Raw genomic sequence first — 70873 nt, 5'->3', positions numbered from 1 at the left:
AATATCGTCCTACAAAAAGGTTTGGAACATTGTTCGCACTCCCCTAACTTTTTGAATTAAATATTCCCACCATTAATGTGACCTACAGCCTGTTAATAATTTTTTGAAAAGATGAATAAATAAGATTAATAAAAAACGTGATAATGTGGTTTCATAAGCATGCTCACCCTCTTATCTGGGGATGTGGATCACATTCAAACTAGAAGTTTGCGAACATACATCTAGCATCATGTGAAGAGGCTCCTCCCACCTGTGATCCCTTTTGAAGGTTTCTTATTTTCCCCAGATGGGTTTTTTGAGTTTTTCCTTCACCTTCTGGGAGCTTTGTCCAGGAGATGTTGTTGTGTTTTTCATTTGTGAAGGGCTACGCAAATAAACTCGACTTGACTCTGATTAATCCAGCTGCAGCTCGGATATTCTAGTAGGCTTTTCCTGACACTAATGCACGTTTTCTTCTTTGCATAAATTTCCCAATACGAGTACTTTAGTAACCAGTTATAGATTTGAATACATCTAAAAAAAAAGTGATTGTTTATATTAAACATAATGACATAATGATCTAAAACAATACGTTTTGATACGTTTTTTGTTGTGTGGAACCAGACTCAAACAAACAAAATACTCGGATTGACCGAGTCCAGCTAATTTAATTTTCAAGTTTTAATTTTTGAAAATTTACGTCTAAAACGAAACTTGAAATAAAAAAAAAATCAATCATAAAACTAGTCAACGGACTGCGAGCGCAAAATCAGTCTTTTTATTTTTCATCAGTGACTTATGAAATGTGGTTTTTCAAAACAAAAATCAGTTAGCTGCTTCTTGAAAACACACGAAAAAAACACACACACACCAAAAAAAAAATGAAGCAACCTGCAGATACGATATGAGACATTCTGAACGCACATTGCGCATCGACGTTTGTTAGCGTTAGCCGCCACACTGATCATTTTTGTTTACGATATCAAAAAAAGAAAATAACCTTTTCCACTCGTTCTCCTCTCACCGTTTTGGTCAGGCTGTTTTCAATGTTTCAGATAACCAATCATTTTCTTTGTTTGAACTTTGCTAAGAAATTTTCTGATTCGTCAAGACTTGAACTGGGACCATTGCGACTCCGACTTGACTTGGACTCAAAAGGTGAACTTGATCACCGCCCCGTGACATACCCGATTGGCGTAATCCAAAATGCATGTAATGTTCGACTTAATTACACAATGAGCTCATGCAGCGACATCATCGTTTGTCATTTCAGCAACAAACGGAGCCGCCTTTAGCGTCATCCCCTCAAACGAGTTAGCAATACCGACCCGTACCGGCATGAACATGCCCGCGCGCTTGACTGAGCGTGGGCCGCTCCTGGCATCATGTCACCCTGCTTCACCGGGGGATTTTCGGAGCCGCCTCTTGTTTACATCCAATTAACAGTCCCAGTCTGATTCAGCTCGCTTGGAAAATATTGAGCTGGTACCGCGCCGCTCCAGTTATAGGCTTTATGCTTTGGGATTTCGCATAATATTCAGTGTGTGTTATATAAGCTATAGGCTACTTTTTGAGAGCTGCATTTGAGTCGTTGAAATATTTAGAGCATGATTTCACAGCGCTCGCACAACATACGCGGAGGAATTTTCCGTTTATTAGTCTCATCTCCCGCTACACGACTTGAAAACAACATGAAAAACATGGTGACAGGAGAGAATTCCATTTCTTGTCTTTCTTAAAAGGGTGGCATGGTAGGACAAACTTCAAATTCAAATCTTCATTGGTTTACGTCAAATATGTCAAACACAAAAGTTAATTGTGCAAATATGAATATGTCGCTGTCGCTTTTTTGGTTCTTTTGTTTTTTTGACCAAAAAATATCGAGAAAAATAGGTAAACCTGCAAAAGATATTGTCATCAATGAAAATCCGTGTAACAGAGGTCGATTGTTTATAAACTACTATGTTTTGACTGGTCTGACTTAAAAAGAAAAAAAAATGTCATGGAAATCTGCAATGGAAAAAAATCCTAAAAGAAAATCCATGTGCTAGTTTTTTTTTTTTAAGTTTTTTCTTTTTTTTTTACTAGTCTTGACATAGAAGAATAATTACTACATAAACTTCCAAAATAAAATGGCATGGTCTTGATTGAAAATCTATTTAGTGTAGGTTGATTTATAATCATTATTTTACGTATATATATATATATATATATATATATATATCATACATATATATTACATATTATGTATTGTATAGATTTGTGAATATTTAATAAATAATTGTAATCAATATATTTTTGACTGGTCTGACTTGAAAGGAAGAAAAATTGCAAGAAAATTAACTAATAAAACCTGCAATTGAACACTGTGCATGGTTTTGAGCATGGGGGGGGGGGGGTGTCGCATATGACCCCAGGTAAAAGACTTTGTTTTTGTCATGTGGAGTGTAAATTGCAATAAAATAGGAATCTTTTTTTTCGCTTTATTTTCTTCAGTTTTAGACTAAGCTGTAACCCTTATTAAGTTGGTAAAAAATGCTGTATTTTACTGTTTTCTTTTGTTAAAATGAAAAAGGATGCAGGCTTAGGTATTTTATAGATAATATTCCTATTTATAGTCAGTCTTTGGGGGGGATAAACGTAATTGAGAAGCACTGGTTTTGTGATAGTAGCTTGAGCTATCTAATTCCAAGCGAAAACAGATGACAAGAAGGATGCTGCTTTTAAAAGGATATTACTTTATTGACATTAAGAGGAAGGGAAGTTACAGACTTTATCAGCGTGTCTGAAATTAAGTTAGCTTGATTCAAAAAGACCCAAAGGCGGGTTAAGACAAAGACGTAATAAAGTTAAGACCACGAAAATAGCTTGTACAAACTGTGCAAATCAAAAAGAAATGAACATTTATTAAGAAAATAATAATAAAAACTATTCATCTAAGATACTCAAATGTAAAATAAAATTAAAAAAAAGATACAGTAGCTATAAATAACTTGGGACACATCTTTAACTCATTCAATCCCAAAGACGTATTTTTACGTGTCTTTCAAGAGTCTAAGCCACTCCATTCTAGACACTTCATGCATATAAGTATATATTTATTTATACAAAATAACTATTGTGAGACCCTCCTTTACCCTAATATTTGAAAAAACTAATTTGGAAAATGAGTATCTGGGACTGAATGTCTGGACACTAAAACGACGCGTTAATACGTCTTTGGGATTGAATGAGTTTAATGAAGATGCCGCAAAGTTTTACTAGTCAGGTTTTGGCAGCGTCCTCGATCCAATATGACTGCCCGCAATAAGAAGCGCACTTTTGAACTTTGAGATGGAAAAACACTGCAGATGAAAAAACCCTTTGTCATGAAATTTGTACATTCACACAAAGACGCGCATTGGTAAAAACAGACAAAGTCCTCATTCTAGAGCGAAGACAGTTCATGCAGTAAAAAAAACAAAAAAACATGTACATAACCCTGAGACACACAAAAATAAGTAACTTCTTCAGCTGTGACGGGCCTTGCCAGCTTGTATTTTCACTTCAGGAGGAAAGATACAAATTTAGCCCGGCCAAAATTGAGGGAAACCCAAGTCCAACGTCTAAAAATAGAGACAGGAAGAGTCGCGCTGCGCGTACAAAGCAAACGCGTCTCCTCGGCGTCCACCCGGGCTTCCCGCAAAGTCCGTCTATCAGTCAGCAGTTTGCTACGTTACACCTGAGCGAGAACCCGGTGCGACGAGGGGGGAGGAAGGAACCACTACTTCGGTCGAACATTAGGCGTGAAGTTATGGAGCTTTCTGCTGCGGGGGCCCGGGCCCGGCCCCCCCCGCCCCCCGGCCCGGTTGCGCTTCACATGTTCCAAAGTGTGCATGGCAACCGCGCCGGCTCAGGGGCGACATGGGAAAGTTACACAAGACCTTCTGGGTAAACACATCCGGTGGAAGGAGCGGATGAAGACGCTCTTTCAGTCTTCGCTTTCCAGGAATGCGGCCAATCCGATGTTGACGATACCGGGAACGCCGGCGGCGGGGAACACGCGGGGTCCTTCATCCTCGTTGCTGTGGAGAGAAGGTGAAAGAAGAAGAAGATTAATGTTCCGGTCCGGTGACGACCCGGCGAGGGTACATGACCACGCAAGAATGCGAGGAGGCCTCCAGGTCTCCAGTCGGCCTGTCAAAGAGACATTCTATGAGGCTTAGCGTCAACGGCGCCGCCGACCCGCTTCTCCCCCACCCCCGCGGAATGTGCCATTAAGCCGCCCGAGCCGGTCGTGCACATCACTAATAAATACATTACGGTACTTTGTGTGAATAACCAAGCGGTAGGATACATTTGACACTGTTTACAAGTGTGAATTTTCTCGCCAAGATGCAAGCAATATTTTAAGAAAAATATCTAAAAAGGGATTGTTGCGCTCTGTTTTTCAAAAAAGTACAATTGAAGAATAAAACAAACAAATACACAACCAGGTGTTTACAATTGCCTACAATTCAGTATCATAGCAACTATGGTTGCACAGTAAAAACTAGCGATGGACAAACGAAGCTTCGTGAAGCACTTGTGATGTTTTTTCAATTTAATACAATTCCACTGCACATACAGTATGTTGATCTTTCAACCAAAAGCACTACCTAGAGCAGTAAAAAAATCAAATATCATAGCCGCTTCATGAAACTTCACTTCCCATTACAATAATTATACAATTTATAATTTTATCAAAACATTAATCTGTTGATTAATGGGATGTTTAAAAAAAAAACACTTTAGTTAACTTTCAGTGCTAAGCGTTATCAGAAAAGGAAACCTCAAGGGCCAGTATATTTATTAGTATATTTCACTCATCTTTCAAGGCCAACGCAATATTGTGTACTATATCTATTTAAATATGGGTGGTATCATATGAAAGATTGATTGCCTTTGTTGTATGAGAGGAAACACTGCCATCCAATGGTCACAGTTGTTACTACAGTGCTCCTTTGGCTTATAGACGGTAAGCATTAGTCAAGGGTGTCAGCTACCCTCCATAAAAAACGTATTTGATGAGAATTTTATTATTCATTACTGTTATTATTTTAAAAGATGAGAATTATCGTTCATGGCACTAAAAGAGTTTAAAAAAAGGGAGGGGGGGCGCTAAAGATGACCTGTGGCGAAAGAATTAAAATGAAATGTTTACTTGAGTCTTCGCCAAAAATTGAGCTACACTACTGTAAAGATAAAAGAGTGGAATATTTGGAAGGATATAAAAACTGAAAATAAAAGTGAAAAACGATCTAAGGGTGTGGAAATTGATTTATGCATAATCCTGCTAATGCAGTCCTTGGAGGAGTTAATGATCTTTTGTGAAGACCATAAAGGCCTCCCTGTTGGATACTTGCGAACATTCCTGCAGCAGTTGAGCATCATTTTCACAACTCTTGTTAAATAGTTGGCATCTCTAATCTCCAGCTGCCACCGCAGCTCGGGCGGAACGTTCCACTGGATGTTCGGAGGGAGGAAGGCAATGTTTACCCTAATTATCGTCGTTTGTCGGCATATGAGCGCTTACTCTCGTCACATTACGCCAAGTGAACGTTGGACAATCGGGCGCCTTCTTTATAAGTTGAACTACACCACCAAACAGTTTCCAGTTAGCTGTAGCTCAGAAAATCGTAAAAAGTGACAAATCCACAAGTTGAACCAACATCATATCCAAAAAGACGGACAAGGCACCAGGCCACTTCCTTTGCGGTTACTTAGCAACTAGCTATCTTGAGCCGGAACTGCCAATATCCCTTGCCGAAAATGCAGTTACCGTTATCAGAAATAGACTTATGTAACTACTGCTCTGCTGTGTTAATGCCTGCTCTTGTCGAGAGCTTCTACTAGGCGTTTAATCTTTCTCAAGTGGAGATGATGACAAAGCTGCTTCTCACTCCTTAGTACTTTACTGAGTGACGGCCATCATTACTTTTTAATAAGAGTCATCGCTCTTTTATACTCAGCTTTCACCGTCTCGCCATCTGTCAATTTCTGGCCCAAATTTGTTTTTTTCTCATAGATGTTTTACTGAGTGAGAAAATAACTTCATAACCCATTTTTAATACGCGTCATCGCTTGTGTATTACTTCCTGTATTCATGTCTATTCCTTCTGGACTATTAATGGCAAACATCACACTAAAACATGACAGAGTGGTAAATTAACCGTACGTTTCTGCGCATATCCTCTGAACCACCGTCCAGAGTTCCCGGCGAACGCGCTCTGAGGTGAACCCTGCTAAATGGAAAGCTAATTAGAATTAAAAGCATTACCTAACTTCTTAGGCTTATTGTGGGAAGTAGTTCAAGCCTAATCCAGACGAAAAAAAACACTGGCTGTAGAAGAGTGAGTTGTACATAGGATAGCCCGTCCACGTGGATTTAAAAACCCGTCGAGAACGTTCAGGTACCTCAAAAGTCAAAACGTCCCGGCTTCAAATCTACAACCATTACCTTCAACTTCCCTAAAAAAATGCTTAAGGTAATTGAAGACTATAAATTATGTGAATTATGTGACTATAAAGCGGATTACAAAGCGCAGCCTCAATGCTAATTATGTTTTTCCCCCACAAAGAGGCTGCGCCTGCGAGCATTTGATGCTAAATCACTGTAAATTTCAATCTTGGAAACAACTTCACTACCTGTAGATGTCATCGATATTGGATATGAGATCAGCACGGTTTGCAGGTTCGCTCCTAATTATCAAAATGCTCTAAAAGCTGTGAATTAGTTAAGAGAAATAAATCATCAGAACAGAAAATATGACAACTTCTATTTGACATCCACACGCACATCATATTTTGGAGGAAATTTAAGTATTTTAACTGAGTCTTATTATTCAAAAAATAGGGTAAGTTCCTTTGCCCAATGCTATCTATTGCGAGGTTCACTCTGAGACTTCTGCTGGAACACAGACAGTCAACAGCGTGGACAAGACTGGTGAGACAATCTGCCAATCAGCTCACGAGCACTCCTACAAGATGCGTGATTGGCTCCCGGCGCAATATCAGCCAACGAGGGCAAGACTTGTCATCCACTCATGCCCTCATTGGTCGATGTCGAACTGTGAGCATATCACGCATCTTCTAGAGTGCCTGTTGCATGTGCAGTTATGGTCGGTTACTGAAAGCCACTATTGATCACAAGCACATCACAAGATACACGTAGAGAACATTTCACCCTCCCAGCTCACCATTTCATCTTCAATGAACCTGATTTTTTTTTTCTTTCAAGCAGACAACCCATGCAGGCACAGGGAGAACATACCAACTCCACAAAAGATTTTAACCCCAAATCCTGGAACTGTGAGGCAAGATGCGCCAGACAACTCCATTCACTCATCTCCATATTTCCTAACTTTGAGGTTACGGCTGCTCCTTCCCGTCTACTCACAAGGCCACTTTCTTTATTCGTTTATATCCCGGGTCCAGCAAAGCCCGTGTCATGTTTACTAATGACCTCCTCTGTATTGACCTTCACGTGAATTGCAGGCATTTACATGAGTTTGCATTGTTTGCGTTGCAAAAGATTGGTGGGATCAGCTGCAGAGGAGAACGGAGCATCCTCGAGGTAAAAGGATGCAACACAGAGCGCCTCTGTAACTCAATAAGTGCCACTTTGGTACCGCTTCAGAGGCGCAAATATTACGTAATTCAAGATTAATTACCAGGCGCATTCACATTTTGGCTCATGGCAGCCGGCTCCCCTGAAGAGGCCTCTGGAAGCGTATGATGGCTCGCCGCTTTTTGAGGGCCTAATCAAATTAGCGCGGGGCGATTATTCAGTCATTTGGAGCATCTTCTCCACTCTCCCTTTCTCTTACTTACGGCGTCGAGAAAAGCCTAATAAAAAGTCCATTAGAATTATGCAAATCGGCAGATTGATTACTCGGGGGACCGGGCGCCAAGTGCGTGCGCACGTGCTACTAACGATGTGTGTGTGGAAGAAGGAGGGAGGGGTTGTCCGACACAGATGCAATTATAAAAGCTTGGTTCACTTTGGGCTCTGGTGGCCTCTCACAACGCGGCATTAATAAAACATTAGTATTGAGCGAGCGGGGGCCCTGTCACTCCTCCCCGTTCCCACTGTGACCTTTCCGTTTTACAGCAGCTGTCCTGGGACGCCGCGAGCCCGCCGACGTCTCCCCCCTCCCCCGGGGTGACCCCCGCCCCCGCCAGGTGTACTCCATCACCCGGCTTCAATTGAAGCCGTTAAAGTGGTGCTTATGTTTGGGATTTTGATGTGACGAGAGGCGATGAGTGGGGAGCGGCGAGGGGGGTCGAGAGACAAAAGGCCGAAGCATTGATAACAGTCATTTGCGAGGTTGTCACGGTTCACCGGTTTCAAGGGGGGCATTGTATCCGACTGATACCATACAGAAACTGAGCGCATATTAAGACCGGGAAGGAAAAACCTTAGTTGTCGATGTGATTTGGGCCCAATAGTCACATTATGGTAAATATACACCTTCCTGGATTAGATACATCAGTCCCATGGTCCTCCTCCATTGTTGCTTTTCTTATGACTCACCCTCACACTGAATGAACCCTTCCCAATGTCTTTTGTTTTTACAGATGGCCAGTTTCAGCATTTAGAGCAAGCGCGTCAAGCTCTGGTCCTCAAGGGCCCGAGTCCTTCCTGTTTTCTGGGTTCCTCTCCCCAGAACGCCTAATGCTAATGATTAGCTCATCTGCAAGCTCCGCAAAAGCTTGAAAATGATCCTAATAACTTGAACCAGGTGTGTTTGGGAGGGAAGCCTCGAATGTATGATTTAGAGGGCGTTGATTCAAAAACTTTCACTTGAAGACCAATTTTCACATTTTTACTTACCAGGCTCCATGATGGACAAATAGGTCAGATTTAGTCTGTTTTCCGATATTATTAGCCCCATTCAAAGTGGCTGCCACACTATATGACTTCAAGGGGAAGTCCACACTGACGTTTGATTACAATTATGTATGTCCCAATCACATTTTTTTGCACCAGAGTTCAAGTTAACTGATTTAGAAGATCTGTCACCTGATTTTGAGGACTTGCTGAGACACTCCTGATTGGCAATGTAGTCAGGACAGGAAAAAAAAATGTATCCAAACACTTTTTTGTTAAGAAAAGCACAACACATATGAATATTTCTATTATATGAATATTGTATCTTAAGCAGCGGCTGTGTTTACTTCTGCAGTTTCTGGCTATGTTTACATGATGCGTATAGTACACATAAATATATTTTATATTCTCGCATTTCTTCTTTCGACAATCTCTGTGTTGTTCTATAGCACTAAAGAAGATTTAGCGTAGATTTCATGTTGGCCAGTTTGCCAATTGCTGTCAACTGAAGAAGAAGAAACATTTGTAATCTCATACCGGCAACATTCACGCATCTTTACGATTAGGAATGCAGCCCACACCTTCCTTCCTCCTAAAATAGAGTAAGGTTGGATATTTTTTCGGGCCAGGCGATGTCAGCGATGCAGCTGTGTGTATATTCGTGTGTGTATGTGCACACAAGAGAAAAGCATTGATCGGCAAACGTTTGAGAAATGCATAAAAGCCCAGTACAGTACATAAACAGCTGAGTGAAGGTTTTCAACCCTGCCATAAACATCAAATGAAACACATGCAAGCACCACAGATACACAATTATTCTGCCTCTGACCCCAGCTGAAAGTTGACAGCCGCTGGAGTTAAGTATTTTTAGGCAGGCATTAGTCTCGGCTGCCAAAGTGGGCAAAATATAGCTTTGCTTCTTCTGGTCTTACTTGCAACTCCATGTAACTGTGTGTGTGTGTGTGTGTGTGTGTGTACAGTTTTATTTTATTTCATCGCTTCACAAGCACACACGCACACACACACACTATGATTCTCCTGCTTCAACAAGTTGTCCCTCTGCAAACTTCTACTTCTTCTTACCCCCTCTAGTTTAATCAAACAAAAGCTTTGGGGCGTCGCCACGGCAACAGCAGTGATGCGGCGCCTTGATCTTTCCTAAGCCAGCCTGCGCGTCTCCAAGCATGCCCCCAAAAACCGAAATGCGTGCCACAGACACAGTGGTCCTCGGCAGCGGTCACGCTACGCCTCCCTCGCCCCCTTTGCTCAGCTCACATCCCAACCAGCTGTGTACAGTCGACGGCGGCAGACGCCCTCGCTCGCACTCGGCTATACGTCAGCGTCTTGGCATCGCGCAACACGCCCGTATGGAAGTTACAATCTTGTTTACCAGACTGAAAAAAAACGCGGTTGTTGTCAAGGCCCCGAAAACGATCTGTCAAAGTGAAAATAACATGCCTATAGGAAGGCTACTCCACAGAGGAAATTGTTATTTACATTATATACTATGCACTTATGAAGATCAAAGCTTCACTATGCACAAAGGAGGGACTGCCTAAAAAAAAAAGAAAAGGAAAAAAAGATCGGCTATGATCAAAATAAACCAATCCCTCAAAAAAAAAAAAAAACAAGGAATCAACAGCACATAAACATAAGTGCACACGCGTGCAGCTGAATGAGTCATGGCAGTAAAAGCTTGCTTCTAGTTTACTCTCAACTTAAATGATCAATAAAGACGAACCGCCGACCAATATTAAAAAGACGCTGCAATCTTTTAAACGGCAGCCCGGTGAGTTGCGTAGGGCTAAGCGGTTTTCCGTCATTTGACTGAGTGTTTGAATAAGCTCACTGAAGATTTTCATGTACCAGCAGAAACCTTGAATGCCTCCATTATCGGAGACAATCGACTTTGTCCAAAACATTATGCACGGGCAGCAAAAAAATATATGTACATTCTTTTGATACATTTATATGATATTTAAATAGCACTTAGTATATTTTTTTTTAAATTCGTATATCCAATTCTCATGTTTTATCACATTAGCTAATTACCATTGGTTTCTATAGTCCGCCATACGACTATTTCGCCTTAGGATTCCAACTTCGGAATGGATTAACTGGATGACTGCTTGTAAAAGAAAGAATAATTGTCAATTGATTTTGGTCAGTGGACTTACGTGTTGAGTCCTATTCATCTTTATTTTTTGAACGCTTCACAAAATGTTTCTGCGGGCCGGACACGGTCCGCAAGCTGAAGGTTTGACACCCACATTCTAAACACTACTTTTCTAAGCCGCAGAATTGTGGGTGCCGACTCCTGACTGACGGCGCCGGCTCATTGGTCTACCTGGCACTACGAGCATGGGCCCGAGCCAATGACAGAGGCCCTGCGCTTGCGGCGCTCTGCTCTGTAATTAGCGCCGCCGCTGACATTCCTCCAGCTCTGCAGACCAGCGTGTTTATCCAACACCCGGTCACCACAGCGGCTAGATAATGTGCAACCGTTACCAGCGGCAACCCTGGCAACGGCGCAGGCTTGGAAACCGGCCCGGTCCGGCTCAATCTGACATTCACCTGAGACGGTTGGAGATATTTCGGAGTCGGGAAACACTCACCGTAGGAAGTTCGACGGGTTTGCGCGTTTCTAAGCCGACAGGTACTTCCATGTGCTGACGAAGGCCGTGGGAATGAGCGAGTAAGGAACGCTGGTCACGCTGTCCCAAGAGTCCGACGACGGATCGTAGCAGTCCAGCGTCTTACACCTTTGGGCCCCAAAGTAGCCCCCGACCACGTACAGTCTGTTTCCCGAAGCCACCGCGTGACAACTGATCCGCTTGGCCGTCACGTCGCCAAACTTGGACCACTGGTACGTCTCGCTGTTGAAGCGGTAAGCCGAGCTGGCCGAGAATTCCGTGTCGCCCCCGATCACGACCACGTGGTTCCCGACCACCGCCGCCGCCGTGTAGCGCCAAAGCTGCGGGCACGCCGCCGGGACGGACCAGCGGTTCTGACAAGGGTCAAAGCACTGGACCTTGGGGTACTTGTCCCTGTTGACGCTGGTTCCGCCAAAGGCGAACAGTTTGTTTTTAGCGCCGACCACGGCGGCGTTGCTCACGCCTTCTCGGAGCGGCGCCACCAGCGTCCATTTATTGGTCTGCGGGTCATACTGCTCCACCTGTTTTAGAGACACGGACGGCGAGGCGGGAAAGGAGCCGGCGAGAGACGTGTGTCCTCCCACAACGAAAAGCATGTGGTCCAGCTCTGCCGAGCCGTGTCCGAATCGAGCCACTAACATGGGCGCCGCTTTGGACCACTCGTCGTGCAAAGTGTCGTAGGTCCAGACATCTTTGGAGGCCCCGTTCTCTGAGCCACGCCCACCGGTGACATACACCTGCAAGACAACAGCCAAATTTGTCAGTCTTTTGTTTTTAAGATCTCAAAAAGCGGTAAAAGCATTAATAACTGATCAAATTCTTCGATAATTATTTTTGATAATCGTTTAATGAACGGACGGGCAAATGTCGACATCATTAATCACTATCGGGGAGATACCTGGCGTTATTTCAAGCTATCGGTACTAGCAACAGAAGCCGCTACTTGAATCGGCGCACTCTTGGAGCTGTTTTATCATCATGAACAAGGAATTACAAATTTCAATAGGAGGGAATTGCAAATTATTTTATGAAATTGAGCACTCACTCAGTTCTAATGTGGAGTCTGAAGCAGTCTTAACAGCCTGTTAATACTCGATCTTTTTCGACTTCAAATGAAGGCACTTTTGCGTAAAAACTAAACCACTGCTCGTCAAGGTGTTGTGACCAACAGAAAGACAGGGATTTTAGGGTCATATCACAGAGTTCTAATTTTAAAAAGTTCTCAGAATTTCATCGTAACAGTAAATATCCTCAGACTGATTCTATTCATGTTGAATCAAACTAAAAGAATTGCTTTTTTGTTTTGTTTTCCAAATTACTGTCACGCTGGACTAAACCAGTTAACTCAATCACTACGCAGTCAATTTGAACAATTTTTTTAAATGAAGGGATTTTAAAAAAACGTTTACAATCTGGCGCTTACCTTACAACCGATGGCGCAGGCGCTGCATTCCTTCCTGGGGCTCGGGATGTCCGTTTTGGGAGTGATCTCTTTGGTCTTGTTGTCAATCACGTAGACTTTGTCGCACATGAACGTTTGCCCGCCGAGCAGCAACAAGGCCTGGCTGACTTTTCTGGGCCGGGCGCAGAATCCCGTCACGATACCGTCGTTCTGCAGGATCCTCATCTTGCAGCGCACGGCGTCTTCCACGATCTCCCGGCCCACCTTGTGACACATGACCAGCTCCTCGGAAGCCACGTTGTTGAGGAGGTACGTCTCGGGCAGGAGCGCCAAGCGGACGCAGCGCAGCAACTCGGGCAGCTCGCTGTGCCTCTGCTCCATGTCGGCCCTGACCCAATCGATGACGGCCTCGTACACCAGGCTCTCGTCTTCCACCTCCAGCTCTTCGCTGAGGATCAGCTCGCGCACTTTGTCCCTGGGAAGGTTCAGGAAGTCCTCCGTTTTGTAGAGGGTGGCGAAATTGGCCAGGCACATGCTCCAGGAAAGCTCGTACAGTCTCTGGCACTGATGGGCGTCGGACAGCAGCATCATCCCCAGACAGTTGGACTGATGGAGATTCTTTTCGAGAAACTCCGACGCCGCGTCTCTGATGTCGTGGAACTGAAGCATGTCGCCCGCCTCCAGCAGGGACTCCGCGTTTTCCTCATTGATGATGACTCGGGCCGAGTACGCGTAGTCCAGCAGCAGCTCCAGCACCTCGGGGTGGAGGGAGTCGTGGAAGTTGACTTCGGCGTCGCGGCTCTCCCGCAGCCCGCCGCTGAACATGGCCTCGAAGTATCGACTGCAGGAGGCCAGGACGGCCCGGTGGCAGGGGAAGGCCCGGTTGCCGGCTTTCAACACCACATCCGTGAAGACTTTACGCTTGCGGAGTAAGTTGAGCTGGGTCAGGAGGCTGTCGGCGTGCGACGTCTTGTGGAACAGTTGGATGTTCATGGAGCCCGAGCTGGAGCGAGACTTGCGGTTTTCGTGGCTTGAGACGGACATTTTGAACTGGGGAGTAGAAAAACATGAAGTGAAAGATTACACGAGAGAAGGTATTGCTTTTTGCGCTCGAAGGGTCCTTGGTTTATAACATTATTCGGTTTAGGGTCCTTGAGGACCTCGGTTCAAAAGCTCGATGCTGGAGGTGTAGTTTTTCATGTGGCTCGGGATCTTTTATAGCCGTGTCTAGCATAAATTAGTCGCTAGCTAGCAGCGCTCCTTTTAGGCTGGTGGGAATTGCGCCATTTCAGTCAGCAAATTAGTCCGAAACGCCACGGGAAGAGATTTGTCTAAAATATAATGTTTTGAAAAGGGAAAATTGTGTGCTGCTATGCGGTTTCAATTTAAGTAAACCAGGTACTCATTTTTAAAAAGCTGGTCATTCATAATAAAATGGAAATCTGTTTTTTAGGGGTTATATTTGATTTTTGTTGTTGTTGTTTTTGTCCTAATGTTCCACGTTCAATTCAAATTTGAGGGCTATCTGAGTATCAAAAATACTCCATAGCAGCAGCCTGAGTTCATGTTATACTGCACAGATGTATCCTGTATTTGTACATACATTACATGAATGTGATGCCGTCTGATCATCAAGTGGTGCGGCAGTAGCGCTAGGGGTACGTGGGGAGTTTCACAGATTTATGCATGTATTTGCAAAAACATTTAATGCCGTGTCAGGAACAGTACAATTTCTTTTCAAATTAAGAGCAAATTAATTGGAACACGGAGTAACAGTGCAAAATTGTGTTAGTGACTTTTGTTGTACATTTAGATGCTGTGACAGGAACAGCATATTAGCTTTCAGAATTAAGAGAAAAGTAGCTGGAACATGAATCAACTCATTGCTAAAATGTGCTTTAGTGACTTCTTTGCAAAATTTTGTACGCCTTTATTTTTGTACCTTTACTGTACATGTCACGACAGAAACAAAGCTTCTCTTTTCGGATAAAGAACAAATGAGCTGGAACATGAATCAACTTATTGCTAAATTATGTTATACCGAACCATTTGCAAAAAACTGTATACCTTTATTTCATCAATTTTTTTACACGGATGTGCGCCGTCATTAGTAATCAAATTTTCCGGCAGACACAGAAATAAAACAAATAGATCGTAGTTAAATAAAATATGCAGAGATTTTGAAACAAATGTAGTTCCACAGTTCAATTAAAAAAAATTTAATCCAGAAATGCCCAAACTCTTGCTGCAGTGAAAACTAGTTGATTGCACGCTGTTTGTAACCTTAAAATGTTTATATAAAGTCATTAATCGAACATCCATTTTAGAGTATACATTTTCCAACAGCTTGAGTGAGGATGGAATGCTACAATGTTCAAACACTCATTTATCTTCCTGAATAAACAACAAAAAAAAAAAGGTAGTTGCCAACAGCAGGTTGTTATGCACTAATAAAACTCCGCTTGATGTGTTACTACGGAAATGAACTTTAGACTCGGGGGAGTTAAAAGGCAAGCCGACACAGAGCACTCCCACATAATATCAATAAAGCCGTGAGAATGTCCAAACAACTGGCCTTCACACACACCCGTGTTACTAACGACACCGGCGTGCCTCCTTATATCACATTTTTCCACCCCTATAAACATTTCAAGCCTGTGAGTCAAATCCAGCCACTGTGACAGCCAATGAATTACTCCGCTGCCTCTCCAACTTCAGGCGGTGTTTTAAAACCTGTCAGAAATCGAAGACAGTCGATTTCTTTCCCCTCTAAATGGAGGCTCCAATAACTGGGCTGATGATTACATTTAAGGTATTTTTTTTTTGTGCTTTTCCAAGACCAAAATACTAAAAGCGTGTTTGCAAATTGTTTTTTTTTTTTTTTACAGTCATATTAGTCCACTTCTCCTACTGGTCAATCTTTCTACAACAACGTTAACAATTTTGGCCTTCATATGAGTCAAGCTGGTAGACATTAACTCATTCAATGCCAGGGATGTTTTTTCACGTGATTTAAGGGTCCAGACATTCAATCCCAGGTACTTAAGTATTGATTTAATACTTAAGTATCGATTTAATACTTAAGTATCTGGAAATTAATGCCCGTCATGTACTATCTTGGATCGTCCAGACTCTTTCTGACTAAAAAAAAAAAAAAAAAAACGTGATAATACGTTCCTGGTATTGAATGGGTTAAGTACAGTGTCAACTAAAGTAACATGTTGATTTGAGTTTTCCTTATGTCACAGAGACTAGTTTTGAGTTATTGATAAAAACACAATTTTTTGGCAGATATTGTATATCAATTTGGAGATTTTTACAAAAACAACCTCCTTAGGGTCTCACCGTTCATTTCCCAGCAGCCAAAAGGTTCAAATTGTAATCAGTGTACGGAAATGAGGGGATTAATAGATGATGCGCAACTTCAAAATATGACCGTGCCAAAACTATAAATTTGCAATAAAATAGCTGTATTTTGCTCACTGTAATTTCTGCTCATTTTCTATTGAAATTAAAGCACGTTTGCTAGACATCCCACATGTTTATTTTATCTTAGGAGGTAGTTTAAACGAGCCTTTTTTTGTCTTCATTATTACTAATGCTCATTGGGGGGGGGGGGGGGGGGGTGTCTTATGAATTTGTTAAAGCACTGCGCCGAAAAATAAACACGTATGTAAGTCAAAGGTCAGAGTTAGCACAAAAGAACCTTTAAAAGTCCCAAAAGTCATTGCTCCAACAAGTAAAGTGAGGGTGACATTCTTATGCAAGCAGTCTTCAAAGCCTGGCCCGCTTTGCCAAAGTTTCAAGCCATTTCTGCTCATGTTAATTACAAACCGAGCCGAAAGTCACAAAGCTGCAATAAACTCTGCATGCAGGCAACCGAGAGCTTCACTCGCTTCCATTCTATCTATTGTTCCACGCCGGATCACATTAAGTCGTCTTTTGAATCTCACTGGACTGTGTGGGCTTTGCGTGGACGGACTCGGCGTGAAATCCAATTGCGCCCCCACCCCCCCAAAAAAAGTAAAATTACGCTCACGAGGACAAGAATGCGCGAGGGGAAGGGAGAGGAGGTCGCAAGTTTTTCAAGCATGCGAAAAAGCCAAGTAAACACAAACTTACCTTGAAACAAATGGCAGCGACGCGTCTCCGATTCTTCCCCGTCGGCGTTCGACGACCTCGCGAAAAAGTTGTTCCTGCGCTTTATATGGCGATTTAAGCGAACCAGCTTTCCCAGTTTAAGACTATTCTGTGCGTTAAACAATCGAGGGGCTTGTCAGCCATTTGTCGCGAGCGCGAGGAAAGTTTAGGAGAGGAGCAAAAGTTTGGAAGCTAAATGAGAGCAAGCACAGCCTGCAGCGAGGAAATGAGGAGGAGGAGGAGGAGCACAACGCAGCAGTGTTTGCTGACTCCTCCCACTCCCTCCTCTTCCGGTGCTGCTCTTAGCCAATCGCATTCAACGATCGTATGCCTTGAATTCTTTGTCCCACGCTTCACGCTATCCGCAAGGCCACTTTATTAGGTACACTTGCTCATACAAAGGCAATAACCGCGACGGCAGTTTTTCATTCATATTTGGTAGTTTTTAGTTGTGTTAAATCGCACAGACTATGATTTGATTATTATAAAGCGTCCCCGTGTTCAACACCTTGCAAACTATACACATTGCATTTTTCCTAATTTTGTGAATGCTTTTAAAGGCGTAATAATTAAAGTTATGTATGACTTTTTTTCCCTTCAACCACTCAAATCGTTAAATGGCACCACTTCTATCTATACTAACACCCACAAAAAATATAAAACAGTATGGTCTTTCCTTGTAGACTGCCAATAACTGGTCTCTACTGCCATCTACTGTCTCAAGGTGAAACACAAGTCAACAAAGAATTTGCTGTTTGTTGACGTAGTTTGACCGCTGCTCAACGGAATGTTGCAAAAATTGCAAAAAACTCAATGAAATAAATCCAAACCCTAACCCTGATAATGGTTTTACGTGGTCCAAAATTTGGACAATGATTACTTCTGTATACAAAATTTTATTTTATTCAGTGTCATTTCCTTTGCACTTCACTGCATTACTTGAAAAATAGTTGTACAATCACATATTTTGATTGGGGTCTTTTCCATTCAACAGATATTTGTGTTTCATTGTATTTATGTATTTATAGTTTATCTTAGTATGCAGGTGTTTTATGAGCAAATGAAAAAAACGATCCATTCATTTTGCGCAGTAGCAAAAATCTACTTATAGGTAAAACTAATTGTTTTCAATTTATATCGTTTTATTTTACCAGTCCGACACACTTGAAAATCCACCTGTTTTTGTCAGTCTCAGTGGGCGGCCATTTTGCCAATGAAAATGACATCATAGTTGCTCGGGGCTCAGGTGATGACCAATCACGGCTCGGTTTGCAAAAATCACGTGAACAAACCCAGAAAAAAGATGCGAATGGTGGCGTCTACTCACCAGGGGGTGGGGCTTGTTTGAGGCCGCTGCTCCCTTACTGTACCCATTGTGAACTGAACTGTAAGTTATACAACTGTCAACCCCACACCCCCACGCACCAAAACTCTTATGTGGCCCATGATGAAAACAAGTTTGACACCGCTGACCCAAATGGTCACAAACCAAATCAGGACATCAACGTCACCTAGGACAACATTAAATGGGGTGACCCTAGACAGAACTCGATTTTACAAAACTTGAGGAAAACTTTAAACGATGTTTCAAGAGGAAACAGTCTACTCCAGGGGTGTCCAAACTTTTTCAATTGAGGGCCACGAGCAGAAAAAAAGAAGGACAAAGGGGCCGCTTTAAAATTATACAGCTTTAATTTATTAAACATATTAAAATAAATCAAGTTAACAAGCGAGCAATTCGAGTATATTAATTTCGAATTTATTTGATAAACCGCTCTTTAACAGCTTTTTGCTCAAAGTTTTAAGGTGAATATTAACATCCGGTTAGCATCACTTTTCAAAAGGATCAATCGTGTGATATGTTCATAAATTGAACCTTGACAGTGACATTATATATATATATATATATATATATATATATATATATATTTAAATGTATATATATGTGTATATATGTGTGTATGTGTATATATTTATATGTATATATATATGTGTGTGTATATAGTGTTTACAAACCAAGATTTCATATTGAGTAGGTACACTTGGTGTGTAAATTAAGACAAATCATAATTATTTTAATGCACAGGTCATAGATTTGTGATATATTTTAGCAAGCTAGCATTCTTGAAGAAGCGGAAGGCAATATCTATAGCGCTACCACCAGCATTTGCAAAAGACAGCAAAGATGGTGGAAATGCAAATGACTTAAACTGTCACTGTCTTTCACTAAGAACAACTGACAAGTTAAAGATTTTGTTGACTTCTTGATTATTTTTAGGGGGGACAAATATTTATTAATAAAGTGAATGGTTTATTTTTGTGAACAAATCTCGACTGTTATCCCAAACCAGGAACCTTTATTTTGGTATTTTTTGGATTTTTCTGAGGACAAACATTTGTTTATAATCATCTCTTTTCGTCATCACTTTCGTCATCACTTTACGTTGACTATTTTTTGTGGAAAAATATTTATTAAGAATTAAGTTAATCATTTATTTATGAACAGATCTTTACTATAACCCCCAAACAGGATGCTTTATGTTTCATATTTTTCTATGGGCAAATATTATAATTATGTTTTTTTTTTTCAGAAAGGGTCTGACCCTTAATCTTGATTGTTTTTCGTGGAACAATATTTATTAAAAATTAAGTTGTTTCTTTTTGATAACAGTTTTATTCTATGACCCAATAGAGGGCATTTTAGGTTGTTTTTTTCTTTGTGGACGAATACAAATGAAGTTTGAAATGGATCAAAGTTTAATACATCCGACAGTGATGGCATGTTTTAATTCTTTTCTTTTTTTAACCCCAAAATGATTTGAACTGGTTAATTTCACAGGGTTTACATCACTACAAAAAGGTTGAGAACCAGTGCATTAGAAGAGTGATATAGAGAATTTTATACAAGAAATATGTATTAAAAACATGTGTGGTATACCACAGGAAGCAAAAAAATAATCAGTAAAATCCCTCCCATTGTTTGACTGTGTGTTGCCATAACTCTCAGGAATTCCTCACAATCAGCATGTCCAGGATTAACCTTGTCCTTGCTCATGTGCCGGCTTCACATAAGCAGAAGTCTTTAATGATCATATGATGGCAGGTTCAGGCGCCGCCGTGAACTATGGGATTTTTTTTCCTCCTGCGCAATTCCTAGCATTCTTAAAAGAATTGAAATACCTGTGAGCTTTGCTAACGTTCGTCTATGTTCCAATAAGATGCATGCAATGCCAGCTTGTGCATTCTTTCACAGGCTGCTTAAAAGTCGGAAAAAAAAAAAAAAAACTTCCAAGGGATACAACCCTCATTAGCTATAACAGGCAATTTTTATGTCATTGCACCATTCTGAAGTCTCATTCTGATGTCTCATACTAGACCAAAGAACTAACAACTATATTATTGGTCAAACTGAGCCATTTGAATATGAATGTTGAAAGTAGTTTTTTTCAGCACCTCTGCTTTGACTTTTGTATCATAAACATTCAAAAAATCGGAAATTCATGACTGCTTTCTCTCTCATTTGCAGTTGTTAGGTCATGGATGATAGACGATAGCCGGATTCAACGAGGAAGAAGAAGTTGGGGGCAAGTTCCAACATGTCCGACAGGATAAGTAAGCTGATGTTAACATTTCAAACTGGCATGTCTGAATATATATATATATATATATATATATATATATATATATATATATATATATATATATATATATATATATATATATATATATATATATATATATATATATATATATATATATATATATATGTTTTTTTATATTACTATTATAATAAATAATAATAATCTATGATTAAAAAATATGTCAAATAATTCTAAAAAGAACATAACGCAAATGAAAATCGTTACCATTACAACTTAAAGCAGTGGTTCTCAAAAAGGGGTACGTGGTTATTTCAGGGAGTAGATTTTAACGGTGTTTCTGCATGTATCAGCACATTTAGTGCATGTTTTTAATGTCCTGAAAAAAATGCTACATTTTCAAATTAATAGCAAATTAATTGGAACATTAAACAACGTACTGCTTAATTGTGTGGTAGTGATTTTTTGCTAAATAATATATATCTGTATTCTGTTCCATTTTATATGAATGTGCATTGTCATTTGGAAAGTAATTTTCCCGCAGATGAGCTGGAAATAGAACAGGCGATGCTACATGATCTACTTTCTAGAGCAAATTCACTCGAATAAACCAATTATGAGTCAATAAAGGGGCAGCCTAATTGTTGGGTCAATTTGACCTAACTTTCAGGCTTTTTTTTAATACAAAACAAGCCATTTTTTAGGTTAACATATACAAAGCAAACCATTTTATAAGATTGTTTTGAGCAGAAGAATGACATTTTTTGCTCGTTTTCTTTTCAAAAAAAGAGCAAATTAAGTGGATCATGAAGCAACTTAATGCTAAATTGGGTTATAGTGACCCCTTTACAAAGCATTGTCTGCTTTTAATGAGTTTTAGGTATTCACATTGCTGTTAGCAACACAGTTTTCCGGCAGAAATCAAAGAGACGATGTTACTCAATCTATGGCCTGGAGTTGTTGAATAAAATATGCCAAGAGATACCACTACAAACGCTGTTTCAAAGTTTCATACATCACACAGCGGCGGAGAAGCCGCCGATTGTTTTTGCTCAATTTGATATTATGCTGTCATGTCCCATTGGAGTATAGTAGTGGTTAGCTTCCCTCAGAACAGCTCGGAGCTAATCTCCTAACACTACAAGCTCCGCTGCTGTTGCTGCTGCTCAGGTTTCGTTTTGCAGCTCGCTGACACTCAGCAGCTGCTTTTTCCGAGATTAAAAAGCTGCTGCTGCTTCTCATCTTGAGAGAAGGCTGGCAACACTTTTTCAAAATGATGTTTTCTCACGAGCTTTCAATAAACTTGTCAGTTTTTTGTTTTTTTTGCCAAGCAGGGGGAGACACCGAGTCCCCATTGTTGTCAGAGCTGATTTGCACCTTCCTCTCAGCTAGCTGATGGGGCCAAATGTTTTTATACACACAAATGTGCCCAAAGCAGATTAAGAATTTAAGACGATTTAATGAACTCATGATTGTAATCTAGGGTTAATTCATTTTGCTGCACTTTTGTCACTTGTGGCTTGAAGCCAAAGCGATCCCATACGTGTAATGTGTCTTTTGCTTGTGTGTGTGTGTTGACTGTGCAACCGGTCATTAATTACTCTGAGATGGGCACGCCACTAATCAGACCCCCTGTGATTATTCCGCTGCGCCCCCCCAGCATTGCAACAATCCCCTTAGGGAGCATGTTTAGACGACAGTAACCGTCACTCTTTTGTTGGCCTGCACACTCACTGTACACTTTTTTTTTTTTGCTCTCAGCCGAGGCAGGTGGTCCGCTCGGTGAGGTCATACGGTCTGAAGCAGAAGGAAGGGCGAGGGAGGCGAGGGACGGGGACAAAAACAATACTGAGGCTCCAGTGGCTTTCTATTTCACTTGCTTGCTCTTTGTTTCATTTGAGTTTGAAAACAATGGCGATTGCGTTTGCTAAGCTGTGAAGTCAATTAAGAACAAACGCATTTTCCTGTAAAGTACAATCATGCAAATGGTTATCGCTGGATTTGTCATGTAATGCTGTAATGATCATAAGTAAGCATGTTATTACAATAATTGTGATAATGAAATACCATCAAAAAGGTAATACTCTGCCACCCTAGTTTCATACACAGTTTGATTGATAAACGAGTAAAACATTTGATCTAAGAAATATAAAACACATTTATTTAGGCCTAAGTGGAACTAAATTCCAATTTTCACTGGTCGTATTTTTTGATTTTTTTTTTCAACAAAACGTCTTCTCATTAAGAAAAAAGAAAGCAAATGTTTTTTTTCTTTTAAAATGATTCATTAAACTATTTGGCAGTGGAAATTCTAAATATCTGACATAAAAAAAATGTCCATCTAATCAAATAAGAAAAGAATAGAATAGAATGCCTTTATTGTTGTTGTACACAAGTATACAACAAAATTGAGATCTGATTGGCGCATACCAGCAAAATTAACAATACATAGAATTAATAATACATATAGAATAAATAAAATAGGACTACAATAGAATGTAGAATGGTGTACAACCATTTTTTTCTTACAAATAACTATACTATGCTTATCATTATAGTCAGAAGAAAATTACGCAATTAGAAACTCTTTAAAAACAAAATTATATAAATCCCGCGTTTAGGCGAGCGTTTTGATTTTGTTTTCGGGAGGAATACATTGCCACCTCGTGGGTAATTCAACACATCTCAGGCAATGCACATCCCTTAAAAACTACAATTCCCATAACGAATGTCATCGTATCGGAAATGACGCTCATCACTTCCGTTGCTGTCAAGGGCACCGGGATCTTACGTTAGCTAAACTCTCAGGGGCTGTCTTGCACGTGTGTGTTCTTGGCGGTGTTTTAACGACTCAAAGTTTAAAGTACTCTCATTCCAGCGATGGACAGCTTCGGTTCGGACTTTTCAGCAGGTGGGGCAGGCGGTAAAATGGACACCGGCACGATCATGGAGCAGGTTAAAGTCCAAATCGCTGTGGCCAATGCACAGGAGCTGCTGCAGGTAAAAAGCAATGGCTAAAGCTAGCAAAGCTCAACCAATCTTCTACAATGTGTAAACAATAAAAACAAGCACACTTTATGGTAATATTTAAGCTTGCTTTGGTCAGTGAAGAGAAATGTGCTTGCTTCAATCTGTCGCCAAAACTATCACTACTAACTACTGCGTGTGCACAATGACAACGTGCAAATGTTAAAACGTAATGGCAAATGAACATAATTGTTTTTCCTTTGTGTTTCAGAGAATGACAGACAAATGCTTCAAGAAATGTATAGGGAAACCTGGAAGTACATTGGACAATTCAGAGCAGGTATGTTCACACACACACATGCAAACCGTCAAATTGAAAGACATTGCATTCGTGATCCTGTCAATACTTTTCTCTTAACTGATCACTTTCTTCCTGTTTTCACCTTACAGAAATGCATCGCCATGTGCATGGACCGATATATGGATGCTTGGAATACAGTTTCCCGAACGTATAACTCCAGATTACAGAAGGAAAGAGCTCGCATGTGAACGTGCCCCCCCCCCCCTTTTTTTGTTTTTTAATTTTTTTTCCTCTTTTGACCTCTAATGGAAGTCTGAGTTCACGTGACGTTCTTGGGTGCCTCATGGATGCTGCACAGCCATAGCCTTTTTTTTTCTCTCTTCGCTAGCAGGCTCTCACAGCCTGTGGACTGCAACAGAGATTTGTTTGTTTTTAAACGTAATAACAAATTGGTAGTGTGGCTAAGAAGAAGTGTTACCCAGGCCCTTGTTTTTGCCCCATTATCTTGAAAATAAGTACTGGTTGCAATGATTGACAGTCATGTATATAAGACATGTTTTTCCTAAAATAAATAGAAATCGTATCCTAATATAAATGCCCGTTCTGTTATTTTGATGCTGTGGTAATCCGTGACCACAAAAAAAAAAAATCTAGTTTAAGAAGCACTGAGGTTTGCAGGGCTCCCAAAAAACTGAGAACAAAACCCAGTTTTGTCTAAGTCACTTTTCAGCTGTCACACTATCTCCAACCTCCCTTTCCACAGTAGCCGGCTTGTTCCGGCAGGCTCGACTTTAAGCTGGACTGGGCACAGAATCTGTATGGTGAGCACAGGGAATCAATGCCTTTTTTTTTTTTTTTCCCCTCTTGCCATAAAACGGCAACTTGAGGTGGCCATGTGAATACTGTTTATTGGATTGTTTACCAAAACAATAAATTGTGTTACCAATGTTATTGTCAAAAAGGGTAAACTTACTTCAGCAAGTCTGAACCCATTAATCAATGTCTTTTAGTTCACTTAGTGTAAATTACACAGAACGTGAGAAAATCAATCTACAGTAAATAAATTGAAATCATTTTTTTTAAAGGTATACTGAACTTATTTGGTAATTTTCAGTAGAAAAAAAGCTACTTTTTTTCCTATAAATAATTTGGTCATTGTTTTTTTCATGTCGAATGAATGCTTTTAAAAAACATTTTGTCCATCATGTCCTGAAGTTTCGGGTAACAACCTATCACAGCTCAGATTTGAATGTCACATGACCAAATCCGTAAAACAGGTGAGCCATGATTGGCAGTTTGTCAGTTGACTTCAAGTGGGAAATAAAAAACTTAAAGGTACAATTTGAACATGTACATTTAAGTTAATTATTGACAACATATTAAGATTTTACTGCAAAAAAAATTGCAAAATATGTTTGGTATCCCTTTAAATACACTGCACCACCTTGAGGCAGCAGTTAAAAGCATATCACTGTATGAATGTGCTAAAGCAGAATGTGTCCACAGTTGTGTCCATTTTGTCTCGGCGAGACAGAAAGGTTTTGCATCCCACCCAAACGCAAGTTGTGATGACAAACTCATTTTTTTAATCAAGTTTGCCCATTTATCATCAGTACATGTAGATAGGGAGGATGAAATGATTGCACAGTGTTAGAAACAGCACCCATGACCGCACAAGGCCACGCAAGTCAATACTGCAGTGACTGAGATTGATGTAACGGCGGCTAAGACCGCCTGATAAAGCGCGTCATCATGTCCACTTGGCTCCTCGCTGCTCTATTTTTGCTTCACTAACTTCAAAAAGGCAGGTATGATGATATCCAATTCCGGACAGAAGTCAATCGAGTATAAATCCCCGGGAAACCCACTCGACCGCATCCGTGTCCCCAACTGGTTACCCCGGCGACGAACCAGCGGCCGGAGCTCTCACGGCAGGTCAGAGGACCCCCAGAGTCTCCCTGGACGAGGGAGGAGAATCATTTTAAATATACAATAAACTAGTAGACATACATTTCCTGTTTATCTTACAGTTGGTGACACAAGATAGTTTCCAGGCTCTTTAAAGACTAAAGTGTACTTTTGGTGCTCAAAAGGAAAACACATAAATAAGGTTCATCAGTAAAAACTGTATTTACAATAGAAGATTGTAAAACTAATTCATATTCATCAGAATATGACCAAGAAATAGCTGTGCATTGGGTGGGAAATAAATGGAATAAATGATAGCTGTCATTACCGAGTCACATTACCGCCCCCTGCTGGCAAGTATGTTCATGCGCATGTTATTTTTACGAATAATTTCCTCGGGCTTTTATAAACTTGCTGTAATACAGCCAACAAAAGAACAAAAACATTTGAATGCATTTTTTTATATGGAAGAACCATCTATATTTTTCCTTCTGAGAACCATCGGTACAATTTAAAGTCACCAATGAGTTGGATTTTGTATCCCTGGGAAAAAAAAGAAAAAAAATATTGTTAAAAATATCCTCTATAATATTATGTTCTATTTTGCTAGTCGAAAAATGGCATTCGTACATTCTTCTTGATGCATTTTAAAATTCTTGACATTTTCCCTAATTAAACTGATTTCGGGTGCAAATGACCTATAAATATTACTAAAATTATTAAAGATATTGCAAGTTGTAAATTAGTAGGATTACATGTTCTCTTTCTTTCTCTCGCACACACACACATACACACACTCACACACACGTTTCAGACACATTTGCATAGTTGAACACATCCTTGGGTCATATTGACCTAGAGGTATTATTGCTGTTCCTGAGAAATAAAAATAACACACAGGCTAAAACAAAGTATTTAATGATGGTTTTATACATTTCTGCCATGTTAAGGTAGCTAAAAAAAAAAACTTTAATGCTGTTCCTTGGAAGCGGACATAACAGAAGCGTTTGAATGTAGCAGTTTTATTGCTCAGTTACGCACTCGCATGAAAATTATCGTTATTATTTCTTTTGCTTCAAGGATAATTCCATCAATGCAATTTGTACGTTTGGCTTTTTTCCTTGGTAACGTTTGTATTCAAACAGTGATGAGGGAAGAAAAGAAAAGGTCATAATTCGGTTGAATCTGGTTTTGTTTGAATTTTGAGACTTTTTTTGCACTTTCACAATGTTTTGAGGTTGTTTTTGCATAGTTAATGGGACATTGTTTGAACTTGTAACATTATTTTTATAAGAAGGAGGTAGGTGTCTTACCAAACAAGTGTCCCTGCCTCCTTCCATGTAACCAGCACACATCATGTGAGGAGTCAAGTTGTCTCCATACGATTGCCTGCAATCCGCCTGCTCAATAATGCTCACCGGTGCTTTTTGCAACAGGTTGGTCAGCGAACCTACCAAGTGATGAAACAAGCCATAATACTAAAAAAATCAATCAGTAAGTTTTTACCAAACTAATGTATATTGAGCAAAGGCGCTTACCGCCTTCCCTCATGGATCCCCATCCTGAGATGTAGCACTCCGAGTCCTCCAAAAAGCGGTGCACTGGCGAAGGGAGACAGACGGACTGGATGGTGTGGGACATGGGGGCCGGGATGAGCAGCTCCAGCAGGGCCACGTCGTGGTCCATGTTGGTGCCGTTGAAAGATGGGTGAATGATGATCCGCTGGATGGGAATGACCATGGCTCCCACGCCGGAACGCAGCACAGAGCCAAGGCTCACTGCCCAGTGAGTGGGGCCGGGGTCACTGAGGGCACGGCTTCAGGTTAGCCAAAATTTCTACCTACAATTTGCGTCACTAATGACGATCTGTATCCGTGTAAAACGTTTTACAAAGGAGTCGCTAAAAACACAATTTAACAATAAGTTGCTTCATGTTCCAACTAATTTGCTCTTAATTTAAAAGGAAAACAGTATTATTCCTGTCATGACATAAAAAAAAACAATGAATTAAGTTTGCTGATACCTGTTGAAACTAGTGATAGGAAAATGAAGCTTCATGAAGAACCTGTGTGTTTTTTTTAACACAGATGCTTCATGAAGCTTAATTTTCTCATAAGTTAGACATGCTTATCCATTTTCTAAAGCAGATAAGCATGTTTTAATGTGGATGAGAAAATGAAGCTTCATGAAGCACCTGTGATTTTTTTTTAACCAAAACATGCTCCATGATGGTTCATTTTCCCATCATTGATAGAAATCACTTATCCAGAGTCCATAAGTAGTTTGTAATAGTGATGGAAAAATCTCTATTAGAAACCACTATCCGACGTACATTTTTTCCCCGAATGAGCAGTTAGTATTCCAAACACACAAAAAAAAATAAGCTCCATTAAGCACCTGACATTTTTTTTTTTTTTTAACACAGGTGCTTCATGAAGCTTCATTTTGCCATCACTATTACAGACTGTTTATCCAGCACCCATTTTCTACTGCTGTAAGGAGTTGGTAATGGTGATGGGAAATAAGCTTCACTGAATAAGCTTCATGTAGCACAGGTGCTTCATGAAGCTTCATTTCCTCATCACTCCTGTGCATTGTATAATTCTCATTTCACACCTTTTGAAGCAATGTGCGGCAGTCAGTAACCACTTGCTGTGAATGAGAGTAGCTCCGCAATGGTGCAGTCTCTGGTACTGGAGGCTGCCTATCCAAGGCCACTCCCCCCTGCGGGCCGTGACGCCACCTACAATCCGATTGGAGTCCAACGCGGGACGCTCGCCGCAGTCTGGGGAAAAATAAATAACAATAATAAACGACGTTAGATGCTTCCCCACAATTGAGTTTCAAACTGCTTAAAATAATACAACAGACGGCAGTTTCTTTCATCAGCCTGGTTAGGGCAGTCAGGGATGGCGTCACATTCTGGATTTAACTTGTTGATACAAGAAGTGGCGCTGCACTTGAAGCTTCCACTGCAGTTTGAGTCTAGAAGAAATGATGAGAGTGTGTTTGGAAGCAAAGAAATAAAAAAAACAAAATAAAACATTACTATTGTTTACTTGGGCAATACCAAGATGTATTGTGGCGGATCCCACATCCATGGCGACGGTCTTGGGGAGTGGAGGATTGGTCGCACTCACCATTGGAGCAGCTAGTGGCACGGTGACTTCATGTTTGGGGAAGTAATGGGCCAAGCTGGGGTCTGCGTGACTAAGAATCCACCTGCGGAACTTGGTGACCCGGGAGTATACCCCGGGTCGGTAGATCTGGGCACAACCTATACCCCAACTCACCACCCCTGCCAGGAAGAACCTCCCTGGAGCCCCTTCGCATACCAAAGGACCACCGGAATCACCCTGGAAGAGGAACACACAAAGTTGATGTCCAGTTTCAGCCGAGCAACAGATGGGGGTGTAAAGTGTGCTGTAATTATTGATCTGACAGTGAAAATGCATTATACATCTCATCATATTAATTCAGCTAGCTAATTTATAAAAATGTATAGTTCTGCAACTAATAATTATTTTATGTACATTTTTTTTACCAGCATAAAAGTCAATTTGCCAATGTTTTATTTGATTCAACACAAATATAACAAAAGAATACATACATAGGTGAATATTTATATTATGAGGGACTGAAATAATGATCAATTCAGAATAATTAATTTCTGTTTAGAATTCTGATTTTTTTTTTTTTTTTTGACCATGTCCCAAACAAGGGCATAGCACAAGCCTGGAAAAAAATCCTCACACGTGTCAACAAAAAGACAATACCACATATCTCAAATATTGGTGAATAGAATATATTTGATTTATATTTCATAGAATTAGGGTATAGTATAGTAGTATAGTGCTAGTAAAATTGTTGCTCCACTCAGCAGCACTGACCTGACAGGAGTCCACCTTGCCCTGCAGGAATCCAGCACACATCATGTTGGAAGTGATTGAACCTCTATATACAGGCAGTTTAGAGCACACCTTGGAGTCAATGATTTTCACCACGGCCTTCTGTAGAGTGGAAGGCTTCTCAGCTGAAAGATGAATGAGTGCATACGTTTGCCACATCGCAATAGTTATACTACTAAGCCATCCAATACTCCGAAATATGCAAATTTTTAAGCAACGACCAACCTGGTGTGTTGTTATTTCCAGTCAAGTAATCCCGTTTAAATAAGGGATGGAGCGATTATCAGTCGGGCCAATATTCATCATAGTATACTGACTGATAAACTCTCTGATTTTAAAAGACCTTCCGTTGTGTATGATACGAGTCCTTACCTAAAGTAGTTAATTACATTTGTACTTGATTATCTAAGTAATCAATTACTCCTTAAAATGTTTGGCTGGTACTAAATGGATTAAGTACTCATTTACCTTAGGTACGAAAGGAATGACTTGGCTGATTAATTACAAAAGTATTTACTGTAGTACCTAAAGTAATCACATTACTTTATTACTTTAGTTTCAAAATTAAAAATAACCTGAAACCGTAATTATGTAAAATAATTTATTACCTCAATAGTTCATTATCTGAAGCAATTGATTACCTTTGTACTTATTTAGTAACTGATTACCTCATTACTTAGCTGCCTTAAGTAATCGATTACTCTGGTAAAATCTAATGATATCCAATCAGGCTTTGATCGAGCATCATTGTGCACTAACTTTGACTCACTACTAAACTGGTGCAGAGACCCCCATCCTGATACCACGCATCTCTGACCGGGGGTGAAGACGTGAGACGGGGCGGGCAAACAAGCGGGTTGGACGTAGGGGCTGAAGGTGAGAGGGCTCTCCAGCTCCAGCACGGCCACGTCAAAGTCGCTGGTCATGGGGTTGTAGTTGGGAGACACGACCAGTGTTTTGATCTTTATTGTTTTGGACTGGGACTCCTCCCCGCTCACAAGACTGGCCCCCACCAGGGCTGTCCAATCTTTGGGGTTGTTGGCGCTAGAACAAAGCAGAATGGATGACATGTCTAATAAAGTCTAATTAGTGTTCATACACTAGATCGGGATTCATGAGAGGACTGATGTTCGCGACAAGAGCTGCATGTGAATTTTTACAAGGATGGCCTGGCCTTCTTCCATACCACCAGGTATGGTACGGTGTGTTATACGGTATGGTATGGTATGGTATGGTATGGTATGGTATGGTATGGTATGGTATGGTATGGTATGGTATGGTACAGAATGGTATGGTGTGGTGTGGTGTGGTGTGGTATGGTACAGTATGATATATGCTATGATATTGTATGGTGTGGTATGGTATGGTATGTGGTACCATACCATACCATATATCATACTGTACCATGCTTGGTATGATATGGTATAGTATGGTATACCATACTCTAACCCATAACATAAACCGTATATTACCTTACCACACCATACCATACCATGGCATACCATAACATCTATAGAAAATTTTAAAGCAGTAAACAGGGCAGATAACTAAGTGATGGTAAACAATAAAATGTATATTCTTACTTTTACATTAAGTACATTTCAGTTAGAGTAAATCTGTATAATCACCTACGTTTCAAAGCAGTGCGCAGCACTGACCAGCCATCTTTGGTTAATGATGGAGGCTCCACACATGTGCTGTCCATGTAGCCTGAGACTGACCTGCCACGGCAGTTCTCCCTGTTGGGCATCTTCACCGCCCACGATACGATTCCCTGCGGCGCTACGTGTGCCACAGGCTGGAGAGAAATATAGTTTTCATCACGTCCATCAATCACATATCAAAATAAGAACGAAAGAAAAGAATCACTGACCACAACGAGCTTCGTCAGATCCATCCGCGCAGTCTGATACAAAGTCACATTCGGGGTTTAATTTGGTGATACATTCTCCATTGTCGCACATGAAGGCGCTCTCGGGGCAACTGTCTAAGAGAGTTAGAAGACACATTTCAAGGAATTTGTAACTTATTTTAGATGGAATCTAAAATTGCGGGAGAGAGTGACGATTTCTAAAATAGTTGATGGAAGAATCCAGCGGTTCTCAAACAGTGTAAGTGAAAGTGCGGGAAATTTTAGAAGGGCTTCTGTGGATTTCAGCAAATCGAATTTAATGCCCTGCTTAGGGGGTACTTAGATAAAAAAAATATCATGGAGCGCAATGAAAAAAGCGATAATTGATAATCGATTCGCACTACAAATGAGAATGTATTTGGCCACAGAAATACTCTTATCACATCAGTGAAACATATTTCAAGTATAATAAACTCACCCTCCCCCATCGTATCATCTCCAATACTGTAGAAGGACTTCCCACTGGCACCTGGGTATAAAATAGAAGGATTAAACCCACATGAAATGTGTCCATGCCGTGCGGCAAGCAATCCACAGATGAGGCCCGTATGAGAAAGCTAACAGTTGCCGATTGTTTCCTACCCAGTAAGACGATAGCGTTGATGTGTCCAAACTCGGGGACTTCGAGTGGATTGCCGTTCATCACGGAAGTGAGCCCTGCCCTCAGCAGGTCCTGGATGAAGTTTTCTGAATACTGCTGGAATTTGGAAACCGTGAAGACCAGTCTGAATGTTGCCATTACATCACCGTTCATGTTGCTATAAAAGAACAAATAATAATAAGGGAAAATGCACCATTTTAAATCTCTCAATAAAGATTTACATTGTGACGAACTTACCCAAAAGCAATAATGTTACAGTCAACATAGTGGTGTGATATTGATGAGGAAGCAAAAATACTTTTGATCTGTGAAGATAAACGTAAATGATTGATATAACGTAAAAGCAATTCTAAAAGTGGAAAAAAAATCTTCCCCTTATTCGAATGTTGCCGGGCAAAATACCTAGTTAGCACGTTTGCCTCACATTTGGAGATGCGATCTTGGCTCTGGGCTTTCTGTATGGAGTTTGCATGTTCTCCCCATGCCAGCATGGGGTTTTCTCTGGGTACTTTGTACTAAATATGCATAGTAGGTTTATTCGACGTTCCAAATTGCTCATAGCTGTGTTTGTTAGTGTGAACGGTTGTTTATCTCTGTGTGCACTGTGATTGGCTGCTGACCAGTACAGGGTGTACCCGCCTACTGCCCAAACACTGCTGGGATAGGCACCAGCAGGCCCATGACCCTTGTGAGGACAACCGGTCAAGAAATGGGATGTCGTCAGGCACTACTTAAATAAATATTTTATGAAACTGGAATAAAGGAAATCAAAGTCTTCTAAAACTTGAATTTTAGTCCACTTAAAACATCCTGATACTAGCTAGTATTGGTATGAGAGCAACACTTTTGAGTATCAACAAGTCTAAAAGAGATATAGTGTATAACAAGGTACCGGCGCATATTGACCCACTTTAAGCACTACATAAAAGATCAAATGAGATGAGTAAAATGTGGTGCAAGCCAGATCTATACCTGTGTGTTCAACACAGATGTTAGTACTAAAGAGAAACCCGAGTTTGGATCCTGTAAAGACGGATCATGCTTGAGACCCTTCAGCTCAACTGTCTCCATGAAGTAATGCTGCTCCTGTATGAGGTATGCTGCTCACAGAGAGGACAACACGTCTCAAAAATGTACCAAAATGATGTTTTGTATGTTGAGATTGAAGAAAAAGATCACCGATAAGCAGTCCTACAAAGACTCCAGCGATGAGGAAGAAAAGGAGGCAGAATATAAGGCCGGTCCTGTAGCAGGTTGGGCCGGAGGGAGCAGGTGAGGATGCGGGCGGGGACCACGTGCCTTCTTCATCATTCGCCATCTCCTTGTTGGATTCACAACGCTGGCCTATTCATATGGCAGGTGAAATTCAAATCGTCATCTTACTTTCCCTGAATGCTAACCAGCCAATTGCAGGGCACACAGAGACGAACAACCATTACACACCCAATCACACCTAAGGAAAATTTAGTGTGTCCAATACACCTGCCTTGCACGTTTTTGGAGAGTGGGAGGAAGCTGGAGCGCCTGGAGAGAAACCACGTGGGCTTGGGGAGAACATGCAAACTCCATAAGGAAAGGCAGGAGGCAGCTAGAATTGAACTCGGGTCACTTAACTGTGTTTTGGATGTGCTACCCACTGCGCCACCGATTTCAGCTATTTTAGGACAAAATACGACTTAAAACAAAGAGCTGTGACATCCAGGTTGGATTTATTGAACTTTCAAACTACATTTATGGTGGTATCGCTAAGCGTATTTTATTCAGCAACTCCGGTAGATAGATATAATATTACAGTATGTATTTTATTGCAGGATTAATACTGCATATTTTGCATAAAAGAAAACCTAACAAAAGCATACAAGTTTTTGCAAAGAAGTCAGTAGAAGACAATTAGCAAGATGGTGTTTCATGTTCCAATTCATTTGCTTTTAATTTGAAAAGATCTTGTTCCTGTGAAGCAATGGCATGACTACACTATACTCAAACCATGTTTGCAATGACAAAGCATTAAATTGGATTTGCTCATACCTGCAGAAACCTCGTTAGTCCTTGTAGCTACAGTATTTTGACCATTTTTGGATCATTTTTCTCCACATCATTCTGGCAGTATTTTGACCAAGGGATGGCACACTCCCGGTCATGTGATAATTAAGCGATTGAGCAAAGTTGAAAATTGACATGTTGTCACCATCTGGCTGAAATTTCAGCTCCCTTTTGTTTTCTTTCAATGCTTTCCCTTTGATGTGAAATGCCTTTGACGTAAAGATCAAATGAATGGACAAAAGACTGCACAAGAGTAAAATTTTAGCATGGCAATAACTTTGTGCCAGTGTCCCAAATATTACAGTAAAAAAAAGATTTTGCACAGTACTCACCCTCTTGTTCCATCAGTCCATGACCACATGACATTTACAATATCCTACACAGTGAAGATGAGTGAATGTGGGACAGTGTGCAAGGCGTGCTATTTCTTCCACCTGGGCAGGTGGGCGTGTCCCAAAAGTAGCTCACCTTTTTCCGTTTACTTTAGGAAAAAGAAGCCTCATCCCAAATCCCTTATACGCCCTCCTTCCATTGCCATGGATCCCATTCTGGACTTAAATGTGTGTTTTGTTCAAAGTCACACCCTGCATTATCTGCAGAGAGAGAAAAAAAAGCCTCATGTCAACTTCTATAAGGATAACTTAAAGGTGGCGTGAAGAGCCTCCTTGTTCTCCTCGATCATGAAAAGCTGCACTTATGTGCTCCACGGACACGCTGGCTGGACAGAGGCGGAGCTAAGAAGGCTGGAATTCTTTTTTTCCAGGCAGGATCACATCACCAGGAAAAGTCCACAGTGCCTAAATTGTTTCACCTGTTTGAACATTCCTTAGTATTCATTGTATATTCCGAAAAAGGTTGCTCACAAGAGTTGCAGCCTTTCACCAACACTCATAATCCCAAAATGTGTACGCACGGGATCATTTTTTTTTTTAACATACTCAAACAAATAAACACAATGAGGAATGTTTATAAAGGAGGAGGGAGCCGATGCACATAAGAACAAGGTGTTTCTAACTAAGGATTTATATGAATATACAAAAGACTTATAATAGATTTAAATAGCTATTTTTTGTTTTGTTAGGATTTTTTCTGAGTTCAGTTGGCTTTAATTTCTCTTTGGAGAATGAGTTTTAAGCTTGTTTCTAGTTTAACGCTTGTGCAGTATTTTGACCTATTTCTTCCACATGATTCTTGCAGTATTTTAAGCAAGGGATGGCACATTCCTGGTAGTGTGATAACGAAGTGGTTACGCCATATTGAAATATATCATGTCACCATTACATGAAAGGAGTTTTATGTAAGGATTAAAAAAAGGTTTCTAAAGATTCTATAATATACAATTGTCAAGCAACTATTTGACCTTTGACACTGTGTACAGACATACATACAAGATAGTTAAAATGAACCCTTAAAGCTCATGTAAGATATTTTTGCGGTAATCATACAGTAGATAGATCCATAGATCCTGTTTTGGTTGTTATTCTTTTTTTAAGGATTGTCCGATTTGTGACTTTTTTGGTTTTGTAAGCTTTTGTTGACTATAATGAACTTACCATATATGTGCAGATAAAACTTTTACTGGGATTTAATTTATACTTCGCGAGTTCAGTATCTCATTTAATTTTATAGCTTTTATTGGCATAGAACAGCATATACAATTGAGGTGGTTGTAGCAATTGGATTCATTATATTATGTAGGGCAAGATGCCACAATTGCTTCGTGAATTTCTTTGCCACTAAAAATGCAATTGGTTATTTTTCCTTTAAAAAAAACCCTTTTATAATAATACCAAGTCGCAATCAAAATTACAAATGTGCAGTAGATGTTGAAGTTCTAATTTGGCACTCATTAGTGCTCGACGATTACCTGAATTATGCAATCAGGTATCTGAATTGAAATTCACTCAATAGGTTCAGAAATTCCCGTCTTCTGAACCGACTGAATTGCCTAAATGCAGCATATTTTCCTATTTCATACGTGTGCATATATATATATATAAATAAATCAGCGAACGAGGTGAAAGTACAAAACTCAATACAAGCTTTACTTTTCTTATCAAAAACAAGAACAAATGGTAAAGAAATTACCCATTCCTTTAAACCATGAAAACAGGCAGTTTGCAAGCCTCAACTGAAATTCACACTATAAAGTGAAGTGCCAGCAAGTTTTTTTTTTTTGGCTGACTAATTACAGGTTTAAAAAAGACAAACCAAAACATGATATCTACTTTGTTTTTCTTAAAATGGAAAACATAAAAAATAATTTTATAATATCCCGATGTGCACTTATGTACAAAAAATGTTTTAGCCGTCCTGTTGCTGTATGAAAGGATTGGGAATAGCCTCCATGCCGTCTTGTGGACAAATAAGCACCACCGAGGTCCCCCTGCAGACCACCAGACCCAGTTGCCTGGTGTCTTCCGTCAGTTTGAGCTGGTCATCAGGATCTAGACACATGGGGAAAGTACTGGTTTTAAAAAAAGAACGGTTAACATCACATCTCAATTTCAGCAATATGTTTACAATCGGATATTAGATAGGAAATTTGTAATGTTATGCTCAAAAGGTGAACCTTTCATAAGTGAATATTAAAAACCAAAACTATATACGAAAAAAAAGAAAGAACTTACCACGCATATACTCGATGGTACCGTCCAGTACAAGATTTAATAGTGGGTCGAAACCTTTCAGCACACCACTAGCTGAAATGGAAAACATCCTAAACATATAATTCGGCGTTGTATATTGAATCAGTTCCGATGGAACGTGGGAGCACCCACCTTCACGCCCTCCTTGAAACTTAACCCGAATCGGCTTGTCGATGTATTTGGACAGGTCGAAGATACTCTCCTTCTTCTTCTTTTCTTTATCCTAACAAGCACAGTGAACGGTTGTTATTTTGTAGCGTGGTTTAGCACTTGGCTAGCTGAAATCGACACATGTAATTAACAGTCTTTAAGATGACTGTAATTCGCAAATAAAAACTTGCGGGGCGTCATAAATGATAGCAAAAGGCAACAAGGTGTTTTTCGCAATTGTTTGTATGAAGTTTGGTAATATAAAGGGGATAGAATATGAATGAAAACGCAAACTGCGCGAACCTACCGCCATGTTGGATCAGAACCAGGAAGTGATACTTTGACCTTAGCGCGGTTTAGCCAATCAAATTTTGCCGCACACAAAATGGAGGTGCTTACGTCACAGTTTGAATGCTGACTTTTATTTTTTAAAATTCCAATTCTGTACTGCGTTATCCCAGAACCAATACGCCGTCGTATAATTAAAATGGCTTCAAAAATATTATTTTCCGTTCACTACTTAATTTTATTTGTTGAGAGCAGACTAAGCAACTTGCTTACTGGTGTTATACTGCTACCAAATGGGACTGGAGAACATAGAAAATTAAATTAATTAAAAAAGACATCATGCTGCCCTTTCTCTCAATATTAACAGGCAGATTCTAAATAATGAATTAAGTAACAACGCAGGCGTTGTCTGTCTCAGTAGGCCTGTGCAAAAACTATTAGACCACTTCTAAACTACAAAATCTGGCATTTTAAACTTGACGAAAAGAAATAATAAGTGACCTCATTTAAGATTGAGGATTTGTTTTCATACTACTTCTAGTCCAGCGAGGAGTCTATTAATATCACCAGCTGGTGGGATGTAACCCAAAGGTCATTAGGCGCCGTGCAAGTCTTGCTCGTTGTGACATGGCCTGCGGATCAAAGGACGTTCCCACTCAACGGACAAACCAACCCCAGGAAGATGACTCCAATTTCCCGCCTGATGTCATCCTACAAGTGAATGGCGAGTCTTTTTACGCCAACCGTCATCAGCTTGCGCTTCAGAGCCCCTACTTCCGGGCTCTCTTCTTTGGCTGCGGCGTTGAAAGCAGTCAAAGAAAAATCGAACTCCGAGGGGTCCGCTTGCAGCATTTCAAGGTGTTAATGCACCATAGCCGAACTTCTGTCCTCAGTCTGGACAGAGAAAATGTCTTGGGGATCCTTGAGACTTCGGACTACCTCCAACTGGAGCAAGCCAAGCTGCTGTGTTGCAAGTTCCTTGAACGTGAGCTCCACCTTTGTAATTGTTTGGGGATGATGGCTTTTGCTTGGCAGAGAGGCTGCGCTCAGCTTTACACAGCAGCAAGGCAGGTGGCCCTCACACATTTCTCCATTGTTGTGTCTGAAGAGGACTTCCTGTCCTTGTCCAAGGAGACGGTGGCACATCTCCTAGCAAGCGATAACCTGGCCATCCACGGAGAGGATTTAGCACTGGAGGCGGTCCTGCGCTGGGTATCTTTTGATAATAAAAGAGAAGAACACTTTCTGGAGCTCATGGAGCTGGTGAGACCCGAGGCTCTGTCCTTGGCATTCATCACAAAACTTTTGGACACAATGACACACAGTTCCGATCCGAGAGCCAAACTCATCTGCATGCTCAACGAACATTTTCCGACTTCCTGGTCAATGGGGAGGTCCCTGCAAAGGAGCAAAGAAATTCTCTTTGTAGTGGGAGGACCTCATGATCAGGATGAGCAGGCGTCCTACCAGTTTCATCCACTCAGTGGGAGATGGCAAAATTGTGCACCTCTTCAGAGGAAGAACCTTACGCAATACTCGGTAGCCGCAGTAGGTAATGCTTGGATATTGATTAGCCGTCATATTGTGCAAGTCTGTCTAATACAGTTTGTCTAAAACTGTGGGTCTTAAATGGGGGGTACATGAAGGCATTAAAGGGGGTACGGAGATTTAAACAGGGTTCCTGCTGGTTTCAGCAATTTTTATTTTTAGGCTTTTTAGGAACAGTATATTTTCAAATTAAGAGCAACATAATTGTAACATAAAGCAATTTGTATCAGCAAATCTAATGTAATGCCATTCATTCTTGCCACAGAAACAGGATAGTTTTCTTTTCAAATTTAGAGCAAAATAAATGGAACATGAAACAATCTTACCCCAAAGTTCTTGTTTTCATACCAAACAAGCCAAATCAACTTTCAAATTGTAAGATTTTTTTTTTTTTTTCAAAAATGCTTTGCTCTGGTCAGGCTTGGCTGAAACCAATATTTCACAGATGGGGGGGGTACATTATTGAGAAAAAAAACAGCTGAGATCCACTGATCTTAATGGTTCTAAATCTAAAATTTCCAACTTACTGTGTATCTAATACAGTTGCAGCTTTATTGTCCTGACAGTTTGATGTATGTTCTCATGTGTAGGAGACAGTGTTTATGTGACAGGGGGCTACTTTCGTGACGTGCTGTGGTTCAGCGTGGACTGGGTCAGAAGATACCAATGTGGGAGCCAGCGGTGGGTGGACGGCCCAGCTTTGCAGAAGTCCAGGCACAGCCACTGCTCCCTTGCTCTGGATTCCGTCCTGTACGTCTTTGGGGGAAGCATGGACGAAGGGCTGGTAGCCGACGTTGAAAGACTGATCCCGAGCTCAAACGGTGGGTGGGAAAGTGTCAGCCCCCTGGTTCGGCCGGTGGAAAGGGCAGCCGCGGCCGCTCTGGGTCAGTGTATCTATGTGGCGTGTGGTCTGGATGAAAATGGAGAGGCCTTTGGAGGAATACAACGGTATGACACCAGGAAGGATCTGTGGGACGTTGTTTCCTATTCCCCTTTTCCACGGTGAGTCCACATTCAATTATTTACCATTAACTCATGTATTGCGGGGTTTCATTTACAAAAATACCCACTGTGATCAAAATGAACTAAGCAGAGATTTAGATTTTTTTTTTTTTGCTTTTGTTCATTTTAGTTTTTTTCTTTAGTCAAAAAATAGATTGAACTATAAGGAGGATAAAAGCGAGGCAAACCTACAATAGAAAAAAATTCAAATCTATGTAGTAGAGTTCTTTTTTTAACTAAATAAAATTGCTATTTTTGACTGCTCGACTTATTTACTTTTTTGCAAGGAATGGCAATCATATTCCTGGGTCACTATGACCTGGGGGCATATTTAGTCACCCAAATACAACATTTTGTTTTTATTAGTGTTTAATACTCCTTTCACATGAAATGCAACAATGTCTCAGAGTTATTATGACCTGCAAATGGATCAGTTTGACCCACAAAATAATATGAGGCATAAAAACAAATTCAAGAAATATAGTGACGAAAACCTGCAACAAAAAAGGTTATGGTCATAAACCAGTCCGCGACAGTGAAGTTACAGTAACCAAACCGCGATGTAGCGAGGGAACACCTGACACTATGTGGTCGTCCATCCTTTAGATACGACCTGGTTGCCACAGAGCTGAATGGCGCCATCTATCTGTTTGGAGGGCAAGCTTTGCGTTTTGACGTGGAGACAGACGAGTGGACAGTTCTGCAGGAGGAACCCCTGGAGAAAAAGTTCTTCTGCGGCTGCACAACAGTCAATGGCCAGATATTCTTGTTGTGTGAGCAAAAGAATAACAAAGCACTCTCCAATATGGTTTTGTTTGACCCTTACGTGGACACATGCATCAAGGTTGACGATGCCATACCATGTTCTGTCCCACTCAGAGGTTGTGTCACCATTAAAATGCTTACGTGATTGAGTGAGAGGTTGGATTTTTTTTTTTTTTTACTGGTGCGAAAACAAGCCAGGAGTCTTTGCAGTCTTTTCAATGACTTTTAATGAAAAAGAAATATGACCAGATGGGTCTAAAAATTATTGGTTCAGCCCTTTTAGTGCTCCATATTATTGTTATTTTTTACCCCTTTGTTAAACACACTTGTCTTTTGTGTAGTTGGATCTATGTGCTATACGGCGGCTTACCATAAATTCATACTAATATTTCACCACTGGAAGAAGTAATTCATCCCGTATTTTGCTCTTGGAGGCCAGATGTTCACCTTCATAGAATGTATAATCCATTTTCACTAATGCCCATTGGTGTGCATACAGTGCTCTACTTGATTCACCAAATGTTTTAGTGATACATTACATTTTCTTCAGTTTGTCAAATTAATTCTACGCATCACAGGAAAGTGTAAATACAGTAAGGCTAAGGCACAAAACAAAAGTGCTGTACAGAAAACCACAAGGAAATATGTCACATGATATTTCAATTAAAAAAAAAAAAGAGCATAACCAATGGGATTGTTTTTGAAATCATCAATGGGTTGGGGATTATACAACGGCGGGGATTATAAACGTCCACCAGGGGGCAATATATATATATCTGGTCCTTTTTTGACGTCACCAAATCACGTGTCGTCATAGAACAATAAAAACATTTATTGGAACTAAAAAAAAGAAGTTGCGGAACTGGAAGAACAGCTTTCCTGTCTAATGCCTTATGACAAAAAAGGTAGATACAAGTAACAAAGAAAAAACTCCCTCTGATGTACTTCGGAACAGTCATATAATGATATTCTGAAAACATTTAAGCCATTTACAGTATTTCTTACGGAGCACCTGAAGTTACAAGGAGGGGAAAAAAACAACTAAAATAAAAATCCAGGTAAACCTATTTTGTTTTCATTTAAAGTTGCTTTATAACCAACTGTTTCAAGTTCCCCTCCATGACTCGATTCCCCTTTGACATTAGAGCATACAGCCCTCAGAATGACCGGAAGTAAACAAACATTCATTAAAAAAATGCGTTGCCTTGCAAACGCATTATTTACGTCACGTTAAGCCCAGGGGCTCTGTAATTTCTGGTCAAATTTGACTAAGATGATAACCAAAAACATGGTTTTCTACACCAGTGATTCCTAACAAGGGCACTATGCAAACTAGTGTGCTGTTAAGAGATCATAATTGGTGCGATGGGAAATTATCCAGTTTCATTTGATTGATCAAAACGTATGACTACTTGCAAACATATTTTTGTTTATCCATCTTTTTCTGCGACATATAGTAACAGACAGACTTTGTGGCCTTTTTGTTGTTGTTTTGCCAAGCTGTAAGTTTTTTTGCGATGCAAAAACAGTAAACATCGTTCGTAACAATTAATTCTCACGTGACTGATAAAAAAGTCATTAAATCCAAAACATCAGTGACATGATGAGTCATACTGTTTCCTTCCAATGTGACTGGGCGTAATGATTTACAATCATTTGTGCTTTTTTTTTTGCTGCCTCTTTTTGTCATACAAAGAAAATGCAAAACATGAAATCATCAATGGACCGTGGTAAGGTACGTTTGTCGAGCATGACTTAAACTTGGGCCGGACTCTATCTGGCTTTGGGCAGTCTGCTGTTGAGATTCCTCTGGTTGGTCAGGTTGTTGAGAACGCAGTTGTTGGCTAGCGACGCCAGCTTGGAGTTGATTGCACCTTTCCTCTGCTCCCAGCTGCTGTCGTCTTCCTCCTCGGGCTCCTCTTCCTCATCCGCCTCGCTTTCCTCATCGCTGCGCTCGTCACGCTCCACCTGCAAACGGGATGGAGAATGCAGTTCACACATCGAAATGGCTGCCTGTCACAGATAGTGATGATAATTAGTTCTCCATTGGTTGACATGGCAGTTGCATTATAAAAAAGGAAGAGGAAGCTCAGGTGGAAAAAAAAAATATCTGTAAACGCTGAGAGGCATGAGAAGCCATGTCAACAATTATTTTTTTTTTTTTTCAACTACGGGTACTCTCTATTTGTTTATTTTCTAATGTGCTCTCTGAACACATGACAAAAAGACATTTTCTGTCAAATTCTTGTTGGAGCGGCTTATAGTCAGAAAAATACAGTAATAATTCTTAACTATTTTTCTGATTTAGTAAATAACATGCATGGGCACAGCCCAACATGTTCTTACCTTTCCCTTGAACATAAACTTGCAGATCATACGCAGGATAAGGTAGGCCCAGAAGATGTGTAGAGCTTGCAGCACTAACAGAAGGACATTGAAGAAGTAATAGCCAAAGAAGGGCTCGAAGAAGTCAAGTGATAACACCAATGTTGTGTGGATGATTCTGGAAAACAAGAAAACATTAGACATAAGGCCAAGTTGAGGATGAACTGAAGGAAGGGAATCATATGTTCTTTATCCTCTGTGAAGATCAACTAAAATTGCAACAGCGAACTGAGGAGCTGTACAGTATTTCTGATATTTTGTGTTATATTGCCTCAAGGTGGCCAAGGCACACACACCAGAAGGTGCAGCATGACGTCTATTGAACTGAAGCAAAACACGTGCTAAGCAACCGCACATTTTTCCAATGTGTTGAAATACCTGCAAGGAAACACCACCAGCCGGGTAACCAGGAAGACCAGAGAAAAGACGACAAAGAGTGAGTCGCACGTCTTTGTCCACTCGGCGTAGTGAAACATCTTGGCAGACTAAAATAAATAAATAAAAATATATTACCTCATAGCAAACTTGAAACGCTGCCAAATGTGAAGGAGAGCAGGTATGTTTAAGTCTCAAATAATAGTCATGTGACACTCATTTGAGGGTTAGGTCCTTACCAAAATTAAATCAGCTGGTTATAAACATTCATTCCATGACACAGTTTGATTTGTGACTTGTATAAAATGATTGTTGTGAATCATGAAATGGCTTTTGCACATATGAACAGAACTTCATATTTTAATTTAATTGTAAAACAAATATTAGTGCATCGGACATTGTGAGGCATTCAGGTCTGTCCCAAAAAACACGCGAGCGAATTCGACTGTAAAAAATCTGAAATAATGCACCTATTGTTTTTATTACGTTTTCATGATGACAAAAGAAGTTCATTGTGTGCTATAAAAATACTATCCATATGACAATAAAACTCTTGAACAATGACTTTATGCAAGTTAGGTATTCTTGTGAGGTACAGTCACTAAAAAAAGCACATTTAGAAAAGGTAATGCACTGATAGTTATGACGTTCTTGGACAAATCTGATTCAAGTAACTTATTCATTTAAAAAAAAAAACAACACAATTGGAACTGATTTTATAGTTGTATAATGGTAGCAATTTAAAAGATAAATGCTATGAAGCAGATAATTGTATATTGTATTCATGTACCATAGATTATTTATGTCATTTATACTAAGGGTGCTCTATGCTTTGGACTCAACAGGTTTTAAAGTTATAACTGTTATACAAGTGCAACAGGGTCACTTGGTCACTAATAAAATTTACATTGTAAAATCAATAAACAAAGTCTTTGACGTCACGCTAGTCACCTTTTAAAAAACACACCAAATACTCTAGAATGCTTCAGTTGATACATTTACAAATTAGAGATCACTCCTTTATATAATTTGCCAAAAGGGCTAGAATTTTTGCACAACTTAACAATTTTGAACAAACTTTTCTCAGAGCTAGCAAGCACGAGTTGTACCTCCAGAAGGAAGTCTGACGAGTCGTGCACAAGCATCACAAGTGTGCCGATTCTCACGTAGTTGGCGCAGTAGGAGAAACCAATGAGAAATATGGTGGCAATGTGATGAACCACCTGCTCCTTGAAATCCTTAAGTACACAGACAAAACAGAAAAGGTCCCCACAATGCAATGCAGTGATATCCATCCTCAAAAATGAAATCAAAAAGTTTGAAAAAACTTTTAGGCTCTCCTTTTTTCATTTCAGAGCACATAAAACAAATAGATGAAGAAAAACACTGGATGGCTTTTTTTTTTATTTCTCAAATGAATGTTTTGGCCGTTGAAATATCTTATATTTGTGTACGTATTCATGAAAATCTACGAAAACGGGTGTGGGAAAATGTTAACACGTAACTATAAACTGTGTAGAGGTGTGTTACTGCTTTACACACACAATAAATTACATTAATGAAAAAAAACTGTAAATGGAAAAAACATACAGTATAATAATAAAAAAACACATAAGTACATGCAAATACATTCATGAACAATGAAAATCATTTATAATACATAAAATCATACAGTGAATAAAAATACATCATAAAAACATGAAAAATATTGTAGATAAAAAATAACACTATAATAATGAAAAACCGATAAATGATAAATTAAAATACATTTATGATAAATGAAAAGGCTATATAATAAACTAAACATACTGGAAACAAAATATATTTATAATAAACAAAAATGTATTTTTAATAAACAAAACATACTATGAATGGAAAAACCTATAGTATAATAATGTATGTTGAGGAAAAAACATTCATAACTGTAAATGAAAAAAATATGTGCAATATGTGTTATTGCAAGTATTTTTTTGAATCTAACCTTCATGATGAATGAAGGAACATTGCAATTCAAAATCTTTTTAGATTGAATATGAAAAAAAATGCATTTAAATTTTGTGGTAACATTAAAATAGTTCAATGAGGAGATCACTCTTACTTTACGTTTCACGTCCACAGAGACACACAGAAGAAGAGACAGGTAGAAGCCCAATTCCAAGGTGTAATACCAACTATGAGCATTGGTAACAACCTGCAGGAGAAAATAAAATATTACAAGTCGAACATATCATTATAGTGTCATTATTATTATTATATTAACATTCCTGTAATTTCGAAATTCTGAAGAACTTGATTTACTGGAGAAAATTAAAGGCCTCGAGCGGTATTGTGACCAATTCTTTGATTTTTACATTGAAGGCATTTCACATCAAAGGGAAAACATTGTAAGAGGACAATAGGGAGCTGAAATTTCACCCAGATGGTACAGCATGGCACCCTTGGCTAAAATACTGTGAGAAATATGTGGTGGAACAATATGACCCCAAATTGTTGCTGCACATAAACACATGCCTAAAGACATTTCAACAAAGTTAAGAGTTGGAGAAATTTTGACACTACTATTTTTCCTTTTACTGAGAAAATATATCTTTCTTTCAGTCTCATAATATTTATTGCCTTGAATAAAATATAGGCTAAAATGTATTCAATTAGATCGGCCGATAGCTACTGTGCCTTCACGTAGGATTCAGCTTCCTCCCAAAGTTTATACTGTAAAAAAAAAAAAAAACCCCAAAAAAAACTTCTGTGTGATATACAGTACAGCCGTTCTTAAATCTCTAAAAGAGGTGGGTGACATTCTGGAACGAAAACACCTCTCGCACTCCAGACAATGTGAGGAAGCCCGCCGAGGCAACAGAAGCCCAGAAAGGAAAAGCTGCAACAATATAAGCAAGTAACACCAAAATATTCGGGCAACGACTGGAGGAATGTGTTTTTGAATGTTGTGACTTTGAGGCCATGAACCCTAAAGGAAAGGTTGGATTCTCTGCAGGAATGCCGACTTGCAGGCATGCCTAACTGTCAGCGCAGTTAATAGCTTTTCTAACTAATGCTAACAGCAGCGTGAGTAGGTGGGCGGTGGTTCAAATCAACTTTGAAACCTGTCACGAGCAAATTTACGAGACTGAATGATGTAGTAGAAACTCATTGTGCCACTCCGCCTATAGAGAATTTTCACGCATCTGCACACGAACACTTATTTGGTTGAAGCAGATCTTTAACTACATCACAAAGCTATCTAAATACAGTAACTGGAAAAAGATGAAAATTCCTTTTTTATTGCAAATTGCACTTCACATGATATCACCTCGCGCCGTAGCGATGACAAATAAATAAACAAATAAGGCCGCATCCGAAGAAATCCCACCCCCCATGTAATATATTTAAATGATAACTAGACCTATGATTATATTTAAAACATACTGTTGATAATTCAGAACACATTCATTTGCAAGTTTTTGAACTTCACAATCATTTAATTTATCCTTTTTTAGTGAAAAAAGGTCTAAATTTTAGACACTATCCCTTTAAGGAAACAATTTAGTGTATTTAACTCATTCAATCCCAATGACATATTTTTAAGTGTTTTTCAAGATTGTAGGCATTCAGTCTTCTTACCTGTTTAGGAAAACCCTGCCAACACTCTCTCTGATCCCAAAACCATGAAGCCTGGAAGGTCACAAAAAACATGAGCTTACAAGAAAGTCACTTATCTTAGAACAACTTAACACTACCGTAAACTACACCCACATTCATGCACATATACAGTAATTTCTGCATGTCAATCAAAGCGGTGTACAGTATTTGCTTGACTTGAACAAATATACTTAATATTGTTTGCTTTGAATGATCAGTGACAAGTAAAGCATCCAAAAAAAACCAAACAAACAAACTTACATGGACCAAAGAGCCAAGCCCCGCAGTGAAAGCTGCCAGGTAGAAGACAAAACGCCAACTGCAACACATGAAAAGGAAAGAAATTATTATTTGCGATTTGATACACAAAATACATTTCCCTCAAAAAGCCCAATGACAGATTATTTAAAGAAAACCCTACCTGTTCCAATATAACATTTTACTTAAAATTTAAAGAAATGAATGGGAAATTTCTATTCTGCTAATATGACATTTTTAGTTTGTGATTTGAACACTGTTTCAAAAGAGCGCAGCCGTCATGATTACTCATTACTTGAAACAGGGCAGGTATTTTTTGGGGCCTTGGGTGACATCAAGAAAGAAATCTGGAAAACAAATTGTCTTTTGGGGTTTCTTTATATTCGAAGCTTCAAACTGTTTTAGACTCACGAGGCCTCGCAGAACTTTTTGGTATTGGTGGGTCGGTCCTGGTTTCTTCTGTGTCTGAACCAGCTCTGAATCTTTGACTGTGAGAGTCCAGAAAGCTTTCCCAAGCACAGCAACTCACTCTGAGGGGAACAAAAGCACACCATGAAAACATCTGCCTCACACTGCTGCAGGCGCCCTCTGCGCAACATTTATTCAACCACAGTTGGCTGACATTTCTGTTGCCATTTCATTAGCGGAAATGCAAATGAGCTTGTGGTGTATTTTTCCTTTCTTGGATGCAACAGTGATTTGTCACTAACGGCCTTTTGTGGTATCGTTAGAGGATGTGAACACGGTATTCACATTAAAACCTATTGAAACACACGTTTTAAAACTACTCTAGATATATGTAAAACTAACACAATAACTGGATATTTAACCGAAAACTTTTATAACCAGCTTGACTATATTTTTCTATTACAACTCTTGGTCCTGACTCCCGATACAAACAACAAAACAGTCAAGTTCAATCGCCATTTTAGGGTGCTAACAGAAGACTTAATTACGCTGACTTTGACATACGGCAACTGTTGCCAGTGTTTATTGGTGTTTCAGCCTTTAAGCTGAGTCTAGGATAAATTAGCCGCTTGCTAGCAGCTAGCTGGCCTGTGTGTTGCTGTAAATGACTGCACACTTTGATGATGACAGCCTGACCTAGTCGCTGTTCCTACTGATCACATTTTAAAGGAAAAGGGTCTTCTGTGTTTTAAACTATTTTTCATAAACCAAAAAAAGTTGTTTTATTTTTACCTGAATACTTGATATTTGAATAATTTTTTTGTAGGATATCCAAACAGTAAAAAAGTATGATAGCTGCAGGCTTGATATAGTGCTGTCATTGTATATATATATGAAGTTCTATGCTAATTAATGCAAATATATTGATTATTTCTGATAGTACCAGGACTACAAGTAAACGGATGATTATTTTAATAAACGATTATTTTGTCAACTTGTTGATCAGTTAGATTTTTTTTTTAAAACATGTTTCATTTTAGAGAGCTCTGTTTAACCCTAACCCGGAAAGAAACCATGTAGGCACAGGGAGAACATGCAAACTCCACACAGGAAGGCCTGAGCGAGGTGGATTTGAACTGCGCCACTGAGCCGCTCAATAGCAAAAATCAAATACTTCATTTTGAATCAACACAATAATATTCACTTTCGCCCCCAGGATGGGTGAAATTAAATAAGATATGAAATGACAACCTGAAAGCATTTGGACACTTTGAAATTAAATAAGGTATCAAAATGATTAGGAAAATATAAAAAAAAAATTCTTTTGATAATGGATTAACTCTGTCAATGTATTGTCTCGCCTCCCAAAAAAAAACCCAATTGTGCTGCTTCCATTATGTTTATAAGCATGCGACCTAAAGCATGCACACAACGAATAATGTGTTTGCCGTGTGAATAACGCTGCCTGCCTGCACATGATCGCTGATGACGAAACTGCAGATGAGGGTGGAGGTGTGATCTTGTAATGAACCTGTCTGAAACTTGTCTGTTCGCCAATCATGGGAAAAAAATGTCTCGGTTTAACTGAGCCAGTTTTACAGTAATTAGAGTACCGTAATGTTTTTTTCTTTAACTGTGCCTTTTGAATTTTTTATGATTTATGTCCTGTAATTTTACACAGATTTTTTTTTTTTCAGAGGAAGGAATCAATTGAGGAGATTCTGCAAGGCACGTGATGGCACATCAGTCATCATTGCTCATCTCATTGGGACTTTTTGAAACAGGTCCTTGTTGTTAAACAGGTGGCAACGCATGCAACCGCCAGTTGTTATGCAATCAACACCAACAAAGAAGTACACACAAAAAAGACAGACAGCTTTCATGTAGAAATCCTTAGCATGTTGATGTTTTTGATACATTTTCACTGAGTTTGTATAAGTATTAGTAGTAGTAGTTCAGTGTTACTCATTGTTGACCATAAGAGCTAATTCATCAATTCTCAAATTAATTGTCAGTAATTTTATAACCGATTAGTCAAGACCTAATTCCATTTAAAATAGTCCTCAGAATTTGAGCCTCTAAGACACAAATATGTGTCAAAATAAACCATTTTCAAACACTTAATTTGTTGACATGTTATGACCCAGACCAACAACTGAATCTTAATACATTTTAGGTTTTGCATTCACTCTCATTGTGAAATGTTCTCTTTCTCAATATATGCATAGACGTTGAAAGGGCGCTCCACTTATTTCCCCATTTTCAACAGTAAAAAGATTTTGTCTATAATTAACTCATTTAATACCATTGACGTCTATGGATCTCAACGATGCATTTTTACCGGGCTGGCAGTGAATGGGTTAATTTTACTATTTGTCACTCTGTACCACTCGCATATGTTGAAGAATAATGCATTACTGTACTTACAGTAAATAACTAATTGCCTTTTTGCAGAAAAAAATGAACTCATTCACGGCTATTAACGGCTATTGAAGCAAAAGATAATTTTTTACTGAATTAGCAGTGAATGAGTTCATTTTCATTTACAAGCAATACTTTAAAACATACATTTAACCATTTGATGCCGACTGAAAATAGTTGTGTGTATCACATGACCAACAGGTGAGCCGTAATCGGGCATTATCTGAGCCTAATGAGCACAAGTGATGTCTTTTTTAATCGGCAACAGGTGGCCAAATGTGTATTTAAAGCTATTAATCGTACATGACAAATAACTACTTATCAGGTTAATTATAGTCAAAATATTAACTTTTATAAACTGCTGGAAATTGCTAACTAAATAGATTAAATATTTGATAAAACCCGAGTCATTAATTGATTATTAAAATAATCGTTAGTTGTGACCCTATTTACCACCAAACAAAAGTGTCACAAAAAGTATCAATATTGAAATTATGGCAACGTCAATGTACTCAAGGTGACTCATTTGGAAATTTGGACCTGTTTATTTGAGAACAAAACTAATAGATGAAGCGTGATTTCTACGGCCTTATATTTATTGTACCATCAATCTAATGGGACTTAATTGTTCTGCCTGTCACTATCTGTCGTTGGCATAGATAGATGAGTAAAAGATATATCGTGTTTAAAAAGTAATACATTTGTGTCACATTGAGAAATTGGATAATTTCCTGATGATATCCCATGGCACATTAAGGCCTGGACATAAAAATCGTCGCCAAAAGATAAGATGTTAGGGATTAATTAGCTATTCTATGTCTGCTGGCTTTAGGCGAAAAGCAGGATATACACACACCCAAGGCTATTGTGATGCAGTAGTGCATAGTAACACCCCCACGCCCCACTCACAAAACTAAAACATCCCCTGTGACCTTTCAGAGGATCCAATTTAGATAGTAAAGGTCACCCATAGCATCTCGTTCGGCTGCAAATGCCCTTTGCACATGCTTGCTATTTGAATAATATAAATAAGGAGGTGGAAGACTGCACAGCATCACGTACTTGTGACGGCTGACGGTTGTTCCGTTTGTAGAAGTTCTCCAACTTCGGAATAGGATCGGCTCGAATCCTAATCCGATCCTTCACACCTAAACGTTTGCTTAAAGGGACTGCGATGACCCTGGTGAAGACAGAGAATACAAGGGGATGAATTACTGAACCGCATTCAATATTAATGTCATCAACAGATGTCCAACGTGGCAGCACATGAGCAATGTAACGGCGGTGGCGGCAACCGGATAGGCCCGTTGCGCTGCTCCCGTGTGACACATTGTGACTTGCTCTTTGCTGATACGACTTCAAGAAGATATTTGATCGGCGTGCGTGTGTCCTACGCAGTGACGTGGAAGAAGGAGGACAATGTTGTCGTATTCACAAGAGAGCTTGATTACAGCGCGTGTGTGTAACACTATCGCGGAGATAATCAACCCGAAACAGGCGGAGAGGGAGAGGTCAGAAAGAATGAAAAGGTCAGGAAAACACACACACAGTTTCTGGTTAGTGTGCATGTCAAGCACATATTCAAACGTAAACATGCAAAATGCCAAAATGTGGCGGACACCTTGACCATCTCACTTATTTCGTATATTTTGCCTATTCATTTGTGTCCGCTGAAATGGACATCTGCTTTGGGTCTATATCTTTTGACACATTGGAGCTACTCTGCTATGTCCCAGTGTCCTCAGTAGAGGACATCCTGGCCTTTCCAATGATGTTTCGCTAGGATGTAATTCACTTTGCTGTCTTGCACAGACAAAATGGACACAACCATGGACACAAATGAATTGGCTGGATCTCAGGAGAATATTCTGATATCACTGATCATTGCTGGGCTTTGATTTAGACTATGGCTCTTCTATAGGAATTTGCTAAATTTAATCCACTTCTTGATAATGCATGTTAAATGATCATGTCTATATCTTGTCAACTATAGAAGCCATCAAATCATTCAAGTCGAAACAGTCAATCACAGTTACTTATCATTTTCTCTTTTTTTTTTCAAGTGCGATACTAGGCATGCCTGAAAACTGCATAGAATTTATTTGTAGGAGGCATAGTTGCCCTTCTGCGTAAAAAGTGAGAATTTGGTGGTTTGAAGTAAACTAAACTTTATACCTTCATATGAGAAAATCTGATGAGACACACACAAAAAAAAAATCCAACATCCACATACTGTACAGTAGACGAAGGTACTCGAAGCACAGTAAGAGAAACACCATCAAGACATACTATTTCGGAATAAATACACTTTCATGAAAGAAATATTACAATTTGTAAAAGTTGGTCAGAACCTCTGCTTTAGCGTTTCATCCTTGCTAGCCTAAAAGGCTCATCGCTGTCACTGATACACACCAGTCCAATATAGGCATGTGACAATCTGGAGTTAAAAAGGGATTATACATGGACACTGCCAAACCTGCTGTACTAGCGCTCGGTATTAGAGAAGATAAAACGGTCTCTGAGACGAGGCTTGTCAAACAGGGTCCATATCTGTGCATCATGATGCTACTACGTTGGGCTTCTGTCACTATTGACTGCTGCTGATAGTTGACAAGCTGTCAGCCAGCCGAACCAGTCGAGTGTGTGCCATAACCTTTTCCTGAACCACCGTACGTCAAAATATGATTTAGCGTAGGGCTCTTTTTCGTAGACAGCACACGTGCCACATCTCAGTTCAAATCTAGCTTCCCTTCATTTGGAAATTAGGTAGATGCCGTGTTGCCATTCTGCGCAACACTGAAAAATCTGACAATTTGGTGACTGAAAGTAGAATTAATCTTAGGCTTGCACGTTTTCTTTTCAAATTAGGAGCAATTTAATTGGCATATAAACCAAAATTGCTAAATTGTATTATATCGACTCTGTTGCAAAATGTTCTTAATTTTTATTTAATTAAGTTATTTTCCCAATGGGCATTGTCATTACTTATGCAATTTTACAGCAGTTGATATAACAAGATCTGTCTTCTTGGAGAGTATTTTATATTTTGATTTATTTTTTATTTTATTTTATTAGATAAGCATGGATTTTGAACTGCTCCAAAGAATGCACATGGCCCATCGCCATGCTGTTAAATTGTATTTGCTGTGTGTGTGTGTGTGTTTGTTGATGGCTTGTATAATTTTGACGTAATAGTTTTGGTATTAAAAGGTGGATTAAGTCGGGTAAGTCCCCACTGAAGGAGCAGATGTCAATTCAGTATGTAGTAATTTTAAGACTAACAACCCCTCAAAAAATGATCACGTAGGCTTGCACTAAGAAGATTAACTACTCTGCCATTGTCATGATGACTCCAGTTCACCTACCTAAATGGTCTATAATTCACACAATAATAGTAATAATGATGCTAAAACAACCATTGAAAGTTGAGTGTAGTGCATTTGGGACCGAAAATAATCAGTAATGATCCACCTATGATTATCTAGCTTGCTTCACTCCTCAGCTCCTCAATAAGCAGTGAAAGCAGCACAAACCGGGGAATATTTGTCATACCTCTTGTAACTGCTGTCACGGTCAACTGTAATCCTCTTTCCATACCGTTCTTTTGAACATTTTGCTGAGTGACATACAAGCTAATTGTTTCAGCTTCTCTAAAAACCATCAGTCATTTCCCTGAAAGCTCTCAAAGGGTAACCACAAGCTTTCAATGTTTGCATTGAATTTTTCTCTATAAGTATAATCATTGTATCACGCAGCACAGTACATGAGAGAGGACTACAAAATTCCCTCTGGTCATCACCACAGCATTGCTTGCTTTTGTCGTTTCTTTCCCAAATGGGAATTGTGTAATTAGCACAACTGGGGATATCTATGAGAGCTTGTGGTGAATCAGCACAGAACCATTAGCCATGATTGATTTAAGCATCTACATCATATGAGCTATAATGCAAAAAAAAACAAACAAAAAACAAAACAAAACACAAGCCCAGCTTTTACCGCTGCAACCAATTTATGTTCCGTATGGTCAGATGCTTTTAGGGGAAGAACATGCAGTCAGCAGCTAAAAGTGTCTACTCGCGATGTCAGCCTGAAAAACACCCCCCTTGCCACTCACACGCTAATGCAGAAAACCAGCCAGCGTGACGGGCACAAGTTGAAGGAGGAACTCGACACCCCCATAATTATACATCCTGCAACCACAATATGGTACACCGCATCTAATGGGATACCGTATTAGAGCTGCATCAAATATTATGCATTAACATTCATCACATTATATCATCAACTGTATTCTGGGAGTGTGTGAGCTACTGTCCTCGAGCCAAGCACATATATCATTTAGAGAATGTTAGGGATGTCAAAATTAAAGCGTCAAGTTTGGTGAATAATTTGGGAAAATAAAATGATTAACTCTCTTCTATTTAATTCCTGTGACAAGTGAACTAGATCCAAACTGAGTGGAGAGTTGCCGGCACCAAGACAGACAAAGATGGACATTTATGTAGTTTTACTTTAAAAAAAAAAGTTAGTCAAAATGACAAATTTGCACACTTTACTGTGTCAGAGTTGGCATTTTTGTTCAATAGTTGTATTTTACAGCAAAATAATTGTTTTCAAAGTTCCAAGAAATGTATTACAACAGTCTCTGAAAAGAAATATGATTTTTTTTTTTTTTTTTTTTTTATATTCCAAAATTTTACTCTTTAACTTTAACTATTATTGTAGAGGTGCAATGGTTCATCAATTAATCGGCAATGACAAATACTTGCTAATTATTTTTGATAGCTGATGAATTGTATGTAGACCTATAATTGTGCAAACCCTCTGAAAAATCATCCTCTTTGATAATTAATATTATCAGATTTGTTTTGTATTGAAACGACCCAGATAGGGGGTCTGTCCTATTTAGACTCATAATTGGGTTATTTTTAAGTGAAAAGAAACAGACATAACTGAAACATAAAAAAGGTTTTTGCAGAATATGCCATTCTCAATTTGAAAAAACAAATCCTATTTTTAATAAAAGGAAGGAAATCAGAAGTTATTTTTAAAAATATGATCAATTGACAAACTAATCGACGGATTAATCGATTATTAAAATAATGTTATTTGTAGCAGTACATTATTGATCCGTAATCAGACATCTAGTTTAATTTTAAAGTGTTAAAATCCTCAGTTTTAGCCTATTATCAACAAAAATTCTTCTTTTTTTATAGATCTACACCTGAATGTACTTATCTAAAGAAAACATCCATCTAATCATTTTCTCACAAGTGTCACATGCCCTCTGGACCAGTCTATGAGCAGCAGGAGGGGTAAAACCTGAACTGGTTGCCAGCCAATCGCAGGGCACACAGAGACAAACAAACATTCACACTCGCAAAAACATCTAAGGGCAATTTGGAGTGACCAATATACATAACATGCATGCAAACCGCAACCATGCAGACTGCACACAGGAAACCGGAATCGAACACACGACCTCCGCATGTGAGGCGGAGGTGCTAATCAGTTTCTAACCATCTTTTTTTGTCCGATTCACTGATTAATTGAGAAAACTCCAGATTAATCGATCACCAAAATAATCATTACTAGTAGAGCCCTAAGGGCAAGAAAACTTAACGTTGTTTTAACGTCATATTTCCTCGAAGGACTGAGAGTACTGAGGTGAAATGATGAAGATTGACATGAGAAAATTTCATGCTCGATTAATCCATCTCGCAAGCCAAACCGTATCGTGACCGTTGTGGTTCGTTCTGGTGTACAACTGCGCAGAAACACAATGAGAACCCCCCATAACGCTAAAGTGACCGACAGTTGGCGTTACGCAAATGTAGGAATGTGCTGGACCATGATGACAGAAGTAAGATCCCAGCAAGAAGCCTCACACTCACCTCTCAAAAACATATCTCAAGGCTATGAAAGCAAAAGCCACTGGCAACGTGTAGACGAGATCTCTGGGTAGTGGATAATGACCCTCGCTCAGATCCATGTCCTGCCAGTGGATGCCAGGGGGCAACCAGTACCTGTCCTGCCACAACCACTCATTTAGCAGGGCCTCCATCCTAGGGGGGAAAGAGCAATTTTTCAAATATGACCTGTTTAAACGGATGTCAATCACATTTTATCTGCTTCCATCAGAGTGCATACACGGCATTAAATTTGCAAATAACGAACAGGTACAACGATGAATGCACAAGCTGATGGTACAATAATGAATACACAGTCACATTGATTGAGTGACGTATTAATTACACGGGATGCCCCTCTATGCATCCATTAGCAAGTCAAACCACAACGCCACTTCTTCTCAAGATAAACGGACGTATAGTTAAAAGATACAACATACCATTATTGATAAATATAATAATAATAATCATTGCGTGAAAAGAAAACTAGAAAAGATACGAAAACGCCCCCAACACACACACACACACGAACACACAACATAACGTACAAACACATACACAACCATGTAAACAAGCCCGCCTTTTTTATCATCTTTTTTCTTTCTTTTTTTTTTTTTACATCAAATATATATTTATTACCAATACAGGAGACAACCAAATGACAAAAACAAAATCGCTCACCTGCTCTCGCTCCTGTGAGGAGGATGACAAGCGAATAGCGAGGAGGAGCCTTCAGACTGGGATCGCTGAGGCTGGGGGCGGGGCTTAACGTCATCAGCGTCACCTTGTAGAAGAGGGAGGGGGGTGCCGGAAGTGGTGGCGGGGGGAGATACAATTCAGCCACTAGAGGAGGCGATAAAAAGTAGCATAATGGCCGTACAAACAAAACAAAGATTATAATGTAACAATCTTTAAATATCAAGGGCATGCTTGGTTTACTTTTACATTATCAGTCAAGTCGCACAAGAAGGTAGGCTGAGTTACTTCCGTTGAATATTGCTTGATTCTTTTCACAAAGTCGTTAAACGTTTGGAAAAAAACATCAACTTTTAATCGGTCTCATTCAGAAGACAACAAATTCAAACTATTAATTCTTGAAAATGTACACCTGTGAACTGAAAGTCATTGCAGGTCATAAAACATCATCCACATCACATTACTGAATGGGAAATACTGTATCAAAATTTACAAAGCTGTCATCTTAGGAAAATGGGCCTACTCTGAAGAATCTAACATGTGAAACATATTATGGTTTGAAAAATAATTTTATACGTGGTGTACAGTTCCTTATGTAGTTGTTATGCAGATTTAATGCTTTCGTGAGGGTAAAATACCGAATGGACTTGAAGATATTTCCAAACTTTTGATTGGTACAGTGTACACTGAATTTTCTCCACACATTCTGAACAATTACGATCTTAACCGATTTAAATGGAAATAAATGACACAACAAACATTCATTTAAAGTTTTGATTTATTGAAAACAATCACATGCAAAAGTCCATTCAAACAAAAATGATGTATATTGATTGAAGTCGGTCTCAATGTAACTTTAGCAATCATAGCTTGCATAATTTGTTTAAAAGGAAGTAAATTTATTTTGCAATTTTTTAGCAGTAAAGCCATAATACTCTCTCTGGAATTAAGTTGATAACTAAATTATTTTTCACAATCAAATAATACCTTAATGAACACATTTTACAAACAAACATAGCTCACCTATTTGTCATGTGGCGTTCATAAGCAGAGCAGTGATTGATTGGTCGTTACCAGAACCTTCAGCACGTGATGTCATTTTGGGTCGACAGCAAGAGAAAAATAAGTGTTTCTATAAGTATTACATTCACATGAAAAATAATGATCAAATTAACTCATTCAATCCCAAAGACATAATTTTACATTATTAAGAGTCCAGACATTCAATCTCAAGTACTTAATTATATTATTTTCCAAATATTTTCAAGTGATAGGCTAAAAAAAAGTGACCAAAAACGTCGGATGCCAAAAAGGTTGATAATTGACAAAATTTTAACTTTCTCCTGCTGAACACGACAAAACATGTGGACTATCTCTGTAAATGCCACAAAACAGTTATTAGTACCTGATGTAAATATGTTTTGTAAACCATTCATCGAGTATTCCGACACTTTTACAAAATCTCGATTTAACTGCCAAGCATTTGAAAGAGTGCATCAAAAAAATCCTACACCTTAATCATGTCTGAAAGACACCCAAGCAATTGATTTCATAATATATGTCGGTGTTTTTTTTTAACCATTGAACAATCATAGTTTTTAAAACTGTTTTTGCTTTTGGTATTTGAACCGTCACTGGTATCATTCATCAGTTTTGGGTTACATCGATAAGATTTAAAACTGCGCTCACATGATGCTACTTTTCATACCAATCATACTCTTAACAGTAGCAAAAAAACAAAAGGAAAATTCCATCCAAAAAGAAGATAAGCGACATAAACGTTTTCCTTCCTTCCCCCACGACCACAAAACAAACACCGTCTGGTACATTAGTTCTTTCTGCTACAGTCATCACAGTCACAGTCAAAATTTATTTTAATCCTCCATGTGCTGAATATATATCCGAGTTTACACAGAGACTTTTTTTTGTCATCCCGATTAAAGATTTATTTTCATTTATTCACTTGCTTGATCTATTCTGCTCGGCCATTTACACACTCGCTCTGTTAATCAGATCGGCCATGTCACACGTCGATATCGATCACGTGAATTGTAAAGATGGATTTCATTCGTCTTTTTAGCACAGTAGTTGTGATTTTCTTAGCACTTTTATTAAAGCACCATCATGATAAAACAAGTTACAAGTTCTTTGAAAGAAGTTTTCTCATTGGAGAAGAACTTGGCTATTCTGATTGAGCTGTCCACATGATACTATAACACCCCCGTGATTCCGAATGAAATTCCATTCGGATTTAGCCTTTTCATTCTATTGGGGGAGTTTATATGGAGTATTTTCATTTCGTTGTTCATTCAGATTCAAATTATTGATGGCGCTTGCCCCTGGTGGCAATATACAAACTTTAAAATTAAACTAGGTGTCTGATTATGGATCAGTAATGTACTGCTGCAAATAACAATTTGACTTGACTATAGGCCACAGATTTCAAAGTTTGAGAAAAAGTAGTGGTGTATAGTCCGAATTTTACAGTAGATATGTATGAGTACAGTTCTGTACCAAGGGAATCCCCATTTCAAAGCGTAGTCCTTGTTTGTGGGCAGTGAGGTAGACGCGTTACAAAGGAACCTCAAGTTGAACTCAAGCCAAGACTATTGCCCCCTTCAGCCTGAACCGCGTCTAACCTTGTTTTTAGTGCCTTCGACTTGCTTATATCTTGACACGTGAACCTGTAGGCAAACAACGTGTGACACAAAAATGAGCAGAATGACAAGAAGAGATGAAAGATTACTTTGTGGCAGCACATAGGAATTCTCAAAATTGTGACAATGTGACAGGTCCTGCGAGTGATTGCGAGCATTTGCGATAATGCAGATGAAAAGCGCATGCCATATTATCCTGTAAATTTCATGGCTTTCTCAGACAATCTGAATACAATCTCTAAAGTTACACTACACATTGCTTTAAAATGAGATGACTGTGGACCTCAGTGTGCACCAAGCCTAATTTCAGGCAAGATAATTAATTCTCAGCGAGACAAAGTAGCAGTGGTGTGTTATGCTAATCGCACCAGAGAAGGAATGTGGGCTGTCTGGAACGAAGGCAGGTCAATGAATGCATATTGCACAAAATTTATCTCAGTGTAATCTGCGAGATTAGATAAAAATGCCTTTATTGTGCAAGTTTCTCAATGAAGTTAGTATTTGAGTTCTGCTTTAAAGAAGACTAACCGCCCTTTTCTCGTACTCTTTGAAATGAACTTCCTGGTTTGGAGATACACTCTAAAACCAGTTGGGTCAAAAAGAGGCCGCCACAACTTTTTGGGTTGTTCATTTACCTGGAAAGGGGGGTAACATCAATAACCCACAAAGCAACCAAATGACTTTTTTTTTGTGTGAGTTGCATATATATGTACGGTATATATTTTTTTACTTTTCATTTTATTTTAAAATAAATTCTAAAACTATTCATGACTCTTCAATAGAGCAGAACCCCTGGGTTAAAGACAAAATTTCATTTTTTTTTAATTCATATGACAAATACACAGTATAACCCCCCCACACCCCAAAAAAGAAAAAAATAGTCTTTCTGTTTTTAGAGTGTATTTCTAAAGTTCCATTGGGCCTGTGGGCATTAAAGCAGATTAGTATCAAAATAGGTGGTTCCTAACCCCTGTGATTTTTTTCTTTAGCCACGTACCCCCTGAATAGTGCGAAGCAATTTTGAAAAAAAAAAACAAAACCTTAAAATAATGAGTGGCACTGCTATCCATGTCTATTATATTAAATAAATATGGGACGGCAAAGTGTAGTGGTAGGGTTGTACCACTTAGGATCAAAGATCGCGTCACTAATGACAATGCACATCTTTACAAAACTCAACAAAATAAAGTCAAACAATATTTTGCAAAGGATTTTCTATAACACATTTTAGCACAAAGTTGTTTCATGTTCCAAGTAATTTGCTCTTAATTTGAAAAGAAAACTACTGTTCCTGTCACAGCAAAATAAAGCATTCAATTTAATTTGCTGATACCTGCAGAAACCCTGTTAAAATCTTATTTACCCCCTGAAGTGTTTTCGTACATGCCCATTTGAGAACCGCTGGTTCAAACCCAATGGTTTTACTACTGTTGGTAAGCATGAACGAGGTGTAAATTTATACGACTGTATGCATAAAAATGGAATAGCTCGTAGTCCAGCATTCCACTAAACACGTTAACCACAATAAAAAATGTTCTCTATTCTCAGGACAGCCTTACAGGTTAAAACACTTTCATGCTTACAGGCCTTAAAGTTTATTTTGACTTTGATGGGCATGTGGGTGTGTGTTGTCTAAAGTGCTGAATAATTGTTGACGAACAGTCAAGTGAGTTTTGTTCCTGTTTGACAGCCAGTCTTGACTACACGTGCAACATAGACGAGCTTCTAAAAATGCTCTCTTTTAGAAGCAGACCTCTATGAGGTTAGATGTGCGTCACAATTGCAGAAATGTTTTGTGAAATACCACATAACAAAAACATGTTACGTGTGTTGCGTGGACTAAACTGTGCATGTGCATGAATTGTGCAAGTTATTCAATGCAAGTTGAATAAAGTTTGACTTATTTTCGATACTTTGTTTTCTTTGACGTGTGATAATGTGTCTTACTGTGGCCCGGATATGGAAATTTCCAAAAATGGATCCTGTTCATTTAGATTGCCTTCTGGTGAACTTGGTAGTCAGCGGTTGGTAATTTCAAATTCTGGAGAAGAACTTTGCACAGTACAGTAATGTAGCCTCTGTTTGTCGCTACCACTCAAGATGATAAATTCACTCCTCAAGGTGGAGCTAGAGGAGAACTCTGGAAGTGTTTCCTATGGATTACCACTCTTGTGTTATGGCATGATATCAAGCGGCCTGAATATTTCATTTTGAGTGATGGCATTTACTGTCCTACTCACAGTGACGGCCCCTAAGGCCATGTGGACCAGCGACCACGGAGGCCCCAGCTCTGCGGTCGTCTGCTATACTCTGCCAATAACAACATGGCAGGGGAGGTGGGAAATAAGTTCAGGAAACCAGCTGGCTCGCTGCAACAGGGGTGGCGGTTCCGAGTTTGCCTGAGCTGCTGAATAGCTCAAATAAGAGCAGACATATTTTGGCGAGAAATAACCAAGGACATGCGTGGGACTTTTTAAAAATCGGATTCATCAATCACCACAAAAATGGTCAAATTTATCGATTATGAAAGTAATCCTCAAATGCAGCCCTGTGTAATGTTAAAAACGTGACAGGAAATTAGCCAACAACGTTTCACAATGATCCAGTATTGAATTAATTTTTGGTGAATATTGCAATGTGCTTAACATATCTGCCTCACAGTTATAAATTTAATGATTCTAATCCTGGCAGGCCTTCTTTTATGGAATTGTAGTTTTCACGGAATACTTTTTTCCCCCCATCATTCCAAAAACATGCATCTTCAGTTCATTCTGTCCAATCTTTTGATCTTTTCATCAAAAGCTTTTCACATCAAAGGGAAAGCATTGAAAGAGATGACATGGGGGGGGCTGCAATTTTACCCAGATGGTGATAACATGTCATGTTCAATACGGCTCGATCACGTAGTTATTACACTACCAGGCTAAAATGATGTGGAAGAAAATGACCCAAAAATGATCAAAATACTGCACAAGCATTGAATTTCTCTGGTTGTGTAGGCCCTGTGATTACCTGACGCCCAGTCCAAGGGTTTACCCCACCTCTCCGGTGAAATCAACTAGGCTAGGCTCCGATTCATCTGTGATCCTAGATTAAATAAAATAGCTCTCTAAAATGGATGCATGGCTCTTGTCTTGATGATGGGAGAGTTTGACTGCTTTGTAAAGCCTTCTTCATGGACATTGGAAAGGTTTCAATGGTGTTCAAATCTGGACTTTGAGTTGGTCAATCCATGTGTGAAAATGATGTCTCATGCTCTCCAAAAACATTCTTTCGCTATTTGAGCCTCATGAATGCTGCTATTGTCATCTTGGAATGCGCTCCCCTCATCAGAGAAGCAGAGAGAGAAAAAAAAAAGGCATTCATGGAAAAACCTGCTCATTTTGTATATTCACTCAGCCAGATGGCCTCATTTTTGGGGAACATGTAAATTGTAGCCCAATTGAAGCAAGTCGAGATTAGAACGCGAACGCAGTCTGCACTTAGTATGTAGTCTGCATCACCTCTATCTGCCTTCCGCAATGTGCTCATTACTCTTGAATGGTGTCAATCAAGACTCATTCAAACCACATTAAATGTTCCATTGTTCAAGCTAACACTTGTTTTTCCATTGCTATCACCAATTTATGGAAACATTTATTTTCATCTTTTATCATTGATGTCCAGTTGAGTGAGACCGAATAGGCCAGTGACAAACCAGCTTGCTCAATGCCTGGATATCATAGGGCAGGGATGAGCAATTTAAATAATGGAGGGGGCCACAGTTTTTGATCAGTGATAATGGAAGGTGACAGGGAACCGCAAAAATTTAATTTGATTTAAATTGAGTTTTAATACGGTCGATATATGTATGAATATGTAAGATCCAGCTTTGTATTCTCTCCATGCAATCCATATTGCTTTTCGTGTACTTTACCTGGTTTTCTCATCATAAACATGCCGGTAAACAACCAATGCCCAACCCCCCCCCCCCCCAGTAACTTTGAAATTTTGACGCTCCTTTGTATCCTCATGCTCACTCAGCCAGGTGCTTTGTCTGCTCCCTGCAGTTGCTAAAACTTGGCAGACCCTCTTTTGGATGCGCCATCTTTTTTTTTTTCTTTTACCTTCTCCATTCCTCTGCACTCCTCCACTGTTATTCCTCCTTTTGTCTGTTGTGCTTGGCATTAACGCTGCTGTAGACCCTCAAGTGTGGAGCCAGTGAACTCTCCAGCTCTAAGCTAAGACAACAGGCCCCCTTCTTCTTAACACACACAATATCCAAGATCAGGCTTTCACAATAACTGGAGGCGTACAGTAAAAATGTTGCTCCTCGGGGTAACTGGGTCTCTCAGTCTTGGGCCGCGTTTGACCTCCTTTCTGAGCAAACCTAAATAGAACTATATCCGTTTCTTACAGTAGAGGGCGCCAGATGTTGGTGCATGATGACAATTCACAGACGTAAAGAAAATACGATGTATATTTGATACTTATCCAGAAATAGACGTTTAATTTAATTTAAAGTTGAACTGATTCCAAAATTGATAACGTCGAATAAAAAATGTGGAAAAGTGAACCAAAATGTGGTCCTAATTTGCTTCTTTGGATGGATTCACTTTCAATTTTCATAGAATTCCTGCAAGACTCACATTTTTCCTTTCTACAACTATGCAAAAGCTATTTCATGGATTAAAAAAAATAAATCAGCCAAGATAATAGTTGTTAGATAGATTCCTGCTGTGGAAGCAACAAAACAGGTTGCCTCACGCAAGAACCAGCTGTGAGGTCCTCCTCACATTGTGCAGTGGTAGACACGTGTTTGTCTACTGGGTCAACAGTACAGTTCCATCCTTGGAAGGAGACCAGAAAATGCACAGAGCTACTCTAAGTGAAGATGCTTTATTGTCAAGTAGAAAGTTAGCAACACAGTCTTTCTCAAGTCAGGTGGGGGCTATCGTATCTCTTCAGCTTCACTCAAAGATTTTTTTCCCCCCCAAACATTTCATACAACTCATAAACAAATTCCTAGGAAAACACATCAGATTTTTTTTTTCCCAACGTGTATATCATTTTTGTCACGCTTCATTATAATTATTTTTTAATAAGATTCACAATATGATGTGATCCATTAAATCATCGTTAAATACGTCATAATAAACCTCTACATTTCACATTAATGCGCACTTAATCGGGCAGATCAAGTCAAACCTAGGCACAGGAAATGAATGGTTCTGATTTAAAAACAGTTGGCTCAAAAACAACCCAACTTAAGTTCGAAAGGAACCAAAAACACCTTATCCGAGTACCTGATTATTCAATAGTATTTTCAGTAGGATACCCTAACACCAAATTGATAAGCCAAAATGTTGGGTGGATTCCTTTTTGACCCAGGGGTTTAAAAACGCATATTTCAGTGTACTAAATTCTTGCCATTTAATGTCATAAACTCACTAAACAAATGCAATTCTGTAAAATATTTAACATGTTAATTGGCTTCTAATAATGCAGTTATTTTTTGTTCGTAATGTAACACTCTTCTGTATATTCTAAAAACAATTGGCTTAAAAAATTACCCAAGTCTGGGTCAAAAGGGGATCAGCATTTACTTGGGTTAAATTGACCTTTTTTTTCCTTTTGCACTAAAAAAAATGTGTCAAATTGACCCAAGAAGTGTTTGGTCCCTAATTGATCCATAATTGGGTTATTTTTGACCCAACTGTTTTTCCAGTAAAGTGAAAAGAGCCAGAGTTACACATGCCAGCATTTCAAAGGGTTTGGAAACTTTTTTCCATGTCTGCACCTTGTCTTTTAACAGAGAACCTGGTTACAGGCATGCTATTGAGAAATAAAAATATCAAATTAAAGCTCGCCCATATGTTGCCCATCAGAACTTGTCTGCAGTTTCCTTCATCCCATCTGTGTTTACTGTCCAATTACTTTATAGGCACAAGTGTGCACCCCCCCTAGCCTCCTTCTGACCACCACCAAATCTTGTCATTGTCTTTGTCTGACATCATCAAATTACACACAGCATCGGCATCTGTCATCATCATTCCAGTAATGATTATCATTATCGTGCCGCCATTACCATCTAAGCCGGGACTGCATCATATTTGGCCGGGTCTTCAGGTCGGCAAGGGAAAGGGCGGGCTGGATCACAGACATAGCAGTGATTGAAGGAGTATTTTTTTCCAAACCGTGTTCCTGACTCGATGGGAAAGGTTGGACAAAACGAGCCTAAATGAAAGACCGTGCAGCTCTCACACCTGGCGTTCTCTTATCATTGCCGCTTAACCGTCATCACGCTATCGGACAGACACGGGCCGATGCTTTGATTCTTCCCTTTATCATTTATTCGGGGGGTGGTGAACTCTCCGAATCTGTCGCATTATCTCACGTGTTGCCAACAGGCTTCGTAATGGCCGCTCACAATGATGGGAAGGGTCGCACAGCAGCAATAGCGGCCTTATCTGGCATCGGCATTGACAGCTGGGAATGTGTCAGCGCCAACAAGTCCGTTATATTGTTTTCATGTTTCCAGCTACATGTAATATATGTTAGCGAGAAGGGTGGGGTTGCGACGGCTTCCTGTTATGGTGATGTCCTGCTCGAGTGCGTGGTAAAAGAATGCATTGGTTAACATCCGCATGGTATAACTAGCAGCTCAATGTGCAGCCTTTTATGCCCCTGGATCATTTCCATTGGTCGCTTATCAAGACACTGAATTTGGCATTAATATCTACTCCAAAGTATATCGATCACATTATTATGAGGCACATTATAAGGCATACAGTATCTTTGCAAATTTGATAAGCTACAATGAATGAACATTTGTTTTAATTGTAATAAATCAAAATGTTGATTTTGGATTTAAATGCGATTTAAAAACCAATGACCAAAATCTGGGTTCAGAATTGGATGTAGCTTAATGTTATACAAATGCGTTATGAATTTGAAAAATCAAATGTATGTTGTTTTCAGTCCTTTTTGGCCCAAGGAGAAAACAAATTACTTTTGATCACGATTGAAAAATCTTTCACCATTATCCCTTGTGCTGTGTTTTGTCCAATCATTTCACTTCAAGGGGAAAACTTTGAGACAAGAAATTTCACCCAGATGGTGACAACATGTCAACATTCAACATGGCACGACTACTTAGTTATTACATTACCAAGACTGTGATTCCTTAGCTAACATATTGAAAGAATGATGTGGAACAAAATGAAAAACATAGAAAAACATCGATAAGCAAATGATTTTTTTAAATCATTTTCATTGACCCACAATTGTCCAAAATCTTAGACAGTTGAGATGATCAGATTTAATTTGCCCTCCGTGAAGCAGACTGATTATTATATTGTATTAAAACGACCTTTTACAATAATCTGCTTTTGTTTTATAAAACAAAGATCAATATTTTTCACGTTTTTTGACAGACCGAACCAAAAAGTGAGTCATAAAAATGGTTACATTTTTACACAAACTCTAAAATTCTTTCATAACGTGTGAGGGCGCTTATTGCAATTTATTACGGAGAAGGCAACTTAGCTCAGTCTTCTACGACAGTCCATGTCTTCTACCAATTCCTGCTGTGTATATGAAACTTGACTGATGCCGCTTAGGAATTTGCCCTACATCACCAGAGCTGGGGCCCGCAGCTGTAAATCACATGACGAGCATTTGGGAATGACCATAACGAAGACAGACGGCTGGAAGCGGGAACTGACAGTGGGAGTTGCATTCCTGAGGCCATTCTTGTCATATTACACACATGCTGGAGATGTTCATTAAATTCCTAACAATGTTTCAAGTTGAAGTATAATAGTATACTCAAATATTTTATCACGAACTGAACTTTTTTTATGACGTACTGCTCATTAGAAGAAATAAGTAGACATCAATTTATCAGAGGCGGGTGTATGTCACGTGGTATAATTTGGGGTCTCTAAACAATCAATTATTATAACAATGATGAATATTGGCGGTGGCGCAGTGAGTAACACGTCCGCCTCACAGTTCAAAGGTCACGGTCCAAATCCACCTCGCTCCAGCCTTCCTGTGTGGAGTTTGCATGTTCTCCCCGAGCCCGCATGGGCTCTCTCCTGGCACTCTGGCTTTCTCCCACACTCCAAAAATATGCATGGCAGATGAATTGGACATACTAAATTGTCCTTAGGTGTGATTGCGTGCGTGAATTGTTGTTCATCTCTGTGTGGCTGGCAACCAGTTCGGGGTGTCCCCCGCCTAAAACAATCGAGTCAAAAATAGTGCCAAGAGGGGACCAATCCAACATTTTTAACTATTAAGTTTACCCAAAATGTTGGGTTACTTCATTTTTTTGTTTTGAAACACACGAGGACCAACCCAACCATCAGTTTTTCATTTTCCAGAAAAGTTGGCAGTCCTTTTAAGACCCAGTTTGGGATATGAGATACCTCTCTTTTCAAGTGTAGGTTTTTTTTTTTTTAATTCTTTACACTCTAAAAACATTTGGTTAAGAAATAACCCAAATAATCACATCAAAATGGGACCAACCCATTATTTGGAGTTAATCGACTAACCCATAAATTTAACTCAGTTCATTTTTGTTTTGAAACAAAAATTATTTGAGTTATTGGCTCAAAATAACCCAAATTGGGTCAAAATGACCTACCCAACTTCTTAAGTTATTCCTTTTACCCAAAAAGTTCAGCCAGTCCATTTTTGTTTTAAAACAAATATTTGAGTGTATTTTTTAAACCAACATTTTTACACTCATGAACACAATTCGTGTCAGTTTCTAACCAAAACGTTGGGTTGGTTTGTTGGTTTTTAGAGTTAGAACAGTTTTTAGAGTGGCTTCTAGGGGCTGATTCACTTCTACAATATCACAAATTATAGACCTGTATCCCCGAGGCAACAATTGCATCATTTCTCTAAGACTGTACAGAGGCTCTGAATGGATATGACAATTTCTAGTCTTCCCCATGCTGTAGTGGGCCTGCTCCACATCCATGAACCCATCAGCACGACATTTGAGTAGTTTCCACAGTACATGTGCAAGCTTTACTTTATTCGCTGACGCAAAATTGAGAAGAACAATTGAGTGATACACCAAACAATGTGGGGGATATTCACAGTCACACGCCAGCCCTCCAACAAGCAGCAGATGCTGGCGACAGTTCCTCAGCGGGACCATGCACATCTTCAGTGTTCAGATCTTTCTTTTTAAAGCCACTTCACAGACAAATTTCGACAAATAGATGACCGAGCTGACGCTATATCCTGGGTGTGGAAGAAGAGTGTTCCGTTCTGTGAGGGAAGATCTTAAAGAAAGATGATGAAGTGGCTTCTGGGTGACCTCATAGGCTGCCTGTGGAGTTCTCTAATAAAGTAGACACTCGAAGCACAACAACAAATATTGACTCATCCAGATCCTGTGCCCCTGCTGGCACACCACACAGATGGACTGCTCAAAGCACCAACCATGCTGACAATATTTAATTTTTCCAAAAGCATTTACCCAACATATTTCAGATCTCAATGTCGCCACTGTCTCCATCAATCTATTCTGTTTGTCACACTGTATAGCTATTGATCAAATTTCTTCTTTTACTCAAAGTATCATTCGACGCGTACGTCGTGCCTCTCAAATGGTTACCAGCCAATTGAATGTATTGCTTTTCAATGAACAGTATAGTTTTCTTTTCAAATTAGGAGCAAATTCATTGGAACATGAAGCACTTTAGTGATATATTGTGTTCTAGTGGTTACTTAGCAAAATGCTATTATGCCTTCAATTTCCTAAATTTTATACTGGCTGCACGTTTTCCAGCAGATGCACCGGAAATCCCCAATTAGCATCCTCTTTTACTTATTTATCACAATAAAATGCGAAAACTTATAAAAAAGACATTTCTAGAACTCTGAATTTCTTAAATAGAATGAAATTTAGACTCCCCCCCCCAAAAAAAAAACAAAAACTTAGTTGAGCACCCTAGCATTGAGACATAACGTCTTAGCAAGCAGAGGCCTTGGAGTGCTCAATGCAAAATATTTCCTTCAGTCAATAAATGTGTACATTCAAGGAAACAACTCTTTAGATACTGATTTGATTGAGTAAATTAGTGCTTTGTATGATTTTCAGTCATATTCACCAGACTTGACTATTTGTATTTGAAAAAAATGCGCCACCTTGTGGTGGAAAGAGGTATTACATCAGGCTTAGTAACCATGCATTTTATGGGGGTTACAGATTGATTTGTTTTAAAAGTAGATGTTGGGCTATGAAAAGGAAAACTGAGTCAATAATTTTTTTCAAACGCAGCGCTAATTGTGTGGAATTTGAATGCAAACATGTCAAAAGGCCATATGTGGACATTAGCGGTTCAGAGTGTGAAAATTGACTCATTAGCTCCTTTAGATGTCTACTCTTCACCCTACATATGTCCCGCTCTGTGTTTTCAGACAAAACGCCTTCCCTTTTTTGGTTTGAGGAAGACTCCTGGGTGGTCCATCGATGAGCATTTCCACTTGGGCCTCCGGGCATATGCAGAGCTTACAGCTTTCGATGTTTGACCCTAAACAAATGTGTCGCAGACAGTTGCAAGAAACGAGCATCTGTTTGTGTTGATAGCGGGTCGAAAATCCAGTTTCCCATCATCGACATGGTGAAAGGCCGCTTTTTGGATTTGTTTTCTCAAAACCTCAAAGGTTTGTGGGGGAATTACTTCACAAAATGATGGATTTGCTCAAGAATCCAACGCTTAACATCATTTTCAGTGTTGTCTTTTTTCTTTGTCTCCGTTGCAGTTCTTGCAAGTACCCAAAAGAACAGCTGCATCCCAAATAAAGAGTGTGTGTGGGAGGGGTCATTGAGGCACATGAAAGGTGGCAAAAATGCTGATGGGCAGGTAGGTTAAGAGGATGTTCTGAGTATTTCAGCATGTTAACCAAACCTGCAATGATCACCACGAGCGGATCAGGCTAGGCTGCGGGATATCTATCAGCTGCACATCCTGTTCGTCCATTTGGCCCAAGTACACCTGCTTTACTAGACTTTCATACCCATAAAAGCTTTTTGTGACTTTTCCAACAATTGATGTCAGACAAAGTGAGGTAGACATCACCGTTTTGTTTTTGGGATGCTTTTAATTTCCGATTGCTTCAAGGGAATCAGCTGTCGTTTGGTTTGGCCTTGAACGCTACGTACCGTCTTTGCAGGCGACTATTTGCGTAGAAGTGTTTGGTCCTTGAGGGGAATGCCCCGCCCCAAAGAATCCATCTGAATCCACTGAATCCATCAATCAGTCACATGTAGAAAATGAAAAGTATATGTTTCATGGTCAAACTATTGCAATTAAACTTAACTTCAAAGGTTCATTATTGCAACGCTGCATAAAGAAATTTGACTAAACTGCTAGTGAAATGACACAAGACACTTACATATTCTAAGTGTGTCAGATTAACAGATTAATTGCAATCAATTAAATACAGTCATAGCT

The 70873-nt window shown here is 39.4% G+C and overlaps 6 protein-coding genes and 1 long non-coding RNA gene across 8 annotated transcripts; 3 read left to right on the top strand and 4 right to left on the bottom strand.

Moving 5' to 3' along the window:
* Positions 1-2697: 2697 nt before the first annotated feature.
* On the bottom strand, positions 2698-17247 carry enc3 (ectodermal-neural cortex 3). Its single transcript, XM_088425894.1, has 4 exons — positions 17009-17247; positions 12908-13936; positions 11446-12221; positions 2698-4043 (listed from the first exon to the last, which is right to left on the bottom strand). The coding sequence occupies exons 2-3, from the start codon at positions 13928-13930 to the stop codon at positions 11475-11477; spliced, it is 1770 nt and encodes a 589-aa protein (XP_088282020.1). The 5' UTR covers positions 13931-13936; positions 17009-17247; the 3' UTR covers positions 2698-4043; positions 11446-11474.
* A 6131-nt stretch (positions 17248-23378) lies between these two features.
* On the top strand, positions 23379-24854 carry timm13 (translocase of inner mitochondrial membrane 13 homolog (yeast)). The gene is made up of 3 exons (XM_088426332.1): positions 23379-23625; positions 23864-23932; positions 24043-24854. The coding sequence occupies exons 1-3, from the start codon at positions 23506-23508 to the stop codon at positions 24139-24141; spliced, it is 288 nt and encodes a 95-aa protein (XP_088282458.1). The 5' UTR covers positions 23379-23505; the 3' UTR covers positions 24142-24854.
* A 602-nt stretch (positions 24855-25456) lies between these two features.
* Positions 25457-36187, bottom strand: tmprss9 (transmembrane serine protease 9). Of its 2 annotated transcripts, XM_088426328.1 has the most exons (17): positions 34734-36187; positions 34598-34641; positions 33402-33566; positions 33195-33322; positions 32460-32527; positions 32204-32379; positions 32040-32090; positions 31583-31696; positions 31342-31507; positions 30479-30753; positions 29692-29834; positions 28872-29157; positions 28673-28786; positions 28418-28586; positions 27340-27605; positions 27115-27251; positions 25457-25851 (listed from the first exon to the last, which is right to left on the bottom strand). In XM_088426328.1, the coding sequence occupies exons 2-17, from the start codon at positions 34629-34631 to the stop codon at positions 25690-25692; spliced, it is 2454 nt and encodes an 817-aa protein (XP_088282454.1). In that variant the 5' UTR covers positions 34632-34641; positions 34734-36187; the 3' UTR covers positions 25457-25689. The 2 variants fall into 2 exon arrangements, with proteins under 2 accessions (XP_088282454.1, XP_088282456.1); XM_088426330.1 differs by lacking the exons at positions 33195-33322; positions 33402-33566.
* A 96-nt stretch (positions 36188-36283) lies between these two features.
* Positions 36284-37424, bottom strand: lsm7 (LSM7 homolog, U6 small nuclear RNA and mRNA degradation associated). Its single transcript, XM_088426331.1, has 4 exons — positions 37371-37424; positions 37046-37136; positions 36896-36967; positions 36284-36712 (listed from the first exon to the last, which is right to left on the bottom strand). Exons 1-4 carry the CDS (start codon positions 37374-37376, stop codon positions 36570-36572), a joined length of 312 nt encoding a protein of 103 aa, XP_088282457.1. The 5' UTR covers positions 37377-37424; the 3' UTR covers positions 36284-36569.
* Positions 37425-37978: 554 nt separating this feature from the next.
* On the top strand, positions 37979-40811 carry LOC148416940 (kelch-like protein 23). Its single transcript, XM_088426095.1, has 3 exons — positions 37979-38903; positions 39490-39901; positions 40508-40811. Exons 1-3 carry the CDS (start codon positions 37979-37981, stop codon positions 40809-40811), a joined length of 1641 nt encoding a protein of 546 aa, XP_088282221.1.
* A 64-nt stretch (positions 40812-40875) lies between these two features.
* LOC148416939 (ceramide synthase 2-like) lies at positions 40876-56846 on the bottom strand. The gene is made up of 11 exons (XM_088426096.1): positions 56740-56846; positions 56044-56214; positions 51212-51329; positions 47732-47850; positions 47324-47381; positions 47045-47095; positions 45525-45617; positions 44536-44664; positions 43430-43536; positions 43013-43169; positions 40876-42634 (listed from the first exon to the last, which is right to left on the bottom strand). Exons 2-11 carry the CDS (start codon positions 56211-56213, stop codon positions 42440-42442), a joined length of 1197 nt encoding a protein of 398 aa, XP_088282222.1. The 5' UTR covers position 56214; positions 56740-56846; the 3' UTR covers positions 40876-42439.
* A 55-nt stretch (positions 56847-56901) lies between these two features.
* On the top strand, positions 56902-70487 carry LOC148416938 (uncharacterized). Its single transcript, XR_015867017.1, has 3 exons — positions 56902-57028; positions 69837-70082; positions 70182-70487. It is a non-coding gene; the product is annotated as an uncharacterized LOC148416938 (long non-coding RNA).
* The last annotated feature ends 386 nt before the right edge of the window (positions 70488-70873 follow it).

This window comes from Hippichthys cyanospilos, chromosome 10 (assembly GCF_059441005.1).
Source record: "Hippichthys cyanospilos isolate Australia breed blue-spotted pipefish chromosome 10, RoL_Hcya_1.0, whole genome shotgun sequence".
Lineage (NCBI taxonomy): Eukaryota > Metazoa > Chordata > Actinopteri > Syngnathiformes > Syngnathidae > Hippichthys > Hippichthys cyanospilos.
Note: the sequence above shows the minus strand (reverse complement) of the source record. Positions and strands in the feature narration are given on the sequence as shown.

Coding starts and splice junctions, on each gene's coding strand:
- enc3 (XM_088425894.1), bottom strand. CDS start 13,930: ATGTCCGTCTCAAGCCACGAAAACCGCAAGTCTCGCTCCAGCTCGGGC. Junction 12,222..12,907: donor CCTGCGCCATCGGTTGTAAG/GTAAGCGCCAGA, acceptor GTTGTCTTGCAG/GTGTATGTCACCGGTGGGCG.
- timm13 (XM_088426332.1), top strand. CDS start 23,506: ATGGACAGCTTCGGTTCGGACTTTTCAGCAGGTGGGGCAGGCGGTAAA. Junction 23,626..23,863: donor ATGCACAGGAGCTGCTGCAG/GTAAAAAGCAAT, acceptor TTTGTGTTTCAG/AGAATGACAGACAAATGCTT. Junction 23,933..24,042: donor CATTGGACAATTCAGAGCAG/GTATGTTCACAC, acceptor TTCACCTTACAG/AAATGCATCGCCATGTGCAT.
- tmprss9 (XM_088426328.1), bottom strand. CDS start 34,631: ATGTCATGTGGTCATGGACTGATGGAACAAGAGG. Junction 31,697..32,039: donor AGATGATACGATGGGGGAGG/GTGAGTTTATTA, acceptor TAACTCTCTTAG/ACAGTTGCCCCGAGAGCGCC. Junction 30,754..31,341: donor GCTGCGCACTGCTTTGAAAC/GTAGGTGATTAT, acceptor GCTTTGTTCTAG/CGCCAACAACCCCAAAGATT.
- lsm7 (XM_088426331.1), bottom strand. Junction 36,968..37,045: donor GTTTCAAGGAGGGCGTGAAG/GTGGGTGCTCCC, acceptor TTTCCATTTCAG/CTAGTGGTGTGCTGAAAGGT. Junction 36,713..36,895: donor TACCATCGAGTATATGCGTG/GTAAGTTCTTTC, acceptor CCATGTGTCTAG/ATCCTGATGACCAGCTCAAA.
- LOC148416940 (XM_088426095.1), top strand. CDS start 37,979: ATGGCCTGCGGATCAAAGGACGTTCCCACTCAACGGACAAACCAACCC. Junction 38,904..39,489: donor ATACTCGGTAGCCGCAGTAG/GTAATGCTTGGA, acceptor TCTCATGTGTAG/GAGACAGTGTTTATGTGACA. Junction 39,902..40,507: donor TCCTATTCCCCTTTTCCACG/GTGAGTCCACAT, acceptor TCCATCCTTTAG/ATACGACCTGGTTGCCACAG.
- LOC148416939 (XM_088426096.1), bottom strand. CDS start 56,213: ATGGAGGCCCTGCTAAATGAGTGGTTGTGGCAGGACAGGTACTGGTTG. Junction 51,330..56,043: donor TTGAGATATGTTTTTGAGAG/GTGAGTGTGAGG, acceptor TGTCTTCACCAG/GGTCATCGCAGTCCCTTTAA. Junction 47,382..47,731: donor AAAAAGTTCTGCGAGGCCTC/GTGAGTCTAAAA, acceptor CATGTGTTGCAG/TTGGCGTTTTGTCTTCTACC.